Source organism: Gossypium hirsutum, chromosome D05, assembly GCF_007990345.1.
Source record: "Gossypium hirsutum isolate 1008001.06 chromosome D05, Gossypium_hirsutum_v2.1, whole genome shotgun sequence".
NCBI classification, from domain to species: Eukaryota; Viridiplantae; Streptophyta; class Magnoliopsida; order Malvales; family Malvaceae; genus Gossypium; species Gossypium hirsutum.
In genome coordinates, this window is record NC_053441.1 from 63,533,138 (window position 1) to 63,604,856 (window position 71,719).

Below are 71,719 nucleotides of genomic sequence, written 5' to 3' on the forward strand. Positions count from 1 at the left end.
ATGGTAATCACATTTTATAGTTGTTAAAATAAATTTGGTGCAGTGACATATAATCGTTGCGAAATGTAATACACAATAAATTAAAATGTCATTGCAAAATGTTATTTGGCAATCGATAGTATTATTGTTACATAAATGATTTGGCAATCACATTTTATGATTGTTTTACGTATAGTCATCGTGCAAATATGAAACATAATTAATTAAAATATATTTTTGACAACCAATAATATTATTGTTACGTAAAAGATTTAGCATCTAAATTTATATTGATGTGAATCCATGTTATTGAAAACAACCCAAAAAAAGTTGAGTCTAAAAGCTATGCATTCCTATTTAATGTTTCCACTAAAAGGCATATACTAGAATAAGAATCATGGGAGTCATGGAACTTTATTAGTGATCCCCTTTGTGATCTCCTTGGGAGCTTTAATCTTAGGATAAGAACTCTCAACTTTTATTATTTTTCAATAGTCACAAATTTTCATTTCCATTAGGGTTTGATTTAATTAGAGTTGAATTTTTTTTAAAGTAAAATTAATTAGAATTGTTTATAATAAAAACCCATTTTAAGGATTACTTTATTTTTTCTCATAATTTTATCATTTTTCAAAAGATTACTCTATCAAGGAAAAAAAATTATAATTCAATCCCTAATTAATATTTTTAGGGATAAATCTTAAAATTATACATGAATTTTGATTTAATGTGCTACTGTATACATAAATTTTAATTTGGTACAATTATACACGTGAAATTTTAATTGTGGTTCAAATGTATACTTGAAATTTTAATTTTGATTTAATTATATACATTTAAAGAAATAAATACATCATTTATTTTTATATTGGATAAATACAGTTATTTTTGCTATATCAATAATTGTGTTAATAATTTACAAGAATTAGATCAAATCAAAATTTCATGTATAAAATTACACAAAATCAAAATTCATATATACAATTATATATTAAACTATAATTCATGTATAATTTTGATATTTATCCGTTATGGACGGTGGTTGACAGCTTATAAATTTTCTTTATATTGGTCATGGGTGAGCAGTACCACACTGATCATATATCATGGGGATAGTGACTTGCAAACATGCAAGCCATACATACCAAATGGGCAACTATTCATGGACCCCCTTAATTTTTGGCCTTAAGCTTGATCTTTTATTTGATTTTTTTTTAATAATAATAATTCATGGACTTTTGAAACTCGAATAAATTTTTTTCCATATTTACTTTTTTTGACATAATGTCTAGAATTATCATAACCCCTCCCAACCCATAAATAGGAGGATAATGCGCTTCAACATACTTGAACCTACGTCCTCCTACATCGGCAACAATACCCATATCAATTGAACTAAAACTCAATCAACTATTCTTATTAATGAATAGAAAACATTTGTAATCTTAATATAACTTTTTTAGTACAAATTTCAAGCTATTAATTCCATAACCAAAAGAGATATAAAATAAAAGGGGATTTTGTAATTGGGTTAATATATTTTAGGAGCATGAATTTGGTAATTATTTTTGTATTAGGGTTTGAATACTTTTTGTCCAACTGTAAATCTTAAAATTCAAGCCCAATGTGGGAATAGGGACTAATTTGGCGAGAAAAAAAGTTCAAGCCTCGATATTAAAACGATTGTCTAGTTCAGATTTTAATGTGGGAATAATTGACAAATTCAGAAACTAACTTTGAAAAATATTTACACTCCAATATAAGAGTAATTACCAAATTCAAATCCCAAACAATAATTTAATTCTTTTAAATTACAATTTCATCCAATTAATTTAAACCATTATTTTTGTAAATAACATCTAATAATTTAAAAGGAAATAAGTTAACACAATATTTGAGCCTTAGTTTTAAGAGTTATGAAAAGATGAAGTGGATTGACCCAAAGAAGATATTGAATAGGCTTTGATGATTAACCTTAGAACACCATTGGACCCACATGGGTTTAACTACAAAATATTCAACAAAATCCCATGCAAACCCCACTTACTGAACACCCATACCTTCATGTCTGTCTGTCTCTTGGGTGTCCATAATCTTTGATTCTACCTTACAAAAGTAAGACAAGAATTTTGCTTAAATAAGAGTGTTAATGGGACAAAAATTTTGATTAATTATAGGCTTATTTTACTTTGGATTACTTCCTTTTTTGGGGTCTTATTAATTGTTTATTTACACAACCACTTACATCAATGTTCACATATTTATGTTCTATTCAATTTAAAATATGTATTTATGGTCGATTGAGTCTTAACTCGATTAACATGAGTAATGTTATCAATGCAAAAAGATATGGGTTCGAAAGCGCTGAAGCACATTATCTTTTTATTTATGGGTTGAAGAGGAGCTATGGGTAACATATGTATAGGTCTTTAATCCTACTCTGTGTATATACATGTACCGATTCTTCGTCTATTATACTTTATACTGATCTAATTATAATTAAATCCTCAGCATCATATTCACATTGAATTCCAAATATCGTTAGGTATATAAGAAAGGATTAATTAAATTAAGATTAGATCTAAATATGTAAGTAAAAAAGGCATATAATTTTATTATTATGGTCTAACATTGAGGGTAGCCCATGTGGGTACAAATTGGTGTGCTTTGCAAAGAATACAAAAACAAAGGTTTTGATTACAAGATTTTGGTCGACTCTTCCCCACTTGTAATGTTAAAAGCACATGCTATTTTCCTTGGATGCTTTTGGGTTCATGCCTTAATCATGCATTTGTGTTAGAGATCTGCCATACCCAAACCTTTAAATATATGCTTCTTTTTAATAAAATATAAATTTGGGTAACTTTAAGTTATAAATTTATCATTATATTAACATAAATAGTTTATATAGAAAGAATTTCATTTTCGAGGGGGGCAAAAGTCAGTGTCCCTCCCTTCGCCCATCGTAATCGAAAATTAAAATATAACCAAATCGATATCAGAATAAATCTAGATAAAATTTAAACTAAAATAAAATTTCATACACTGACGATGAAATTTTTAATGTAACGTACTTTTTTTTATTCCACACGACGATTTAAGGAAATAACTATCAAATAATAATCCTTATTTATAAATATATTGTTTATCAACCTAAATTTCAATAATTTGCAATATTTTACCCTAATTCTAAAATATCTAGAGCTACCAGAAACGATGCCGTTGATTCGCCTCCATTTAAAAAATTATAAATCTACAACGTCTCTCTGCAGCGCACCGGCCACCACCCATCAAAGTAATGACGCCGCTCGTGCAAAGCGGCGTCCTTGTCGACATAAAACGCCGTCGTATCTTATCCCGAATTCCAAGTATTTTTATACACATCTGGGTTTTCGTCTTTTTCTCCATAGAAAAAACCAAAGAAAGAAATAATACAATCCCGCACTGTCTCACCAATCTCTCAGTTCAGCTTTTTTTATTTTCTCTCTTTTGCCTTTTTCTTTTGTTTTTTCTTTTGTTTTCTTTTCACTTTCACACACTTCACAGAGAAAAAAAGGAAATGAAGGAAAATTTGTCTTTTTGTTTACTTGTTTTGGGTTGTTTTGTTTTTCCTTTTTAGAGGTAACTTGGCTTTTTTTTTTGAGGGGGATGTTGATGGGAGTTGTTTGAGTTTGAGAGGGATGAAAGTGACGGGGAAAACGAGTTTACCGGCGACATTTCCGGTGAGGAATCCGACGGACGTGGATCTCAAGCTGACGGAGAAGAGAAAGACACGGAACACGAGGCGAAAACGGGTTAGTGCACCGTTGGTAGGACGGCGGAGTAGGCCGGGCACGCCTTTGTTGAAATGGAAGAAGGAGGAGGGAGAGAAAGTCAAGGTGGAGCTCGAGGAGGAGGAAGAGGAGGAGGACGGTGGTCGGAGAGGTGGTGTTCGGGGACGACGCAAGAAAGGAGCTTCGAAGGTTTCGGCGAGGAAGCTTGCAGCTGGTTTGTGGCGGTTGCATTCGCCGGAGACGGTGACTCCCGGTGGAGAGAGGATGCACCGGTTGGGGTTCAAGGTGAAGATTTTTTGTAACTCAAAGATCTGTGCTTTTATGCTTTTTTTAATTGTGATCAAAAGTCTGATTTGGAAGGAATTAATTGTTCTAAAATTGAAGGTTTAACCATTGATAATGAAAAACAATGTCGAATCTTTACATTGCCATGCTTGTTCATTGCTTTGCTATAGAATTTGCCTTCAAAACAAATGAATCTTTAAGAACTTGATAAATGTAATTGATTGATATGATTTTGTACCATAAACAGTACTTTTGGATGCATTTATCATGTTTGAAGTTTTGCCATCATTGCATACAATGGTGTATGATCTTATTTACTTTTTTCTAATTACGAGAAGCTTTTAATGAGCATGCTTTACCAGATTCGGGTTTATACTATTCGTTTACTTGATTCTTGATGAATGTGGTTGATCGGTTGAAGTTAGTGATTATGAGTTCTAAATTGCGATTTTTGGATGTTTTGAGCTCATTGCGTTGTGATTTTGTGCAGCCTAGTAATGGTTTTATGGATGTCCCTTTTCTTTATCATCACGAGGGTAAAGTTTATGGTTCAGATGCAAAGGATCCATCACAGAGCCGTAGCTCTGTCTCCGGCACGAAGAATGGCTTCTTGCATAAGGTATCCTGCTTCCACGATATCCTTAACTGAATCACAAACTTTTAATGGTATTATCAAAATATCAATATCCGTTGCCTAAGGTATCGTGCTGCATGTGATGTTGTAATAGAAACAAGAAAATTGGTTGTGCTCATTTCGGGATTTCAAATGTTACGAAAGCTGAAGGCTTGGTATGAAAATTTAATCGAAACAGATATAGTATTAATATGTTAAAACCTTAAACATTCTCATGACCTATTAGGGATTGTTGACAATTCCGGACAAATGACGAGGGGAAAGAACGGAAATGCTGATTACTTGCATTTATTACTATAAGAGTCACGATATTTCAGTTCTATCTGTTAGTGAACTAGTGAAATCTCTTAAAAAGGGGACATTTGTAAGAAAACTGGGGAGGGGTATCGGTTTTTCCTTTTTACTCTTTCTGATCTTAAGCTGCTTTTTTCCTTTCTAAGATTGAGCCTTCGGTTCCATTTTCGAACTCGGCGATGGAGGGAGCTACAAAGTGGGATCCTGTTGGGTTAAAAGCAACAGATGATGCACGGAAATTTTTCGGACATGTGAAGCGTATTGAACAACAAGTAAGTGCAGTATCAATTGTTTCTGCCCTTGAAGCTGAGCTAGAGCAGTCTCGAGCTCGGATTGAGGAGCTTGAGACTGAGCGCAGGTCCTCAAAGAAGAAACTCGAGCAGTTCTTAAGGAAAGTTAGTGAGGAAAGGGCTGCATGGCGGAGCAGGGAGCATGAGAAAATACGCGCAGTTGTTGATGATGTTAAAGCTGAATTGAACCGGGAAAAGAAAAACCGACAGAGGCTTGAAATAGTTAATTCGAAATTGGTGAATGAGCTGGCTGCGACCAAGTTATCAGCAAAGCAATATATTCAGGATTATGAAAAGGAAAGAAAGGCTCGAGAACTGATCGAAGAAGTATGTGATGAACTTGCTAAGGGAATTGGAGAAGACAAGGCTGAAGTAGAAGAATTAAGGCGAGATTCGATGAAGCTTCGAGAGGAAGTTGATGAAGAAAGAAAGATGTTGCAGATGGCTGAGGTCTGGCGTGAGGAACGTGTTCAAATGAAGCTCATTGACGCAAAGGTAGCACTCGAAGATAGGTATTCGCAGATGAACAAACTTGTTGCGGATTTGGAGACTTTTCTAAGGTCAAGAACCGGAACTCTGGAAGCAAAAGACATGAAAGAAGCAGAATCCCTTAGACAGGTTGCTGCGTCAGTTAATGTTGAAGAAATCAAGGAATTTACATATGAGCCCCCAAAACCGGATGACATTTTTGCTGTTTTTGAAGATGTAGCTTTAGCTGAAGCCAATGAAAGGGAAATCGAACCATGTGTTGCACATAGTCCTGCCAGCTATTCCTCGAAAGTTCATATGGTGAGTCCTGAAATTAACATGATGAGAAAAGACATCATTCCGAGACATCCAAATGCATATGTTGATCAGAGTGATGAGATAGAAGAAGATGAGAGTGGGTGGGAAACTGTTAGCCATCTTGAAGATCAGGGCTCGAGTTATTCACCTGAAGGGAGTGATGCGTCTGTAAACAAGAATTGCCGGGGCAGTAATTTCTCGGGTAGTGGAATCGAATGGGAAGAAAATTCATGCAGAGATACAGATACACCAGACACGGAAATTAGTGAAGTTTGTTCGTTACCGGCTAGACAGTTCAAGAAGGTTTCATCAGTAGCCAAGCTTTGGAGATCATTCCCGAACAACGGAGAAAATTACAAAATAATCTCAGTAGAAGGAACAAATGGTAGGCTTTCAAACGGAAGAAAATCTAACAGTGGTATCATGTCCCCAGATCGAGGTTCAGGTAAAGGTTGTGTTAGCCCCCGAAACCTGGTAGGACATTGGAGTTCGCCCGACACTGGTCATCAACACATAACGAGAGGGAAGAAAGGGTGCATTGAATGGCCTCGTGGTCCACCAAAAAGTAGTTTGAAGGCAAAACTTTTGGAGGCAAGAATGGAAACTCAGAAGCTCCAATTACGGCACATCCTTAAACAGAAGACGTAGAAGCAAACCATCGTTACTGCATCTGAATGTGCTCGACTTCTGCTGCTAGCTCGAAGAAGTTGAAGTAGTATGTGAATACCGACTCACGTGATCGGTCTCGTGGATTTTCTGATTCTGCAATTATCCAGTTCTTGTTCAATCACATTCATGCAAAGCCGAGAGTTCGATTTTATCCCTCCTGCTGTTATCTTCGGACAATGCACTTGATGAAACCGTTGGATCCGGATCAGATTTCGGCTCTTGTTGTAATTCTACCGGGAGGCTTTAGCTGTTCTCTTAGTAATCGAGAAACCATGTATTGTCATTTATACTGTGTACCCCTTAGCATTCAAGGATATCAAGGAAAACAAAATCACGGAAGAGTGAAATAATAACCATTTCCACTGTAATTTGTTTACTTTATTTTTGGTTGTACGATATATTCTCTAACCAGCTGGTTTCCAGTAGGAGGCAAAAATAGAGTTTAGTCCAATCGGATTGGTGGCTTAAATTGAGAATCGATCGGCACACTAATTCAAAGAGGCTAAATTAGTTGACCCGTGAATTGATATTTACAGGTTAAACTAATTTTTTTAAAAAAAAATTCAATGAAATTTAATTAATTTATTTAATCAAAATGGATCAACTGGTTGGATTGTATCTATCTAGTGTGATGTATGGAATATATGATAAAAGGTGGAGTGTTGGAGTATTTCTATTGATCGGTCATGTCATATAGGCCCAAGTCGGACATCCAATTGCTTCGATTTGAAGTATCTGGAGAATGTCTATATTAAGATTATATTAAATATATATAGCTTATATTAAAAAGATGGATAATCAAACCTATTTATTTCTCGATTCAATAGAAGAAAAAAAAAATAGATGAATAGGGTCCCAAATAACTAGAGATATGTAAAAAGAAAGGCGATTACGCCCATTCCTAATCCTAAATGGAATGTAACGACGTAGGGATCCATATGTAAACATAGTATCTATTTAGATACGCTCAAATGACCCCTTCTCATAATGAGAATGTATATAGCCCTATTCCGGTCTGGTCCGGTATGGAATGAACTTATAATCATGGAATCGACTCGATCATCAGATTACAGATTATAGATTATAGATTAAGGTAGGAACCGATAATCTGGCTGGTTCAACTATTGGTTCGACAATTTAGTATGTACAGACTCACAGTAAAGACATACGCACACCACACACGCACACACTACATCCAAAAAAAGCTACCCAAATAAAGACCTACCATTGCTCTCCGAATATTCGAACCAAGTGAATTTTAAGAGAAATAACCCTTGATCAAATACTAGACACTTGTGATATATAGATATGCAATACAGCAATTGTTTTTCATCAAATACACTCACCACACAAATTATACATGAAATCAATTTTGAAAAACCAATCACCATATATATATACATATATATTTGTTTCTGTTTATAGATCAAAGTTTGAAGATTTACAAATCTAAAAAACATGGTCTCTGCACATTGGACAAGTGCCTACCCTGCTCAGCCATTCATCTATGCAATTTAAGTGAAACATATGCTCACATCTCGGAAGATTTCTTGCCATTTCACCATCTTTTAGACCCTACAACAATATCAATACATATTTCATCCTTTCTGCTAAAATATATGTTTTCTTATTTATAATTCAGTCCTCAATATTTATAATTTTTTTGTTAATTTGACTCTTTTCTTCAATTAAATTTGACCATCAAGCTTTCAAAAAGAGTTGAATTGTTATTTTTTAACAAAAAGACAGGCTAAGACATTATATTTTCAAACATGTCAGACTGCATGGCAATCCACATGCACTTCATGCTAATTTTTATTTTTATTTTTTAATATTTTTATAAATTTTAAATTATTTATTGACGTGACGTATAAAACAAATACTGTTTTAGTTAGCATTTTAGTTAAAAAGAAGATTTGAATTTTTTTGAAAGGTTAATCATCAAATTTAACTAGAAAAAAAAAGAAGAATAAGAGTCAAATTTGACAAAAGATGTAAATATGAATGACTAAATTTGATATTATGCATTTTATTAATTGCATCATACTAACTCGAACTATGATTTAAACTAAATTGGTCTTAAGATTTAAACTACGGATTTTTAATATCATTATCGGTCTGTGTTAAATGTTAGTTCAGATCTGATGTGAAATACATATAAATCATACGGATTATATTTTAAACATATATACCTATTGCATGATTTAGAATGCCTATATCTTTTTTTCCTTTGATACGTGAAATCTAAATTGTTCATGTAATAGGCATTCACATTATTGAAGCTTCGATATTCAATTAAAAGATTTTGATGTTTGGGATGGATTTAATAGGGACGTAGGGTGAAATTAACCCTTTTTATTTTTGCTTCGTGTTTGTTATTAGTTCTCACCTGTAAGCAAATTGAACAAGAAGACTGAAACATGGGACTAGATTGAATTTCATGCATTGGAAGCTTTTGAATCCAACTTCTTGACAAACCCTTTGCTCCATCTACATCACAAATGTTTGAGATCTCTGTATATGTTGATTCAAATATGTTCATCTGAAAATTTCATCAGGTTTAAAACATTAGATGAAAGAGAACCAAAACCAGAACTAAATTTTGTTTGGATACTGTGAAAATAAATGACTTACTTCCCATTGAAAAGCTTTTAGCATTGCTGAATTCACCCGTGCAATGAAGACCTTCTGACTCACTAACCTAACTAATAAAGCTACCTATAAAAAGAACCAATTAAAGAAGGAATGAGCACTGCAGTTAATGAAATTTTCTAATTGGATGTCACTGGTGAAAGATGAAACTAAAGCTACCTATATAATATGATGATACTATACCTGTGATAATAACTCCCCATCAGCCAATGATTCAAGCAATTGAACGGCTGTGATTGCACCTGCAACAGCACCAAGTCCAGCCCCATTGAACAATCCAGTTTCAGTCGTTTGGCCTTTCATTGCTCCTACTATAGTTTCTACAATAGTAAAAATACTATCAATGCTATAAAAAATGGAAGTCCTAGTACAGATTGTATTTTGTTTCTTTATCCGTTAAAAATTCCATTCATTTCTATTGTTAAAAATTTGCATAGTTAATGAAATAATCAAATAGTTATATGGGATGCCACCTATACTTTATGCCGACATATAAGGATTAATCTGACTATTTTTTGAGTAAAAATGACGAAATGCAATCAAACTTTTAATACAAGAGCGGTATTTTTACTTAAAAATTGGTCTCGGCTGATTTCTGAGAGAAAAAATATATGAAACTGGAGCTGCTGGTGTCTGTATTCATGAAAGTGAAACCCCAAACAGATGAGAAGGCTAAAAGTTTTGGTAATGGAAGAAATTACCCAAGGCAAAAACGAAGCTGAAAGCAGCAAAGCCGACTTCAATTAAGAACCCAATTCCAACATCTTTCATTGCAGCCAAAACCCACAAAGAGACTTCTTCTGCACATCTAAATGGAACCTCAGTTATGCCTATAAACAACTCCTTTAACATTGGAAGAAAATTATTTGAAACCCTTTGGCTTTGAAATTTGATTTCTTGGAAAATGAAAACATATGGTGCTTTTAAGGAGTGAGGAAGCTTGTGATGTAAAATATAAAGCATTTAAAGCGTTAGGATTAGGCTGCATTTATAAGAGCTAAGGCATAACAGCTAAACAATGGCTTGCTTGCATTAGCGTGAGGATAGTATATTGTTATAATAAATGTCGATAAAAATAGTAGAATAATCGTAAAAAAATAAAAAAGTTATTATATTTATTTTTTAATAAGTGACGGAATTCAGGTCACACAATTTTTAACATAAGTTTTTACAAAGGGTAAAAAAAATCACATCAACAATCGTTAATGGTTAAATCGGTCAAAAATAGTTTACTCTAATGGAAGGAGCCAATTGATTTTTCTTTTTAATCATTGAAGGCTCAATTAAGTGTAAATTTTTCATAAAGAGCCTCAATTAATTTTTTATATTTTTATCAAGAGATAAAAGGAAACATTTGGTCTTTGAACTTGGCAGCTTTTTCCAACTTGGTTCGTTAACTTCATTACCTAATTCTTTTTATACAAAATTAGGGATAATTCAACATTTAATCTCTAAACTTGGCAAGTTTTTTCAATCTTAATTCCGATGATGACATGACATTCTGAGATTGTGACTCATCATCAACTAATTTTTTATACAAGTTAAGAATAAGTCAACATTTAGTTCCTAAACTTGAAAACTTTTCCCAACTTGGTCCTATGATGGCATGACACTATGAGATTATGACATGTCATCACCTAATTTTTTATACAAAATTAGGGATAAGTCAACATTTAGTCCCTAAATTTGGCAACTTTCTCAACTTGATCCTTGAATCTTTTTTTTAGTCTACATTAGTCTTGGAACTTGTCAACTTCTCCAATTCCGGTCTTTGTGATGATATAACACTCTGGGATTGTGTAAGTCATCACCTAAATTTTTTTTTTATAAATATATATAACTTTTAGGTGATGATCACATCATCACATGGATCAAAATTAGGTAAAGTTGTCAAGTTCCAGACTAACATCATCAAAATTGTCAAATTCAATGTCTAAATGTTGCTTTAGCCAAAAAAAACTTTATAATTTGTAAAATGATTATATTGCATAATATCAAAATGTCACGTTATCACATAGATCAAAACCAGGAAAAAAAGGGGTAAGTTTCCTAATTAACGTGGAAACAAAAATTCAAAAGCTAAATTAAGAAAATTATGTGTAACCATTCCCTTTAATTTGACCTTTAGTTATCTCCATGTAAGCATTCCTTTTAAAATGTAACCTTCCATATATCATATTAGAGACACAAACCCCACTAAGTGAAGCTAATTTTAATTGCATTTAAGACACAGTACTTTTATGGTACAAAGAAATGTTGCCATCAGTTGGATGAGTGGGTCCTTTGTGGCCAGTGTGAGATGTTCAACCAACCAAAACAAAGGAAACTCAACCCAATCAAAAGCTGATGATAAATTTGGGTTGAATTTAATTGCCTATTGTTGGAACACACCTGCAAATCCATTGCCAAATTTTCTATAAAAGGGTTGCTTACGCTTGTTGTTTTACCCTAAAATTAGTAATAAAACCCAATTTTCAATTCAACACCGATGGTGCAATTAAAGGGGTTCTACGAGATCGGTACAGGAATTAGACACTTGACTATAATTGGTTTATTGGAATTACGGTATATTTAGAAGGTCTGTTAATTGCAATGGACAAATCATTCGATAGGTTGATAATTTTTTCAAATAGTCAAGAAGCGATATAAGCTTTACAAAGCAAGTCTATAACAGTTTGAAGAATTCATTTGTTATTGGTTAAGATGGTGCTTTGGTCGATCCAGAGAACTCAACAAAAAGACTGATAGACAAGCAAAAATGATGGTCAATTATAATGGCGACTTTCAATTTTTTGAAACACCTCCATGAAAGCTCGAGTATTTATCTGAAGTAATTTTTTTTGTAATATTCCAATTTGCCACTACATTAAATTGAATTAAATGGTTCAACTGTTAGAATTTATATCAGTTTGAATATTTAAATAAAATCAAGCTGATATTTGGACTTTTCTAAACCAAAATAAATTGGGGTTTTCATTTTTTTAAAAATTTTCATCACTGATTTTTTTTTATAAATAAAATTCCTTTTTATTTAAATATTTTTTCTTAAAAAATTAATTTATTTTTATAAAAATTCTCAAAAGAAAAACCACGTGCTAGAGTGGTAATTTAAATGCATTAAATTGTTTTAGCTACTACCACCATTTGGCATTCATCAAATCCTCCCATATTTTATTGCTGCTTTAATTGATTGCTAATTACACACGATTCCTTTTTAAAAGTTAGCTATATATTTTTTTAAAGCAAAAATCATAATTGTTTTTTAATAATCTCGATCATATTTGTTTTATTTTACGTAATTTTTAAAATTATTTATAGTCTCTTCCCAACCCATAAATAAAAAGATAACGCGTTTCGGTATACTAAAACTCATGTCTTCCTACATTAACATTAATACCCATACCAACGAAGCACTCAATTGGCAAACACAAATAATCTTAAATCATACATTATCTCATTAATTACCTATCAAAACATAACCAAAATTAGACATACAAAACTTAACCAAAATTAGACATACCAAACTTAAAATATAAAGAATGGTAGATGAAAATGGGATAAGTAGATGTGGAAGAAGCTGGCTTGCACCCCACCCTTCTTCATCCATTAATTATCATACAAAACCCTCTTTTTAAGATTCAGCTTTAATCGGAATGTATAGGATATCTGAGTCTCACTACCTAATTTAATGGTACAAGTTTATGTTGGAAATGTGATGTTTTAAATGTTTCATTTGCTATGAAATTTGAATATAGGCAAATGTTGATCCTTTTCTCATTTCCTTACCCAATTGTTTTGTATTTTTTGAAATTCTCTACAATCATTTTCTTATGGGTTTGTTCACTGTATCAGAACACACTATTAAAATTGTATGTCTTCTTTTCAGATAAATGAAAATATATTTTCTGACCTTCTTTCGATTCGGATTCGTTTCTCGTACATCAATTCATAGGTTATGATTACTGAAATATTTTTTCTATTGATGAAACTATAAACAACAAAAATTAAAAGATAATCAGGTTATTTGAAGTTTATAGAGTAATGATTAGTATTTGATACACTGGCAGTAAACTTTTTTTATTCCATAAGTAGCCTTACAAAATTGACATGTATAACTTTTTTTTTAAATATTTATTCTTTTTATATTTTACTATACCCTTATGACATACTTGTCAACCCCTAAACCTTACTTTTTTTTTTATATATTTTATAAAAAATATTTATTCTTTTGTCTCACGCTACAGTATCGCTACAGTATCTAGTCTCACCGTCACTGCTATTTTTACACTAATCGCAGGTAAATGCATCGTCTATTCAAACCCACCTTTAGATAGCTTAAGCTTTGTTTGAAAAAAAATAAATCAACTGAAAATTAATATTTTTAGTAATTTAAATTTTTTAAAAATTTGTTTGATAATTCATAATAAAAAAATAAAGAATATAATTTTTTTTAAGTGTGGAAAATGATAAGTAGATAATGAATTATTTATTACTTAGGTGCGTTTAGTAAACTGAAAATTTAAGTGCTAAAAAATTATGTACTGAATTTTTATTACTAAATTTTATAAGTATTGAATTTATATTAAAAATTGTTTGGCAAATTAATAAATATAAGTAGTGAATATTATTGTGTTGTTTGATAAAAGTAAATATTGATTTTTAAAATATTATTTATTTTTAATTTTAATCTTATTAATATAAAATTTGACTTTTTATAATTTTCATCTTATTAATATAAATTTTATATTATTTTGGATAGTTTTGGATGAAAAATAAATATAGTAATTTAAATATTTCATTTTAAAAAATAATTTATTTCAATTTTTTAATAAAATAAGATCAACTCAATATTTTTGCATTAAGTGATAAGTAACTACCTAACTATTTATCTTTTTCAACACTTTATTTTAAGTAAAAAAATTAAAATTATTATTAAACACATTTAAAATATTAAATGTTAAAAAATTACATTTCATTGATGTATAATTTTTCAATTATTTTTATTTTATTTTAACATTATTTTATAATTTAAATATTTTTTATTTTATTTTTAACATTATATTATCCTTGAAAACTTTATATGTAAATTTTGGCTTTGTACAAAATAACGTAATATATTTTTAAAAATTAAAAATAAACATATAAAATAATAAATTTTATAATTTAAAGTTTATATTTATCAAATTTTTTAATTATATTCTATACCTAATTTTAAATAATATATCATACAAATTTTATAACATAAATTTAATATTTAATTTTTTAGCACTTAATTTTCAATTTATCAAATAGTATATACTTATGGTGGATTTGGATGGGCGATTGGGTGCGGTGCGGTATGTTTAGCTTACTTTTTGTCTCATGCTACAGTATCGCTACAGTATCTAATCTCACCGCCACCGCTGTTTTTATACTAATCGCAGGTAAATGCACCGCCCATCCAAACTCATCCTTAATTGATTAGATCTTATTTGAATATTCTATAAAAAAGAATCTATTTGAATATATACATATAGTTAAAAAGTGCCATAAGTCTCTATACTGTTGACAAATTTGGAATTTAGTCTCTGAACTTTTATTTTTTTAAATTTAGTTCTTTTTCAATTTTTAAAAATTCAATTGTTAGCACTCTTATTTTTTCTTTTTGGTTAAATTGCTTAGTGTGATATTTTGAAATTTAAAAAAAATACACTTGATAGCAATGTAATTAAAAAAATGATATTGCAATAAACCTGAATTTAACGAAAACAATTTTAACAGTGTTACCAGTTTGACCTAAATTTTAAAATAAAAAAATAGAGACTAAATTTCTAAAAAAATATATATAAACCAAAATTTAAATTTACAAAAAATATGAGATTTATGATAGATACTATCCCATATATATGGGCCTTATACCATACAGAAACAAAAACCCTACTTGACATGAATTACTTGGGCTTAGCCCATCAACTTCATTTTCTCTTGCCAATGAGACCAAATGCAATTTTTAATGTTAACAGATTTATCACAAACAATCAAGGTTATTCATAATCACTTTATTGAACAAATTCCCATTTAAAAAATAAAATAAAATTGAGCACTAATTTGGATGCCTGTCCATTTATGTCATGATTTTCTTCATTTTGGGACCCACTTGATGAAAGCTCCAACCATGATCATGAGGCACAAGAATCAACAAAAATCTTTGATGCTCTTGGATCTCACCCCATTGATTTGTGTTCATGGCATGTTTTTCATGTGCTAAACAAAGAATATGGCTTATTGGTAAAATTAATTCTCTGACTTTTTTTTTAAAAAAAAATTTAATTAAGCCCATCAGAATTTTTTATATCAATTAAATCTTAAACTAATAAAATCGATTAAATAGGTTCTTTGATTGATACCGCACGAGCATCGATTGTTAATGTGGTAGTGTTACATCAATAAAAATAAAAAAAATATTTTCAAATAATTTTTAAAATAAATACAAAATTTGGAAAACATAAAAATTATCAAAATGTATTAAAATTTATAAAAATTAATAGAAAACAATTAAAAATCATAAAAAAATTTAGAAAAAATAATTTATAAAAATTATTAGAAATTAATTAAAAACCATAAAATTTTATTATAAATTGTTTTCTATAAATTTTATAAAAATATTTGTTCCAATTTTGATTAAATTATTTGACTAATATAATTAAGGTAAGATTATAACAATAAAAATTGTTAATCTTGATTTTATGATAAGTTGTTCCTGTTTGTTTTCTAATTTAAAATATAAAAATAATAAATTATCTTTAATAAATTTTATGTTTTTAATTCATTTTTAATAATTTTTATAAATTAAAAAAATACAGTTTTAATTTTTTAATAATATTTTTATGTTTTTAATAATTTCATAATGTATCTGGACAAAATTAGTCTACAGAATCAAATGAATAGGGAAAACCATGTGACCAGATTCATTCAGTACTTATTTTAAAAATAAATTTTTATTTTAAAGTTTTTGTTAACATAGCATTTGTTAACGATCTCATTAAATGCTAATAGTCAACATCAGTCAAATGGTCTATTTGGTCAGTTTTATTAATTTAGGAGCTCAATTAGGTATAAAAAGTTTAAAGGAATTTTTTTTAAAAAAGTTCGAGAGCTTATAATATCATTAAACCAAGAAATATATATATTATATGTTATATTTTTCAACTTTATTCTAAATTTGATTATGATACATATAAATGTAATATTATAATGATATTATTTGTTTGCAGTTTTGATTCTATATTTTGTCCTCTAAACTTAACGTACATTGTGGTTTAATAAAATCTAATTATTATTGCCATTCGAGATAGGTTAGAAATGACTCGAGACAAAGGTTTTCAAAAAAGATTATGCTAAAAAGTGACTATACGAAAGCTGTTCAATTGGTAGGGTAGGGGTGAAATTGTAAATGATTGCAAAGTGTAGACAAAAATGAAAAAGTTTACCTAATAAAGTATCTCGATTTTAGAAAATAATATTAAAAATAAAATTGCACCTTTTTTTTTTCAATATTATCCTTTAGATTTTTTTAACCACATTCTCTGTTATTATCCTTTTGTTTTGGATGTTTTATTAATTAAATTTTCTTATTGTTTGTATAAGTCAACCCAAATTAATAAATGCGAAATTAGAAGTATTAAATTTGATATTTTTCTTAAGAGTAACATATTATTATAAATATAAGTTCGAGTAATTATTAAGTAGAATCAAATTATTACAACAGAAACGGACTAAGAACTGATATAGTCCATATTAAAATCAATAAACTGGGACTAAAATTCTCATGCATAATGGGACTCGTGTACTTACGCAAATAATTGTGCATGATAGGTTTTAAACTTAGATACTCAAGATCCAAGATCTCATTGACAAAAATATATGTTTTTTAATAATATCAAATCAAATCAAATATATATATATATTGAACTCTTGAGTCGAAATAAAAGTTTTAGCAATGACGGATGATATTGGTCCGATACAAGTTTTTTGGATTTTTCATATTGTTTATTATAATTCGATTCGGTTTGATTCTCAATTTTTTCGCTTTAAATTTTTAAACTAATTTTGATGAAATAAGTTTTATTTTATGATTTTTTAAATTTTTATTTAGCAAAATATCAAAAAAAATTCCATAAATATTTCAAAAAAGAAGTAAATAAAAAATAATCAATGAATTTGGCATTTTTTAAAATATATATTCATATAAAACCTTTAATTTATTTTCACTATTTTAAGTATAAATTATTTATTTTTATATCATAAAAATTAAAATTAATTATAAATTACATACAAAATAAAAACTTGGTTTAGTTTCAAGTAACTGTGAGTTTTTTAACTTGAATTTCATAAGCCATTCAAATATCTCTATTCGGGTTGGTTTTCGATTTTTCTTGCTTGGCCTTATTAGTAATTTTGAAACCAAAGTGGAATTTGAATAGAGAGTTTGAGTTTATTTTTTTAGTTTCTTGATTTTTTTTACTAAAAACTAACTCGAATCGAGATATTTAGACGATTATGGAATATAAATTCAAAAATCATGATTACTCAAAACGAACCAAATTTTTTATTTAATATATAATTAATTTTAATTTTTATAATATAAACAAAAAGTGAATTTGTTTCTCCAATATCTCATCCAAATACACTTTAATTATTTGTATAAAGCCTCTTCATAAAATCACCATGGTTGTTTAAATTGGATTAGAAAGGCCGATGTACCGGTCCAAAAAAAAAGCACCAAATCAGTTGTCATGTGAATGAGTACACATTGAGTGAATCAAACTAAAAAAAGTTGATTGAATTGATTTTTTAATAACTTATTTAATCAAATCGTACAAACCAGTCTAACCAATAAACTAATGATCTGACTGATTCCATCGGCAAAATTAGGCATATATTCCATTTAAAAAAACATTTAGAGCTTTATATCATTTTCTTTGAAATTTAAGGAAATAGGTTGATTTTGGGACAAGTGGCAAAAACATTTCCTGTGAGAGTGTCTTATGTGGCGCATTTTCACCCTCTCTCATTGCCAAGTCACCTGACACTTTTTGTAAAAAAAAGGTTAAATATAAAATTGATACCCAAGCTTGTCCACTTTTTCCAGATTGATACTTATGGTTCTTTTGTCTCAGATTGGTACCCAAACCTTTTTTGTCAACTATATTGATACTCGAGCCTAATGTCGTTACTTTTTTTGTTGATGTGGCAGCATTAACCACTCATATGGTGCCATGTGTCATCCTCTTTGTACCTCATTTTCTTTTTCTTTTCTTTTTCATTTCCCTCATTTTCTTCCATTTTTTCTTCTTTTTCTTTTTTCCCCTACCCTAGCCGTCACACTGTCTTCTTTATCTCCCATTCCTCTTTTCTTCATCACAATTCCATTCTCTTTTCATTTTTTTATTTCGTTTCTTCTCATTTCTATCTTCTCTATTTCGTTTCTTCTCCTTTCTATATTATTTTCTTCTTCTTCCTCTTCTTCTTCTTCTTCTTCTTCTTCTTCTCCCTATTCCTCTTCTTCTAACCTTAGTCGCTGCCACCATGAGTCGCCATCATCCATGGCCTTCTCCGATCGATTCAACCATCAAAACACTTCTCTCTTCCTCGTCTTCTCAAATCTTGCCTTGTATTTCTAAGAAAATCTCTTTAAAGCCAAAAAAAATCAAAGCTTGATCCTTGAGCTTTTGAAATTATACTCTCCACTTGCTGATGAAAGGCTAAGGAGGCTTCTGGTGAGGTTGAAAGTGAGTTGAGGAGCCAACGGAGGGAATAGCAGCGCCATTTCCAAGGCAACAATAGAGAATCGGTTTTCTTGGAGCCTAGTAGAAGTTCTTTAGGTTATGGAGTTAAGGGTCAACAAATTCAAGGGAAGAATTGCCCCTATTGTTAATTGGGTCTATAGGATTTTTAGGGTTTTCTAAATTTTGGTATTTTATTTATTTTTTTGAGTTTTTGCTTTCTTTCTAGGTTGTAAATTTCTTGTTTTCAAATAAATTTAAATTCTTGTAATTTTTTAGGTTCTTGCTCTTATTTTGGGTTCTTGTTATCATATTAGGTTTTTAAATTTTTTTTCTAATTGAAATGATTTTGGGTTGAAAATATTAGGTTCTTTGTATGTTATTGAGATTGAATTTGAGAATATATTTATAATGCCCCAAAATTTTGAGTATTTAATTGCAGGATTTTGCAGTCATTAAATTTTTGTATCTGTGGTTCTGTGTTCTACTATTGTGTTTAAAGTTGGGAGCTTAAGCCGCATCCTTAGAAGTTTTATTATTTTAAAAACAACCCTATTCATGAATTACATAGTTAAGTTCAATTCAGTGTAAACTTGTGTCAAGAATGAGCTTGTTGGTTCATTGGTTAAGTTTTTGAATTCTGTTAGGTCCTGTGTTTGAGCTTTGGAGAGGGCGATAAGGAATATTTTTGTTAAACGTTGGAAATATGCCTGGAAGTTAATTCATAAATAACTTTAGTTCTTATTTTGATTTTTTTTTTAGTTTTCTTCTCTTCTCCTTCGTTGCCTTCTTCTTATTTGTTCTTTTTATTTTTATTTTTGATGATCGTGGTCGTAAGGAATACGAGGTTAGTTGAAATTTTTTCTATTAGTCATCAGTCAGAAGGCTATCGAGTAAGTCACTGTCAATTCGTGTTTTTCCACGATTTTCCTTTGTTTTTCATAACTTGCTTTGAATTGGGTAATTTAGTGTGCTGTGAGAATCTCTAATAGACGATCGTTTGTTTCCCTATTAGGCTAGAATATCGGAAGTAGTGAACAACAACATGACAATTTCGGTTATTGTCATGGAATTTTCGGTAAGTATTGGTTCCGTTAAAGTTTTCGTGTCGAAACTTTCGACATAGGTATTATGCGCGTAATTGGGAATTGTTGTTGATTAAAAGGCTTAATTGTGTATCTGAATGGTTGTTTTAGGCTTTAGAGATTCTCTACGTTGTTATTGCTTTAGAATCTCTTCAAGTGCACACCGAAAACCCCTATTTTTGTGAATTTTAGACTTCGAAAAATGTAGATGTCGATGCCACATGGCCATGTGCTAGGCTTGTGAGCCACACGACTGTGTGATAGGCCGTGTGGTTGGCCATGTAACTCACTGTTCATTAAATACGAGCCACACGGGCAAGAGACATGGGCGTGTGTCCAAGCCGTGTGTGGCCATGTTAGTGCAGAGTTCACACGGGCCAAGGACACGGGTATGTGTCTAGGCTATGTAACCTATTATTCATCATATAGGGACCACATGGGCCAGGGACACGGGTGTGTGTCCAGGCTATGTGACTCACTGTTTACAATTTAGAACCATACAGGTAGAAGACACGGGCGTGTACCCGGCCATGTGACGTGCAAATAGAATCTGAGCCTTGACTTTGAGGTCGGGAGTATCGTCTAACGCGAACATAGGCCTCCATAATGTATTTACGATCTGAATTAGATTGTATGAGTACTATCTGATACTCTGAGACCGAGATATGAATTATATAAATGTATATATACTGTGATGACTATTAATGATACTGATCTGTATTACCTATTTATGAATTGGATCGAAATGATTGAACACATGTTGTTGATATCTATAATCTGCATTTGCATGGGTTGGAAATTATGTAAGATCGGATCGTTACAGTTCGCTAACGGTTAATATAATTTTTATTTTTTAAAATAAATTAATTTTGAAAGATGAATATGACACGTGGGGAAATCGTGTGTAATAAGGCGCGTTTTCATTACTTTCACCACGTGTCACTTCCTTATTTCAAAATCAACCTATTTCCCTAAATTAAAAAGAAATCTATTCCCCTAATTATTAAAAAAAAAAGTGACATATTCCCCTAATTTAACCTGATTCCATGATTTTAAAAACGTCGACAATCAGGTTCATATTATCCTTAAAAAATATGTAAAAGAAAACCATAAAGGATAATTTAATTAATTATTAAAAGGATAGGTGCGTAATGAAGTAGACACATGCTAATAAAAAGAGAAAAAAAAAAACAATATTCCAAGACAACAACGGACAGACAGCTCTTGCATTTCATTTGTTTGTTTGCTGATTTTTATTTTTTATTTTACCTCCTCTTTAATCAATATTTGTCATTACAAATTTGCTAAATTGGCTGCTGTTTTATGATGTTTCTTGCCGAGAAGATTCCCAAATTTCTCTGCTCTGAAACAAAGTTCAATGTTTTTCAGACATAAACTCCATTATTGACCGCCAGCTAACAAGCAACCCAAGCCTTCCTTTTATAATCACATGCCTTAAAAGGTTAAAGTTGGAGCCTTTGTAATTTCATAGTTCTACTACATAAACCCCAGGACCCCATCTTGGTTTTTGCCTTTTCATTCCCATTAGTCAAAAAAAAAAATTGTCCTTTTTGCTTTCATCTCTGAATCTGGGTTTTTCCCTTTCTACCTTAATTCCATTAAAGATCCGTTTTTCTTCATTTCCTTTTAGTTTCTGAATCTGGATCTTTTAAATCACTGAATTCTGATCCATTTTTCTTCATTTTCTGAATTTGGGTCTTTTTCTTTCAATCCAAATGGGTGGTTGCTTGACAAAAACCAAAGGGTCAAACCCACAACACAACAATGGCTATAAATCAGGAGCCACAACAACAACAGCTGCTGAACAACCCCAAGCTACCCACATCCCTGAAAAACCAGGCACTCAAGCACCATGGAAGCCAGTGGTTCCAACCCCAAGTGCCAAGCCTGCCCCAAAAAGTGACACCATCCTTGGCAAACCATATGAAGACATAAGGTTGCACTACACAATTGGTAAAGAACTGGGAAAAGGTCAGTTTGGTGTAACTTATCTTTGCATTGAGAATTCAACTGGGAAACAATATGCTTGCAAGACTATATCAAAGAGGAAGTTAATCACAAAGAATGATAAAGAAGATATGAGAAGGGAGATACAAATTATGCAGCATTTGAGTGGGCAACCTAATATTGTGGAGTTTAAAGGTGCATATGAAGATAAGTTATCAGTTCACCTTGTAATGGAATTATGTGCGGGTGGTGAGTTGTTTGATAGGATTATTGCCAAAGGACATTATAGTGAAAGAGCAGCTGCTTCCATGGGCAGGGCAATTGTGAATGTTGTCCATGCTTGTCATTTCATGGGAGTGATGCATAGGGACCTTAAACCTGAGAATTTCTTGTTGTCTAGCAAGGGTGAGAATGCCCTTTTGAAGGCTACTGATTTCGGGTTATCGGTGTTCATCGAAGAGGGTAACTTCTAATTTGCATTGCTTTACTTTGTTCCGCTTGTGGATCTTTATGATCTATATGTAAATAGTGTTGTGAATATCATTTAAGAATAGCTAATGAGGTTGTTTTGGCTGAATTTATACTTAGAAGTTGTATATATCAGCACACATTGACTGAAACTGTAGTATTTTCCACCATCTTCACCATTATGTCTCTTCATGCTATATATAACAGTGAATAAGTTTCAACTATGCATAGTGGAAGGGCACAATGCATACATATCCATTCACATAACGTACCATTTATGTCCACAATGTGACATTACGGTTTCACCGCAACTGTAATTTAAAACCCCGTATCAGTTTCAGTGTTCTTTACTAATTGTTCATGGTACTTTTGGCAGGAAAGGTGTATAGGGACATAGTTGGGAGTGCATACTATGTTGCTCCTGAAGTACTAAAGCGTAAATACGGGAAGGAAATTGATATATGGAGTGCTGGAGTTATATTGTATATCTTACTCAGTGGTGTGCCTCCATTTTGGGCAGGTAAAAAAAGTTCAAAGCTTCGTCAAGGACAATAATAATATCATTAAAACTGCCAAAAATTATACTAAATTCCCTTAAAAACCGTTATTTCTTTGTAATGCATGGCCTTTGTTCGTGATAGAAACGGAGAAGGGGATATTTGATGCTATTGTAGAAGGAGAAATTGACTTTGAAAGTCAGCCATGGCCATCTATTTCAGACAGTGCTAAGGACCTTGTCCGAAAGATGTTAACGCAGGATCCAAAAAAGCGCATTACTTCAACTCAAGCCCTAGGTACTTGTTTTTAGTATTTTTAGACTTTGTTGTTCGGATTTAGGTGTTATGTCAGACACAATTATGTGAAGGGCACGGGGTTGTTCATTGCTTTTTCCAAGTTCTTTTATGTAAATGAAAGATCATCAGGTAGTCATATCTTTTTACCCATGTCCAGTCATTCATCGGACACAAGTATCATATACAGATACTTAGAGAAATGAAGAATCTAAGATTCAAATTATGCGGTTTATGCAGAGCATCCATGGATAAGAGAAGATGGTAATGCATCAGACAAGCCACTAGACAATGCAGTCCTTTCTAGAATGAAGCAATTCAGAAGAATGAACAAACTAAAGCAACTTGCCTTAAAGGTAACTTATTTCATTGATCGGTGTTGTTTGATTAAAGTCTCGGTTTTTAGTCTTGTGAATGAAGAAAATAGGCTTTAGCCTAAAGCACTTTACTTGAACGGTCTTTTCATTTTAATTAAAGTACTCATAACCCAACATATTCAAACATGAGTATGAAAATATAATCTCCAAAAAAATGGAAAAAAGAACATTTAAAGAAATTTAAGCATATCCATGTTGAACATTTACCCATATCTGAAACTCAATTCCGAGTCCGGATCTTTATAGGTCATTGCAGAAAATCTTTCCACTGAAGAAATCCAAGGATTGAAGCAAATGTTTGCAAACATAGACACTGATAACAGTGGCACAATCACTTATGATGAACTTAAGAATGGATTGGCTCGACTAGGATCAAAGCTGACAGAAGCTGAGGTCAAGCAGCTGATGGAAGCTGTAAGATATGATTTTGTATTTTTTGATCCTTATTGATTTAATACCATGAATACTAACCTTGGGTTTGATTTGTTACAGGCTGATGTAGATGGAAATGGCACTATTGATTACATTGAATTTATCACTGCTACAATGCATAGACATAGGCTCGAAAGAGATGAACATCTTTACAAAGCTTTTCAACATTTTGACAAGGACAACAGTGGGTGAGTTTTTTTTTTTTTTTAATCTTTTTTAATTTCCATTTGTTTTCCTCAACTGCAATTCTCCGGTGTTACTCGGACTTGGAAGGGGTGTTGTATGTGAGTGTGTTCATCATAGGCATATGCATGCTCCATTTTTCTCCAAAATTTTCTTGTTTTTGGAGGCTTCTTGGATGATTATATCTCTCTTCTATCCAGATAAGTGTATCGTATTTATTACGATTGCTGTCCACATGCGGACCCGAACTCATCATATTTAGAGCAAATCATATCAACCATTATTTCATTCCATTCTTTCTTCAGCCGGAATCAACTTGTTTGAAACATTTTTTTTTCCATTTTCAGACATATCACAAGAGATGAGCTTGAAGCTGCCATGAAAGAATACGGAATGGGTGACGACGACACAATCAAAGAAATTATATCCGAAGTTGACACCGACAATGTAAGAGCACCCCTATTTTTCAACCTTTTGAAGCACTCTTTTCTTTGCAATATGATGGCAATATGGCAAATTGATTATTATTTATGCATTTGTTTTTACAGGATGGTAAAATCAACTATGAGGAGTTCAGGGCCATGATGAGAAGTGGAACCCAACAAGGGCAACTGTTTTAAGAATTTATGTATATGACTTGATTTGCAGAAATCAACTACAAAACTTCCCAAATTTCGTGCATAAATGGCTTTAACAGAGATGTTCTAGGTTTTCTTTACATTGTTATGCTTGAGTTTTCATTTTGCAGATTCTTGTGCTTATGAATTCGATGAATCAGCTATCAACTAAACTTAATTTAAGTATTTTAATGCTTGATTTAAATAGCTAATTTATTGGTTTGTTCTTTTAACTAGTATTGAAAAATCTCAATTCAAACTCGAGTTAGGCAAATCGAAAGGGCGATCATATAGCACACAAAGAATCCTTTTCACCAACGTTAGTTTATGGAACACGACAAGCAATTGACTGGGGGATTTGTTCAAAATCGTTCCAGATCCAACCATAGAAACAAAAAGGATGGTACAAACCATTCAACTGGTAAAATCGAATGGGGTCCGAAAATTATGAGCTCGCATGATCTGGTAAGCGCTTGAGGTCCATCTCGACTTGGTGAATGGTCCATTGCATATTTTCTAGTTTCTGTAATGTAAACTGGCGGCGTTAATGTTTTGTTCAAAAGGAAACTTGAGTGAAACACCAGTTAATTTTGAAGCTGATGTTACCTTAACAACATCATGGTACTGCCTTGCAATTGTATCGAAGTGAGGATCGACACCTTGATACTCACGTAGGCGTGTTACCTGTTTAAAGGGGTTGTAACACGAATTGATATCGAGGCAGACAAGAAAGAAGAAAAACCCGAATGAGAAACAACCGAGTTACGAAAATATGCATAATTTTGAATGAAAAACCAAGTATATTCTAATCAAACATTAGGCTACCAAACCAGGTAAAGAAGATTTTACATACAGCTTTATTATACGCAGCAGAGGCTTCTTCGGTAGCCTCGACAAGATATTTCCTGCCAACAATGCCGGACAAGGTTATGGCTAAATATCGAACCGTAATTTGTATTGATAATTATGTATATCCCTCTTAAAAGTACCGTATTTTGTGTAGTGCTGGTATCGACTCTTGTGTATAAGTTTCAAGCAAGAGAACATGCTCCAACACCCTGAGACAATAAAGCCAGATTTAGATAAAAACAAAGTGCCTCTTATGCTACTCCAGTTTTGCTTTAAAACAAACAAATAAAAGAGATGCTTAAAAACATGATAACAATGGGAGCAATCCACAATACAGCAAGAAATATAGGGCCACAAACCTTAGTTTTGCACTCATGGTCTCGCACCTTTTGCAGAGCCACGTCTTCTGTAATTCATCCTGCAAAGTAAAAGAGGAGTTTAAAGATCAGTCCATGGAAGAACATATGAAACCCTCAACAGACGCTGGAAAATAACTCCCAGAGTATAAAAGCTTACATATTGATGTTGATGTTGCAACTTCAAATCTTTGACGAGCTTAATGAGCACTCCAAGTATTTGCTCTAGGACCTGTTAAGAGAGATTGTTTTACATCAGGTGTCGTGAAAAATATAGAGCAAACCCGTTCTCAAAACACTATGTGATCCATGAAAAACTCCTGTTAAGGGAACTCAGTCTCACATGGATTTCTATTAACCTACATTATAATATTCTGCAAATTTCCTATCTGCGGAATAGAGATCCTCTCGCAAAGCTGCTTCTTCCCTCTCAATCTCCTCAATTATCAACTTAACCCTGGTAAAAGAAATATCACAAACAGGTAATCAACATCGAGCATATAAGCCAACCCCATCAAAAAGGTGGAGAAAGTAACTAATACCTTTCTGGAAGCCGAGAGCTTGAACTTTGACTTCCAGAAGATGAGTCTGCAGCACAAAAAGAATAGTACCATAAGGGACCACAATTCCAAGAAGCAAATATGCCTCATATATTTGCTCTCACATTCTAATTTCGTCATGTAATCTACGCCTTTTGCAATAAAATGATGGGCAATAAGATCTATGGATTGATATCACAAACCAGTGAGGAATTTTGGGACAGAACATTATGAAGGATGCATTGTTTCTGACATGTTAAAACAATGGGAATATATAAACTATTAGGCATGTTCAGAAGTGAAAAAGGATAAAGATATATGAACGTACCAATATCATCAACAAAGGCATCAGCTAACTTGTCACACTTAGATTTCAACCGAGCATCAATCTCCCTTGAAAGAGTTAACTGATAGTCAGCCATATCCTAAAATTGCAAATTAACAAAAATTATAGAAATGTGTCATGATTTTGTAAGAAAGTTTATGACAACTAAAACAAGGGCCTCATTTGTAATTAAAGATCTTAAAACTTCCATCTGCAATCATGAAACAAAGTTTTCATACCATTGACAATGGTACTCGTTGAAGCTGAGTTTGCCACAAATAAGCAGGTGTGATTCCAAGAAAACGATTAGGCACACCACCAACACCAGGTTCTCCTGAATCACCAGTATTATTTGCAGCTGTACCACTGGTTGCCGCACTATTTGCATAATTCAATGAGTTTGAACTCGAGCTGATAGTGAGACTGGTACTAGTACTATCAAGTGAACTCCGTGAAATAATACTCCATTTCTCAATTTCTTCCTCATGAATTTCCCCATCTTTAGATATTAGTGGAAGTCTCAATCTTTGAGCCGCTTCTGCAACAACTAATCGATGCTCTAGAGTCTCATAAACCTAAAGTTCATAAACACAGAGTAGAACCCTTATCAGATTCCCAACTATAAAGACTGTTTTCTTATCACTTTTGCTGCTTATTTTTCATAAAACGCGTTTTCTTTACTTTCGTGTTAACAATTGTATAAAGAAGATGCAAACTCTGTTATTCCTTACTCAAGCGTGAGGGTTGGAAACAGGTATTAATTGCACTTTCCTTATAAAATTAAAAATTAAAAATTGAAAATCATACCTTTTTAACCATTTTAGGTTTGTAATATCTAACCTTTCAAGAAAATATTAATAGCACTTTCTTTTTTGTTCCAAAAGAAATTCATATATCTAATGTCCAATAAGTTTCTCCTTTAACCGCAAACATTCAAAAAGAAAATTTAGAAAATAAAAATTAATGAAATTAATATGAAACCTGAGGAGAATTCTTCAATCCAAGCTGCGGATAAAAACCTTGAATATCTCGAATCCCTCCAAGATTCGCCACGGAAACTGCTTGCTGATACTCTTCCACCATAGCCATTGCTTCACAGTAAATTGCCTGCAAAAATTGACACGAATTTTACATTTTATTTTCTTACGAAATTCATAACAAAAAAAATCCAGTAAATGAAAATTAAATTAGAATATCACCATTGCTTCTAAGTAGCGTAATCTTTCTCTCGACATTTCCTCTCTCGCCTGAAAATCGAAATCCATCACATTACTTGAAAAAATAAGAAGAGGGAATTACACAAGAAAAAAAATCAAATTTTAATAGAGAATACGAGCTGGAGATCGTAGTAGGCGGATTTGGAGATAAGAGATCCATCGGGAGATAAGCAATGGCGCTCTAGCTGATCGATTACTTGGATGACGTCAGCCGGCAAGTTTTGCCTTCCTTTCACCATGAATTCAGTCTTGTTTTGGCTTCGAAACGATGTTAATGTGTTTTGTTTGTTTACTGGGAAAATGAAAAGGAAACTAAACGAGAAAAAGGCCGGCCTTTGGATTTTTGAAAACTTGAATTGAAATGGAAGCGAAGGTGATCGCAGGAGTGAAAATACAAAATCAACCCTCTATTTTTTTATCGGATAAAAATAAATTAAAACATTTATTTATGGTTAAAATCTGCTTTTACTCCTTGTAATTTGATAAAATTTTATATTTAGTCCCTGTATTTTACAAAGTTAAAAAATTAGCTCCTCCTACATTTTTTATTTAAAAATAACAGCCCAATCATTAAAATCGCATGTATTTACCAAAGTCAAATTGACATCATGGCTAGGTAGCCCTCATGTATTGTAACATATGTTTGACGGAAAATAAACATGTCAAGTTGACTAGTTTTAATATAAACTACCAATAACGATAATGATTGAATTAATTTTTTTTAAATTAAAAATGTAGGAGAATTGATTTTTTAATTTTTTAAGTATATGGACTAAATCTCAAATTTTATAAAAATATAGGGACTAACAACATATTTTAACCTTTATTTATGTTTAAGTTAATTATTGTTCATTTTCTTTTTACCTCAAATAAATTATTTATCTCAAAATTTATTTAATTTTTTTTAAATATGTTAAGGAAAAATAAGATAATAACTGCTATATAAATTTATCATTTTATTTTTATATATGTAGAATTATTAAAAGAGTAAAAATGTACAAATGCATTATAGAAAAACACTTATATTTCATGTTTAGAATTTATTTTCAATTAAAATTATGTTTAAATATTTGTTTGTCATTAAAAAGATTATAAATAATTAATAAAAATCACATTGAAGTGAGAAGAGACGAAGATGAATGTACCTAATATCAATGGGAGTTGTAGTACTTTTTAAAAGGTAAAATGAATTATTTGACCTTCTAATTTAAAAAATAATAATTTTAATCATTCATTTAATTTTTTTACTTCTTTTAACCATTAAACTTGCGTTTTGTTTGTCAAATCACTCAAAATGGATGGAAAAATTAATATATGTTAACTTTGTTGATTGACATACACGTGAAATGCCACATGGATGTCAAATTAATAATTAATTAATTTTCAAATTAAAAAATTATATAATAAATTATTTTTAAAATTAAAAATTATTAAACTTATGAAAAATATATATTTTTAATAATTTTAATTTTAAAAAATTGAATAATTGTTAATGGACATACCAGAGGCGAATCTAGGGAGATTGGTGCTGCCAAAGAGCTTGGTGGCAACAAAAAACTTTTAATGGAAAAAAAATTAGCTTGGTGCCGCCAATGAGAAAAATGACACAAAAAAAATCAAACTTTCTAACAAAAAAAATACACTGGTGTCGCCAATGGCAATGGCAACACCAAAAAAAATTCTATTTTTTTTAAAACGTTATTTTTTTAATGGGTGTCGTCAAGGAGAACGATAGCACAAAAATTTTTTTTTACAAAAGCTTTGACACATTTAAAAAAGCACTAGCACCGCCAATGACAACGACGACACCTATTAAAATAAAATTTTCCTTTTTTTCTTTTTCTCCTAGAATATCGATATTTTTATGGGGTGGACGATTATATATACTGGTGCAACTAATGGCACGACGACACTCAAAAATTAATTTTAGTAAAAGTTAAGGATAACATATGACTAATGGTACCATTTTGTTATCAAGCATCATAAGGGTCTTCCTCATGTGGAAATTACACCCGAATTCAAATATTGTTTTGTAGACTAAAAATTATCTTTTTAATAAATTTTAATTTAATTTAAAATTTTATTAAAATAATATATTTTTACTTTGAGGTGGTCAATCACACTTAAATAAAAAATATCAGTACCAACTCTATATATTTAAAATTAAATTAAATTTTATTGTTTAAAATTTGAATATTTCATAATAAACTTGACATCGATAAACAGATGTGAACAAAACTCGATTCGATTTGGAAAAATTGAATTTTTTAATTTTGAGTTAATCGAATTGAGTTATTTGAATTATTCGAGTCAACTCGGATAAGTAATTCAAATTTCGAGTTCGAATTGAGTTGAATTTTACAATTCGAATAACTCTAATAATTTGAATAAGAGATTGATGTACATACCCTTTTGGTCCCTGTAAAATTTAAAAATAAGCAAATTGGTCTTTCTCAACAAAAATTACAAAAAATTCAAAATAATTTTCAAAAATTCAAAAATAATTTTGAAAACTCAAAATATTTATAAAAATTCTAAAATTTATATTTTTAAAAAAATTATAAAATTTTCAAAAAAGTTCTAAAAAATTATAAAGAAAGTTAAAAAATTAAAATAATAATTTAAAATTTAAAATAATGTATATAACTAAAACAATTAATTTATTGTTAAATTATGCATTAAAACACAATACTTGTATGGCGTAAATAATTACATAATTACTGAATTAATTTGGGTATAGTACCAGGCTCATTTTCGAAATTTTTTACGGAAATGGGCAGCTTTTAAAAATAATTATGAGTATGGTCTGAAAATCTAAAAACTTATTGATATTGATGCGTTTTTAGAGGATAACTCAGAAAAACGCTTCCACGTCAGCACTTTTTTCCTTGTATCAGGCAAAAGCACGCTGATGTAGACGCGCTTTTACCCGTGCTTGGACTAAATTTTCAAAAAAAGGGTCATTTTTTAAAATATTTCAAAAATAGACTTTTTTTTTTGAAAATTTACGATATTAAGCCTTTATAAAGACTCAAAGTGACAGTACCATTTCTTTTTCTTTTTTTTGTGCCACAAATTAATATGAAAATAAAACTTGCAAAATAGATATTTATATAAACTCAAAGTCTCATTTTCCAAATTATAAAATATAATTAGTTATATAAAGATCTGTTCTATAAATTTTATTTTCATATTAATTGGTGATACAAAAAAAAGAAGAAGAAGAGAATGGTGCTGCCACATTGGATCTTTATAAAAGTTTATTCTCATAAATTTTTAAAAAATTGATATATTTTTGTAATATTTAAAAAATAATATTTTTTAAAAATTTATTCTGAGCACGAGTAAAAAAGTGTCCACATGGAAAAAAAACATTGATGTGGAAGAGCTTTATTCCTTATATATTTATATATTTGATAAAAACACAAAGCAAATAACATTACCAACCGGCTAACCAATGGAGCTTTGCCACGTTTATAGAAAAATAACATATTACAATGACATTAACACCATGTTTGGTTGGGTGTAATGGATTAGCCATTACACCCCTATTCTGTAGGCCTCACTTAATCCTGTGTTTGGTTCGGCGTATTGCCCTAATACGGGCCTATTACGTTACGGACTTATTCCTTATTTTCTCTACTTCAGCGCCGATTTGTAATCCCTTCCAAAAGCAAGGATTAGCTAATCAGTCTCTGTTTTACCCTCCCAAGCAAAAATCGATCTCCACCCCACCCTCTCCCTCCCAACATCAACAGAAGTTGCCAGCGAACCAAACCTCCACCCGCTTCCGACTTCCATCTTGGCATGTTTTGCTGACTCCACGGTCTCAGATCTCCGGCCCAATTGAAGCGGCAAGTGCTTATTCTCTTTTTTTACTTAATTCGGATTTTTATTTTCTTCCTCATGATTGTTTTGTCGGCCAAAAACAGATTTGTGTTCTTCAACTAATGGTGGGTTTTGTCTATTGAAATTAAGGTATTTTTGGGATAAATTTTCAATTCTCCTATAAGGGAAGTGTGGTTGTAGTGGCTTTCCAAATATATAGGCCTGTGAGTAATCTCTATTTCTTTCCTCTCTGCATGCATTTTTAATAGGTGTTATTGAATTTTTTTTATAAATACGATTAGTTTTTGGTGCGATTGTTTCAGTTCATTAGTTTCTTGGTAAATTGGCATTTCGTTTCTTGCTGGTTATGATTTTTTTTTTCATTGTCGAAGCTAGGATAGACAAAATTTTGGGCTGCAAATGTATTTACTGTTTTTTATGCTTTATTTTGTTCGTATTTGTGCTTTTTTTATAAATAGTTTATACTTTTGCTCTTGAGGAACAGAAAGTGCAGCACTCTCCTAGACCATATTTTGACCATTATTAGGTTATTTGTTTGCATTTTATGATACTGTATTACTTATCAAAGTGTTTTGAATCATGTTTGTAAACTTATGTCTCTGCATTATCATTCTATCTTGTATCTGTTATTGTATTTCTCCTTGTTGTTTACTTCCTGCAATATTACCTTTTTAATTCTTTTCTGGTGTTATTCTTTGTTCATGATTCAATTATTACTAGCTAGTGTTATCTTTTTAATGGAGAAGCAATTGTTTTTCTCTAAGGATTAAATACTTTCTGAACTTCATTAGTCTGATATTTGAACATTCTATCATTTTTTTAAAGCCCCCTGGATCTTAATTTAAATGTGACCGATATCATGTCATTCAATCCTTATTTGGTCTTTTTTTAAGAATAATATGTTAACTAAAATACAGAGAGGTGCACTTTACAGACAACAGCTGGACATGATTTTGCTTATTGGTTCACTTGTTGTTTTGTGGACTTCTGGTTATAAAAGAAAAACTTTGATTTAGGATTAATGATGATCTTAAACATAATTTTCTTTGTGCATCCGATATTATATAGGTTGATGCAAGTAGTGGAGTGGGTAATGGTATCATGCAAGTTGGAAAATGTTCCACATAGGAATGTTTAGAAGCTAAACATTTCCAAAAGAAAGTGCTTTTGATGTATGGGTTTAGATAATATCTTGATGACTAAGTGGAGTATGAATTTTGATTTACTTGTGTGCAGATTGAAAAAGTCTCAGGGCCATTAATTATTGATTGGGTGATTGGTCAGCATACTCACATACTGGAATGGACAAGAAGAGCATTGGAACTTGAGGTTAGTTCCATAATAGGATTATGTTAATTTATTCTTTTTCTGTATAGTAGGATGGTATCAATTCATACTGAGACTGTATAGATTTGTACCTGTACACGTCGGCACTTACAATTTTGATTTTAATTTCATTTCAAATAACTTAATTTTATTTCCATCAAAATATGGATTTGTTTCTCCAATTCCTATTAATAGGGGCTTCTGTTGATGTGTATTAGTTTGTCTAGTTGGTTCACCTTTTTTTAAACGTTTTCTTGTCTTCAATCATTTTTACTTTTTATACTTGCATTAGAAAATAAAATGTAAATTTTAAAGTAAGTTTTTTAACTTAATTAATGACTTTAAAATGTAATATATATTTTATTAAAAATAAAGATAAATTATAAATATGTATATAAAGAATTATTGTAACTTACCAATAAAATTTTCAAAATCTTTATTGCAACCAGAGCAAAGCTAGCAATGCTAAAGCAATAAAAGACTTTGCAATAAGTTGTTTTCACTATCTTAGGAAAATGATAATCCTTTATTTGTTTAGATTTCTTCACAGTTTTCCGACAAATATCAGGCTGGAGTCTTGTCAAGCATGTATAATCTTCCAGCCTTCACACAACCATGTTGATTCTCTAGTTATCCTTCATGTTTTTCTGGTCCAAGTAACTATGTATAAATGCAGCATTTAGCATGCTACTAGAGAGGATGGAGAAACTGGCCATTATAGAAGTTTGGATGGAGATAAAATGAATGCTGAATTTTATTGAAGCAATTGCAGTGCTTAAATACAGAAAAGTTCAACGACTTCAAAGAATCCCACTCCTCGAAAATAGCTAGTTGAAGCTAGGATAGCATTACTCCTAAAAACCAGCAACTAATTCAAATAATAACAAAAAGGATCAGATTTCAAAAATCAAAAGCCCAACAATAGAAACTGTTAGATTATAGCATCCATACATCAAGATGCTGATTTAGTAGAAATCTCGAACTAGACAGGTTAGAGATTCACATACATTTGGGCATATGATTGCATGAACTCCACGAAGAGCTTTCTTTACAAATACCTTGTTACTTGTATCTCCAGATATTGACTACAAACACAGCAGAACAAAATATAACATGTATAAGAACAAAGAATCATTAAATAAGCCGATGACGTGAATCATATATAAATGCCTTTCTAAACGCTACTTCATTGAAAGCACATGATCTCACTTCAACATAAGTTCCAAAAGCTTCATAAGTTCCAAAACCATATTCATTGTAACAGTTTCTAACATTTCCCACTAACGCCACCATTAACCATATTCATTTATTACAAGTATAATTATATGTTTGATCGATTATAAAATAGTATTAATTTTATATGATTGATAAAGAAATAAATTTCAAGTTGCAAAGATAGTTTTCATTTCTATTTTGTACTTTGTAAAGATTCTAAATTTGTATTGTTCATTTTTCTTTGATAGTGTGTTATTGCTTTCTCTTCTTCTTTGGATTGTTTGGTTGCTTCTCCACCCATAGTTGAGCGTCTTGTATTAACTCAATCACTGTAAGTTCTTTGGCAATTAAATTATTTAATTTAATTTTACTGTTATTGAAATTATGATTGGAGAAATGTGACCCTTTTACTACGATTTGACAATATGGAACACATTAATATCTTACAGTAATGGCTCGTCTGCCTTTAATTGCACAAAGTGTTAGGCGTAAAAGAATTGGTATTGCATTGACAATATGGTTGCAAATCTGTAGAATTGCGAGTTGGTTTTTACTTACATTGGGTGCCATCCATAGCCTACATACTTATAGACCAAGGATTAGGTCCTATATTTTAGATTTTTATGCACATCGGGATTATGTGAAAAGGCTTGTATATGCTAGTGACGAGACCTGTATTGAACAAGTTAGGATGAATAGATTTGCCTTTTTCAAACTATGTGAGATGTTACAAACGTTAGGGGGATTGAAGTCGTCAAGGAACATGCTTGTTGATGAGCAAGTGGCAATGTTTTTACATATCATTTCCCATCACCTTAAAAATCGAGTTATCAAGCATCACTTCAATAGGTCCGGGGAAACAGTTAGCAGATCATTTCATAGTGTTTTAAATGCTGTCATAAGCTTACAAGATGTGTTATTTAAAAAGGCAGAGCTAATTACAGCTAATTCTTCAGACACAAGGTGGAAATGGTTTAAGGTATTGGACTGAGTTTTATATATAGCTTGTACATAATTTAGTTGATTTAGATTTAAATTTAGTATCCTAACTCAAGGTTTTATAACATGTGATATAGAATTGTTTAGGTTCTCTTGATGAAACCCACATCAAGATTAGGGTTTCAACAGTTGATAAACCTAGATATTGAACTCGAAAAGGTGACATAGCAACAAATATGCTAGGTGTTTGTACACCTGATATACAATTTGTTTATGTTCTTCCTGGTTGGGAAGGTTCTGTTGCTGATGGACAGGTTCTTCGAGATGCCATTAGTAGGAGACATGGACTAAAAGTTCCTCATGGTAAAGTGGATTGTTATAGGACTTTGAATTATTCATTAAGATCAAACTTTTTGTGCTCAATTAATCATTTTAAAAAAAGTTTTATTTTATATCTAGTTGATGCTGGATACACAAATTGTGAGGGATTTCTTGCACATTTTAAAGGACAATGATATCATTTGAACGAGTGGCGTCAGGGTTATCAGCCAAGTTCTCTGCAAGAGTTTTTTAATATGAAACATGCCTCAGCACATAATGTTATTGAAAGATGCTTTGGGTTATTAAAACTTATATGGGGAATACTTAGGAGTCCATCATTCTATCCTGTAAGGGTGCACAATAGAATCATTATTGCATGTTGTTTGCTCCATAATTTTATTCGAACCCATATGAGTATTGATCTTATTGAAGCGGATGTGGGAGAAGGATTACCTAGTAATGTGGTAGATGACGATGAACCGAATATCGTAAATATTCATCCATCGGATGCTTGGGCTACTTGGAGGATGGAACTAGCCAACCAAATGTTCAATGAATGGCAAGCATCTAGAAATTAGTTAGGTTTAGGGACAAAATGAGTTTGAGTTAATTTGTTTATGTTATTTTATGTATCTAGTTTGTGAAACTTTGGTGGTGTTTGAATTGATTTTTGTATTGTACTAAACTTGTTGAATTATAATTTAATTTCTTTTCATTCAGCATGTGTTATAATTTGATACAGTGTTGAGCTTTTGATTCATGATATTGAACTTAATTATAATTTTATAAAGTGTTCACCTTTTGATTCATGATATTAATAGTAATTAATATAATTTGTTTTTTTTCTTAAGATAATTATGTCAGGTGTGTCAGAATCAAATGTTTCTTCTCAAGCTTCTCAAGGAACCAAAAGGAAATGGGTTCTAGAAGAAGATGCAGCATTGGTTTCCTGCATAGTGGACTTGCACGATGTTGAAACATTTAATGCTGATACCGGGTTCAAAGCCGGTTATTTAAACGAGTTGGAAAAAATGCTAGAAAAGGCTTTACCCAATGCAATATTGAAGGCTAGACCTAATATTTAATCGAGGATTAGGTTACTAAAAAGGGAGTGGTCAATAGTGTATGACATGCTTAATGGCCAAAACAATAGCGGTTTTGGTTGGGACGAGCATAGGCAGCTCGTTGTTGCTGAAGATGCGGTTTGGGACTCTTATTTAAAGGTAAGAATTATTTCAAGTCTTTATTATCTTATTTTTACCAAACTTATAACTAATATGATTTCCTCATTTTTTTAGAGTCACAAAGAAGCCGCTCAATTCAGAAATCGTACTTTCCCTTACTACGACTACCTTACTGCCATATACGCAAGAGATCGAGCAACTGGGAAAGATGCTCAAACAGCCGCTGATGTTCTTGAAGAAATAAATGCTCAGGGTGTACCTACTACAGATATGAATGAAGAAAGAAACGAATTCTATGACTGCGAAGCTGACGTCTCTTTGGATGACATGGATGTTTCTGCTACGGAGCCGTGATGAGATAGAGACCAAAGGGGTTCCTCATCTTCAAACAAGAAAAAGAAGAATTCTGATGCAGGTGATAATATTTCTTCTTCATTTAATAAGGCTGCCACTTTATTGGCTCAAAACATGCGGGCCATTGGCGAACAAATCAGTAGGAGTATTGCCTCCGATGTGGTAGTTCAACAGAAGTCAGAAGAATTCCAGATCATCCAAGAAAAAGCTACAAATTTATATTCAACCCTATGTGAAATAGAAGGTTTCACAGCGGATGAGCGGTATCGAGCATTGAGTAAAATTCCAGATCATCCAACTCAAATGCTCGTTTTCTTTAGTTTACCTTCTGATGTGCGGTTGGAATGGGTTAGAAGATTTCTTGCTGACCATTAAACTTCTTATTTCTGTTGATGATATTTTCTTAACTTTTTCTGTTTGTAATATTTGGGATGGTATGTGATTACAATCTTCTAACTTTTTGATGTTCTAAAACTGTATAACATATGGATTATGATATAGAATTTCATGAATTTCATTTAACCTTTTGTTAATATATGAAAATTATGTTTATGCAAAATATAATTCTCAAGTTATTTATTACTGGTAATATTTTTTTATTGTAGAATAATTAAATTATTTGTTCCACTAATGATATTTTTGCACATTAAAATATGTATTGCAGTTTAAAAATAATAAAGTAGATTATAAATTATATTTAATAATAATTATTTTAAATTATATTTTATAGTATTATATATTATTATTTTAGTAAATTCATAAAAGAATATTTAATACTAAGAATTTTATCAAATTATATATTTTTATTAAATTATATTTAATAATAATTATTTTAAATTATTTTTATAGTATTATATATTATGATTTAGTAAATTCATATATTTTATTAAATTATATATTTTTATTAAATTATATTTAATAATAATTATGTTAAAATATGATTAAATTATCTATTATTAATATTAATAATCTTATTAAAATTTAATAACAATAACAATAATCATCTACCTAAAAAAATTCTGCTAAGGGTATTCTTGTCATTTTAGTTTTTTTCCTTATGCTATTACACCTCTATTCCATTCAACCAAACAAAAGAATTACCTATTACGCCTCTATTCCATTACGCATCTATTCCATTACACCTCTATTCCATTACAGCGAACCAAACGTGCCCTAAATTTATGTCATGTGGGTGTGCAGGAAAGATAAATGGTAGTGAAGGCATTGTTTATTGATTGGTAGCTGATAAGAAAATATAGTAGAGCTGCGGCTTCTGTTTTCAATGCTTATGCTCCAATAATAGACTCATTTAATTTCAGAAATCCAAAAACTATTACCTGTTTTCCACTTTCTTGTGCTTTGCATCTCATTTGTCTCTATTCGTTGACTTCAACTCCATTCCTTGTTAACCCCAATTATACACAATCCATCTCCATTTATTTCCCTCAATCTCTCATTCCTTCTTTATCTCTCTCTTTGATTTTTTTGTCCTAATTCCACCATGTCTGTTTTTAGAGAAGCTGCTCTTTCTGCCTTTTTGGAGCTGTTGTCTGCCAAGTTGCTTGACTCTGTACTCAACTTTGTGGCCTGAAAGTATATCTCAGTAAAAGGTAAATGAACAAACAGAATTGAAAAATAAAAGAATATTTTTAGAATTCTGAATTTTTACTCACCTTCTAAACTCATATTGTACAATTATTTATAGAAGAATTAGCTAACAACCTAACTGTATTATAACAGACTAACAACCTTCCTAAGCTATACTCTTAACATTCTCCCAGCTTCTCTAGAGGTAAAATCTGAAGACAATTTCGAAAACGCACAAAGGCAGTAACAAACAATGGTTTACTAAAAACATCAGCAACTTGATCACAGGCCAGAACTTTCCCAACAACAAGTGAACCATTTGCAACCTTCTCACTAACAAAAAAAAATCTAATTCCACTTGTTTAAACTTGGAATGAAGAACAGGATTTGCTGCAATAGCAACTGCGCTGGAACTGTCACACCAAATAACTGGAAGGTCAACAGAACTCAGCTTAAGTTCTTGCAATAATGACATTAGCCAGGTAACATCACTAGTTGCGGCTGCCACACTTTTATATTCGGCCTCTGCTGTAGACCTAGAAACTACTTATTTGCTTTTTGGAAGACTAGGAGATCGGTGTATTACCGAAATAAACACAATATCCTGCCGTAGAGCAATGATCATCGAAATCTAGGCCCCAGTTAGCATCAGCATACCCGACTAAAGATAACTGATAATAAGGTCAAAAAATAAGCCCAAATTTAATAGTACCACTAAGATAACGCAAAATGCGTTTTAACGCAACCATATGTATAGTAGTCGAAGCATGCATAAACTGACACACACGATTAACCGCATATGCAATATCAGGCCGAGTTAAAACAATGTATTGTAGAGCACTGGCAAGACTTCTATACATAGTGGGATCACCAAGAGGATCGCCATCATCCTTTGACAAGTGTAAAGAACTGACCATAGGTGTAGAAACACTTTTAACATGAACCAAGCCACTCTTATTAAGAAGCTCTGATTAAATGCTAAAGTTACATATTTTATGTAATTAAATTGGTTAATTTATGAGAGTGCACCACTAATTTTTCCATGTTTTTATTGAATTTTGTACAGGGATGCAATTTGGGGCTAAACAGAAGAAAAAGGAAACAATTGGGCTAGATTGAAGAAAGGAGCAAAGAAATAGGGCCAAAGCAAAATTTTTCCAAGATTAATTAGCTGAAATTTTTTTGACTTAGTGGGAGATTATTTTGGGATTTATTTTGGAATATTTTTCTTTGATTTTCTATACTAGTTGGCTCTTAATTTAGCAAAGCCACTAGTATAAATAGTGGCTTATCTTGTTCATTTTAATCATCAAGTGAAATATCAAGCTTTCATCTTTCAATACATTCTCTCTTTCCTACTCACGAATTTATTTGTTGTTTTTAGTTTCCTTTACTTTCAATCCATTAATTTCCAGCTTGTTATCACTTAAACCATTTTTCAATTTTCTTTTCAAACTTTCTTTCCATCTCCAGTAGCTAATTTACTTTATTACACCACCAAAATTCCAGCCCCCCAAACTAAACCACGCCACCCATTCCTTTCACCCATTTTACCTTATTTAATTTATCCAATACCAACATGCCCAAAACCTTAGCCAACTAAATTCATTTTCAGCTTTAGGTCAGAATTAGCCTCGTCAAAACCCGTGAGTTACGAACCCGAGCAATTTAACTCCTAGACTCCAGTACTTATTATTTCTTCAGATTAAGAGTATGATTTTGTCAACTCACAAAGTCAGATCAACACTAAGTCAAAAAAGACGTCGTTTGATTTAGTGTGGTTAGGCGTACAGTTGGAATTCTGAAAGGAACGTTTTTAATCGGTTTTCTGTGAACACATTGGCGTGCCAAGTGGAGATTGCTGTTTGGTTCCGTCAAGGGAAGTAGTAACTGGATTTAAATGTCCCATGCGGTTGAGGGCATTGGTTCGAGCTAGGCTCTTCTAGAACGCAAAGCTGTCGGAGTTCTAAACCACAAACGTTTCGTGGTTGTTCGATCGGTAAGGGTTAGTTATTGGACGATCCATAACTAATTTACACAAGAAAGAGTTGGTGTCTGAGGCGTCCTTGGTAGCTATAACTAGCTTTTTGGAAAAAAGGAGTTCATCTAATTTCGAGAATCAGTTCAAAGACGAGGAAAAATCCGTGCCTAAAGCTGAGCTTATTCTAATTAATTTTTCTTCATATTTATTTAACTATTTTTATTATTCTGTTTTCAACTTTTTCTTTTCACGCATTTTATTTATTTATTTTAGGTCTTCAAATTTTATCCCTCCAAACTTCTTGGGCATGACAACTGCCCCGACATAAATCTGGTTAAGAGAGGAACAATTTGCAGTAAACCCACTCTCTGAGGGATCGACCCTACTCCCTATATTGCTTAAATCGCAAACTAGGTGTAGGTTTATATTGGTGGATTCGACACCCATCAAGCTCACGAATGTACTTGCATTGACATAAATGAAGACAACCATTGGAAGACCGTGTAACCTCAATACCAAGAAAATAATGAAGCAGACTCATGTCTTTAAGAGAAAACTCCGTATGTAATTGTTGAACAAAACTATCAATATCTGTAGATAAACTACCAGTAACAATAATATTATCGACATAGACCAAAACATACAAAGTAGAAGTAGGCGTAACCCGAACAAATAAGGAAGCATCAGATTTAGATAGAGTAAACCCAGCAGTCAAAAGAGAGCATTTTAACTTGTTAAACAAAGCTTGAGGAGCTTGTCGTAGACCATATAACGCCTTAGTCAATCGACAGACCAACTGCTCACCTTGAGGCCCATGCTAAACATAGTCAGGAGGCTGATGCATAAAAACTTCATCAGTCAAATATCCATTCAAAAAAGCATTATTAACATCAACCTACCGGAGTGGCCATCCTTTAGAAACGGCAATACTAGTTTAACCACAGGACTAAATGTTTTCTGAAAATCATAACTCGAAGTTTGAGTACAACCTTTGGCAACCAAGCGAGCTTTCTATCGAGCAACAGTGCCATCAGGATGTCTTTTAATTCTAAATATCCACTTACAACTAATCACATTTCGTCCTTGCGGTAAAGGAAAAAGCTCTCAAGTAGAATTTTGAATAAGAGCATCATACTTATCTTGAGCGGCCTTACGGCATTCTGGACTAGTAAATGCCTCATTAATGTCACTAGGTTCAAAGCTAGAAGAATCAACAGAAAAAACCTTTGGCTTAAAAATCCCAGCTTTCGAATGCGTAACCATAGAATGTGTTATGCTGAACCAGAGGTCCAAACAAATCAGATGAACCAGGTGAACTAAGCAAAAGAGCAGACTCAGAAGGAACAGAGGGAGGCGAAACAACCGTAGATATAGTCAAAGAATCTGAGTGAGCTAAAGACGGAATAGAAACAAACAGTGTCGAAGATGAGGCTGAAACGACCCGGGAGCGGGGTGCCAATAGAGAATGCCTAATATTTGGATTAGTAATAATAAGCACATAAGTAGACACACGAGAGCTAGACGAAGATGAGTTATCAGCAGTCTTAGAAAATAGAAACTGTTTCTCATCAAACATCATATGACGAGACAAAACAACTTTCGCGGTTGGAGTCAGACATTGATATCCTTTGTGCTGAGCGCTGTACCCCAAAAAAGTACAGGGCTGAGACTGAAAATCTAGCTTGTGTGTCTGAAATAGCTACAGATAAAGAAAACAACATCACCCAAAGACACGTAAGTGATCATAGGAAGGATTTTTCCATGTAAAGCCAAAAACGGAGATTGCCACTTCAAAACAGAAGTAGGAAGTTTATTAATAAGATAACCACACAACAGAAAGCATACTCCCAGAAACTCATGAAAAGATTGGCCTGTGCTAACAAAATAAGGCCCACATCGACTATATGTCGATGTTTACACCTCGACTATATTCTGCTCAGATGTATGAGGACAGGTGAGGCAATGGACTATACCATGATCTGTCAGAATAGATTTGAATGCACGAAACTCGCCGCCCCAATCACTTTGAAATTACTTAATATCGTGGCCAAACTGAGTCTTAACCATACGTTAAAATTGAACAAAACATTCCACAGCTTGAGGCTTATGTTGAATCAAATATATCGAAGTATAACGAGTACACATGTCAATAATGACACATAATACCAATGATTACCCGAAGCAACAGACACAGGGCTCCACAAATCCGACACAACCAAAACAAACGGCTCAATATATTTAGTAGTAGAGGAAGTAAAAGGCAAATTATGAAAATTTCCTTTTTGACATGCAACACATACATTTGTAGAACCAGAATTATTAAAAGTAACTTGACAAGCATCTAATACAGACTTAACCGCAGGAAAAGATGGGTGACCAAGTCATCTGTGCCAAAGCGTAAAAACCGGATGATTGGTTGAAGATGACGAAACTTTATTAGAAGAGACTACTACAGTGTGAACAGACGCAGGCGACAAAAACTGGTAAAGGCTATTATAAATGTGGCCCCGTAGCAAAATTTTTCGAGTTTGGACATCCTTAACAACGCAGTAAGATGGGAGAAATTCAAAAAATACATTATTATCAGTAGCAAATTTAGAAACAGACAGTAAATTTTTTTGTATGTGTGGCACATAGAGCATATTAAACAATCATAGCAAGTTACCCAACGTGGATAACACAGAACTGCCAACATGTGAGATTTTTGTAGGACTACCATCGCCCATGAGTAAAGGAGATGTACATGAATATGGAGTGGACTCATTCAGAGCAGAAGTATCATGAAAAACATGATACGTCGTACCAGAGTCTAGATACCACGTAGTTGTCCCTACAAGCACTAAAATATAAGAATCAGTACCAAAATTAGAATCAAAATTAGCCGTATTAATATCGGAACTATTGGAATTCGAGACGTAAGATGAATGAAGCTCAAGAAGACGAGGCAATTTAACACACGGTGGCGAAACACCACGAGCACCGAAACCTGAATATTGAACACAATTGGAACTCGACGGATGGGGACCATCAATATTAAGACAACCTCTAAAATCAGAACCCATATGCTGATCATTAGAATTTAGAGTAGATTCCACATTTGAAGCAGCCAAAATATGTGGCCTAGGATTTGCCAAAGGAGCATCAAAGAATGAAGGCCCAACCGACGGCCTAGATTCCTCAGCAGCCATTTAAAAAAATCAGTTCTGGGCCCACCATGCTATCCAAAAGCATGACCCATTCGGGCATCATAACCACCAATCGGTGGAACCCTACCTTGCAATAACGAAAAAGTAATCGAACGGGCTGGAGGTGCCACAGTCGAAGGATGCACCAGAGGAGCTGCAAACAATGGATCCGCTGCAGGAAAATGCCACCACTAGTTTGATTGGAAAGCTAGCGGTTCATGAGAACCCAACACCGGAGGCGCACCCGAACTCGGAGCACCACTCGCATCACCAGAACCAAATGAAGGCACTCGAACGCCGAATACCGTGTCAACATACTCCCTATTAAAACGGTAATAGCACCATTGCGCCAAGTGACCAAATCGGCCATAACTATGACATTGAACCCGCAATCGGAACCCGTGCCCACGACCTGCAAGAGAACGACCTCGCTCAGAGGGAACCACCAGCGGTGCTGCAGCATTCTCGACCAAATGAGCATGCAACAATTGATCCAGATCCGCACGAGCATGAGACTGGCGACGCTCAACTTCCAATAAAACATCAACTAAGTTGTGAAACGATATCAACTCAGTCGAGAAAGACACAAGAGTCAAGACGGCGTCAAACTCTGACGACAAACCTTCAAGAACAATCTCAACCTTTTCAGAGTCAGAGATTCGAGATCCAACCGCCTCGATTAAGGCACACGTATTTTGGATCTAAGCAACGTAATCTTTAACGGACATGACACTCTTCTTGAGCGAATCAAGCTCATAGTGAATACGCAAAAACTGAGAACTAGAAACAACAGTAAATATTCTAGTAGCGGTTATCCAAACATCATTCGTCGTCTGAAGATCCGTAAAATTAGAGAGAACAGATGAGCTAAGAGTAGAAAGCAACCAAGGGGTAAGCAACTTATCTTGCTACACATAGGCGGAGGCTGCCAGATTTTTAACCAAAGATCCATCAAATGACTGAACAAATCTCAGCGGGAAAGATAATGTACCATCAAGAAGCCCAGTTAAATTGTAACCATCAATGATAAGGCGAATGTGTTGACGCCATTGTACAAAATTATCACCGTCGAGTTTAATGGTATCATGCCGAGGAAAGGTATGGACCAACTGAGCATCAGTGATCGTAGAAGAAGACGGAAGCGCAGTGGTAGAGTTAGTAGACGCAGAGGTAGCCATCAGAAACAACAGGTCACCAAGATTGAAGCAACTGATACCAAGAAAGTAGATCTAAGTAAAAGGTAAATGAACAAACAGAATTGAAAAATAAAAGAATATTTTTAGAATTCTAAATTTTTACTCACCTTCTAAACTCATATAGTACAATTATTTATAAAAGAATTAGCTAACAACCTAACTGTATTATAACAGACTAACAACCTTTCTAAGCCGTACTTTTAACATGGTCGATCACCGACAAGTCCACCAGCAACTCAAGCTGTGGCAATCCATATTCCCCGAGATCAAAGCAGTGTTGAACCATGCAGAGGAGAAGCAGATCAAGGACGAGGGTGTGAAGAATTGGTTGGGCGATCTCCAAGACTTAGTTTACGATGCGGATGACATCTTGGGCGAGTTCACTTACCAAGAATTACGTCTCAAGCTTCAAAAAACTCAAGCACAAGCCAACTCTAGTAAGGTACAGAAACTCATTCCAACCTGCTGTACTGGTGGTCATTTCTCTCTATTCGCTTTTATGTTCAATGCTAAGATGATTTCAAATAATATTGTTGGGAGGGATAGTCACATATTTCAAATATGGATTGTAAAACAAGCATGAAGAATAACAAAAAAATAAAGCACAGTTTGTAACATTCCTTTTGTAACGGAAAATGGTTAGTGGTAACTGTTTTGTTATTTTTCAAAACTTGAATGATTGAATTCAAACTTAAGTGATTGCTTTGTCAGCTATACTAAAGTTGAGGGATTGTTGGTGTAATTTACCCTTTAAAAAATTATAAAATTTTAAAAAGAAATTCTAAAAAAATATAAAAAAAGTTTAAAAAGTAAAAATTTTCTAGAATAATAATTTTGAGGTTTTTTTGTTGTTTTAAATATAGACTGATTTTATAACTCACTGCAATCACAAAGAAGCTGAAGAGCTTCTAGAAAAAAACAAAATCCAACTGTCCCACATAAAGCAATAAAAATGAAATGAAAAGACAAGTGAAACATTAAGCAAAAGACAATAAAAATGAAAAGACAAATGAAACATAAAGCAAACCGCAGTGATTCATAACCATCCGAAAATCAGCCAAGATGCTTTTCTCTGAAAAAATGACCTTGTTCCCTCAAGAGAAAAATCTAGAGCTTTGAACGAACCCATGGAGATTCAACAGAACCTTCTCCGATGTCAAAGCTAATCTTCATCCAAAACCTAAGTCACCTGTTACCACTCAAGCCAATCCTTCCTTAACATTTTTTGAACCAGCTCCGGTACGTCGTTCGTCCAGATCTGACCAACCCCTTTCCTCCGGCCCTCAATGGCCAGGACATGTGCTGCTTCATTCACTTTTCGAGGCACAAATTTGAAGGTAACTGCTCCAAAATCCTTACTTAACTGATGTATATTGAAGATGATCGGTCTGATAATCGACTTACCTAACTCCCTGCTTCTGACATTTTTATGACAGAAAGTGCATCCCCTTCTCCACCCGCCGGAACCCCATCCTTGTGTGCAAAAATTAAGCCTCGCTCACAAGCCCGCACCTCCGCCACAAAAGAATCCACAGCATTATTGACCAGATAAGTTTCCCCTCCAATTACCTCTCCTTTATGATTCCTAGCTAAAGCTGTTGTTGTAGCTATCCCCGTAACCTGTGAAAATGATGCATCAAAATTAACCTTGATGGTACCATCATTCGGTGGCCTCCAAAACTCTATCACAGCAGGTCCAATAAACAAACTGATATTTGCTGTATGGACACTTAGTTCTCGTACATATCCACGAATAAAACCTAGGGTTTCCTGTTTTGAGAAATTGACACCTTCGTGCACTACCTTATTTCTACGGTGCCAGAGACTCCATAGTGAAATATCAATAAGCTTTTTTGTACTGTTATCAGCCACCAAAAAGGTTCTTACAAAACTTTCTTTATGCTCCAGTGAATCATCAGGAGGGGAAGTCTGTACTTGTAAAGCGTTTCAAATGTCCCGCAGAATAGCACACGTCCACAAGAGATGAGTAGAAGATTCCAGTTCAGTCTTGCACAAAGGGCATACTACTTCTTCACACAATGTTCGTCGTGCCAGATTTCCGTAGTGAGGCGCCAGATTATGGATCAACCGCCATACATGTATTTTATTTTTGCAGGAATATCTAAAGTCCATAGCCCCTTATAGAAATTTTTGTACTCCTCGGATTCAGAGGATAAGTTAGATTTATTTTGTAACAAATCCGTAACAAGGGCCCTGTAACCGCTCTTGACCGTATATTCTCCCATGCCATCGAACTTTCAGACTCTTATATCTTCTGGTCTACTATCAGAAATGGGGATAGAGAGGATTCTACTTGCTGTTTCATTATCAACTAGCTTGTGGATGAGCTCTCTGTTCCAGGTACTGCCCTCAATAAGTTGATCAACCGTTGTCCATCTAGATCTAATATCATGACCTTGAATACTGTTATTTTCCATCCCAGGTAACCAGGAATCATTCCATAGATTAATGCGGGTTCCATTCCCCACCCGCCACACCAGCCCATCACGAATTACTTCACGAGCACTGCAAATGCTTCTCCAAGTAAATAAAGGGTAAGAATCGACCTTAGCTGATAAGATGTTTGAAAACGGAAAGTAACGAGCTTTAAATACTTTAGCTAAAAGGCAACTGGGACAATTCAGAATATGCCAAACCTGTTTAGCTAACAGAGCTTTATTGAATAGAAACAAATCCTTGAACCCCATTCCCCCTAGCCATTTTGGTCTACAGAGAGCTTCCCAAGTACTCCAATGGATCCCCTTTGACGTTGTATTATTAGTCAACCAAAATCTATTCATAATTCCCTCAAGTTTTTGACAGACAATCTTTGGTAAAAGAAAATATTGCATCATATAAGTTGTCGTAGCCTGTAGTACCGACTTTATGAAGACCTCCTTTCCCCCCATTGATAGATAACGCACATTCCACCCGTCAACCCTTTTCCTGAATCTATCCACATAATTTGCGAAAGCCCATTTTTTCTTCCTTCCCACCATCATCGGCAAGCCTAAATACTTCTCTGGATTTGAAGCCACTCGAACACCTAGCTGATTTGCAATAGCCGCCTTTGTCTCATCTTGCACGTTAGCTCCAAAATAGATAAGCGATTTATCAAAATTCACCCGTTGACCTAACGCCTTTTCATATTCACAAATAACCTCCCGAACAAATCTTGCTCCCTTGGGGGATGCATCTCCAAATAAAAGACAATCATCCGCGAAAAACAGATGGTTCACTGCAAATCTTTCCCTTCCAATTGTTGCTCCCACCATCCTCCCTTTATTTTTTGCATCATTAATAATGGCTGAAAGACCCTCTGCACATATCAGGAACAAATAAGGGCTAAGCAGATCTCCTTGCCTTAATCCTCTAGAAGGGCAAAACCAGTCGCCGTGGTAGCCATTAATACTAACAGAGTATGTCACAGAACACACGTAACGCATTATTAAGACAATCTAATCGTTATGAAACCCCAAATGCTTCATCATTCCTGCTAGAAAATCTCACTCAACACGATCATACGCCTTGCTCATATCCAATTTAAGCGCAAAATGACCTTTTTTACCACTTTTTTTATCTTTAATGAGTGCAGAACTTTATAAGCAATTAAAACGTTATCAGAAATTAGACGACCTGGAATAAAAGCCCCTTGGGCTTCATTTATACATTGTCCCAGCTTGCTGCTCATACGATTCACCAGTACTTTCGCAATAATCTTGTAGATCACAGTACAAATACTTATTGGTCTGAACTGTGTCATATCATTTGGCTTATCAACTTTTGGAATAAAAAGAATGCGTGTTTTATTTTTTCTCCAAACTCAGTTTCTTCATTCAAAACAGCTAAATAGAACTTGGAAACTTCCGGACCAACAATATGCCAGTACCATTGAAAAAAGACTGCATAAAACCTGTCAACACCAGGTGCCTTCAAAGGCGCCATTTGCTTAACTGCTTGCACGATTTCGTCCTCAATAAACTCCTGTAACAATTCTTCATTCATACTCTTCGTTACCCTTTCCTCAACTAACCCAAATAATCTATCATCTGACTCCACATTTGAGGCAGTAAACAGTTTGTTAAAAAAATTTGAGGCAATCTGAACAAAATCTTCATTCGAATTGACTGGCCTTCCATTATCATCCTGCAGTTTCATAATTCTACCTCGAAGGTGATGTTGCACGGCCACCTTATGAAAAAAATTATTATTTCTGTCCCCATTATTTAGCCAATTCACCCGCGCACGTTGTTCCCAAAAAAGCTCTTCTTTGTCCGCTTCTAAGTTTAGTCCTATTTGAGCCTCCGTAATTTCTGCCAACACCTCATCAGAAATATCCTGTTTATACAACATAGACAGTCAATTTTCTAAAACCAGCCTTTTCTTCTTATCCTCCCTATCATTCAACTGCCACCACCGGAGCATTTGACCGCTCAAATTTCCTAATTTATCCAGAACATTGCCAGAGTTTTTACCCCACCATTTTTTAATCATCTCTTCAAAGGATTCATCCAAGTACCACTTGGCTTCAAACCGAAATTCATTTCCATGGCTGTTCTCTTTGTTCCTTTTGATACCTACAGAATCAATAAGAATGGGACAGTGATCAGAAAAAGAATGACTCAAATGTTCAATCCTGTATCTGGGGAACCGATTCAACCAACTTAATGTTGCAACTCTCCAGTCCAGCAGTTCCCTTATGTTTGTCGAGGCAAAGCGTCCACCTTCCCATGTGAACCATCTTCCTGTGAATCCTAGATCCTTGAGATTGCAATCCTCCAGTGCCTCACGAAACTCCTTCATTTGTCGGTTTGATCGTAGACGTCTACCCTTTTTTCAAAAGAATTCATAATTTCATTAAAATCTCCCATAACCACCCAATGAGTAGATTGATCAAGACTTAGTTGGCGAAGTAGGTTCCACGATTCTCTTCTATTTCTTCCATCCGGGTGCCCATAGAACCCTGTAAACCTCCAAGTATCACCACCTTCAATATCATTTATTTCTACATCAATATAGAACAAAGAAAAACTTCTGAGTTGCACCAGAGTGTTTCCTTTCCAGCCCAGCGATAGCCCCCATTTCGTACCGGTAGCCCCAACATCGATACCATTTTCAAAACCACACTTCATCCGTACCCTTTCCATACTTCTCGAATCTAATTTTGTTTCCATAAGAAACATAATCCGGGGATTTATGGCTCTTAACTTATTCCTGAGCCTCTTAACAGTTCTTGGTCTCCCCAAACCACGAAAGTTCCAGCTTAAAATTTTCATTGAGCTCGGCTGCTCTGATCACCAGAGTTAGCCGAAACATCCCTATGTCCTGATCCAACAATAGCCTCCAATGGCAATCTCGATCTCTCCATCATTCGTTGCATTTTCTTACCTTCCAATAGAGCTATAGGGTCTTCCTCCTCATTTGATATCAACTCTATCGATCCATACCCATCTCCATCGGTCTCCATCCGAACATCCCCACCATCAAACCCCAACTGATCTCTACTACTCCCACCATAATGTTCAGTACCCAACTGAACTAAATTAGGATTTATATTTTGATTTCCGGTCGCTCTCCTAGAAGACCACCCTGACCTTTTCTCCTCATATGACAGACTACTTTGATTGGAGTGTCTACCCATATCTGAAACATACATTGTCCCATTTGTTGTCCTTAACCATCTACTCTCCATTGTATTCCGACGTCTTGACACCGTACGCAAAGATAGATCCCAACCAAAAATTATTTTGGAAGGTTCAATTTGCAAACGGAGAGGGCAAAAACTCTCCCCATGACCTAATCTTCCACAAATGAAACAAAACAGGCTGAGTTTCTCATATTTGAATCTAGCATACACAATCAAAGACTTTCCAAACAGAACTTTCTTTTTCCGTTTCAATGGTGCAGTAACGTTCAGGCGAACTCTGGTCCGCAAGAAAGACTGATATCCCAATGTTGGAATAGACGTATCGTACTCAAGATATTCCCCACAGAAATTTCCAAACTATTTTTCCATCGACTCATTCATCGATCCTGGTGGTAAATCATGGACTTGCAACCAAAACTCCATAAATTTTAAATCTATTGTTGCCGGATTTACCCCTTCCGGTATTGTTTGAAGAATAAGTAAGTGGTTATTGAAGAACCACAGAGTTCCTGCTTTAACCCTGTCAAAATCTATCACATTAAAAAATTGAAACAGGTACCTCTTCTCCCCCGTTTCCGTGATACAGATCCCTCCGATTGGATGCCAAAGATCCGCCATGGTATTGCGTAAAGACGGAAAGTGGACCACACTGTCTGTAAGGCACCGTCCCACCTAGCAAAACTGAAAGATGAAACTCTCATCTCCTGCAACTTCATGAATCACTTCTTCCTCACCGTCCAGCAGTTTCAGGTTTGCCATCGCATCTTCCATCGTGCTCCCACAATCTGGCACAGACTGACAGGAAACAAAACCCTAAAAGAGACCTAAACAAGAAAAATTCTGTGCCAACCGGCACCAAGAGCGGCAGACCAAAAAATTATATAGTCACATAGTTAAGTAAGTTAATTTATGATTCAAGTTTATCGTAATAAATTATTTATTATTATTATTATTATTTTACTTTGAATTTTTTTAAAAATTTACGTGCTATGACATTTAATTAATTATATTGTAACAAGATTTTAATGTAACATGTTTAATTTTTTAATTTAACTTGAACAATTTCACTCGATTTGGCTTGACTTTAATTTTATTTCACTTGATTTGATTCGAAAAAATTCAAATCGAGTAAAATATGATTCATCAATTCAATTAATATGAAAATTTTTTACTTGATTCAATCGATCGCTCACTCCTATCCATAAATGTCAAAGTACTATAATCATGACTAATAATTACTTTGATTCCAATAGGCATAAAAAACTCGTTGATATTGACAATTACATTAAACTTGTCTCTTGTGAATGTTAAAATATCTCTAAAAAACATATTTCAAAAAAAAATTGAAGATACATATTTTAATAAATAATCAATACATTTATAATATCAAAATAAAAAAATAAAATAATTAATATAAATTTAAACTTAAAATTAAAAATATTAATAAAACTTTAATAAAAAATAAGTAATAAATTCTAGTCTTTAACTAAAAAATAATGTATATAACTCAAATCCATTGAATAAAATTAATTTATTGTTAACTTATGGCATTAAAACACAAATACTTGTATGGCATAAATAATTACAATTAAATTAATTTACAAAATATAATGTATTTCTTTTCAATGAGATTATCTTTTGATTAAAGTAAAGAATGATTGGTACGCAATAAAATAAAGAATCATTCCAAAAACTGTGACCTGTTTTCCACTTTCTTGTGTTTTCCATCTCATTTGTCTCTATTCGTTGACTTCAACTCCATTCCCTGTTATCCCCAATCATACACAATCCATCTCCATCCCTTTCCCTCAATCTCCCCTTCCTTCTTCATCTCTCTCTTTGATTTCTTTGTCCCAATTCCACCATGTCTGTCTTTGGAGAGGCTGCTCTTTCTGCCTTTTTGGAGCTGTTGTCTGCCAAGTTGCTTGACTCTGTACTCAGCTTTGTGGCCGATCACCGGCAACTCCACCAGCAACTCAAGCTGTGGCAATCCATATTCCCCGAGATCAAAGCAGTGTTGAACCATGCAGAGGAGAAGCAGATCAAGGACGAGGGTGTGAAGAATTGGTTGGACGATCTCCAAGACTTAGCTTACGATGTGGATGACATCTTGGACGAGTTCGCTTACCAAGAGTTACGTCTCAAGCTCCAAAAAACTCAAGCACAAGCCAGCTCTAGTAAGGTACGGAAACTCATTCCAACCTGCTGTACTGGTGGTCATTTCTCTCCATTCTCTTTTATGTTCAATGCTAAGATGATTTCAAAGATACAAGCAATCACTGATAGACTGAATAGTTTGAACACTCGAAGAAGTAGTTTGGGGTTCAGTGAGATCATGTCTCAAGGCGCAACTTCCAAGGGAAAGAAACCCAGGCTGCAACCAACTTCCTTGATGGATGGAGCAGTGGAGTATATTGGTAGAGCCAATGAGAAGCAAGAAACGCTTGAGTTGCTCAAAAGTAACAATTCCGATGGAGTTTGTGTCCTTTCCATCCTTGGCATGGGAGGGATGGGGAAAACAACTCTTGCTCAGCTTGTTTTCAATGATCCCAGCATTAAGGAGTCTTTCGATCACAAGTCCTGGGTATGCGTTTCTGATGACTTTGATGCTGTTAACATAACAAAGACGATTTTAAGATCCCTCGATGCTGACTCACGTGATGAGAATGACTTGAACTTGCTTCAAGTCAAGTTGAAGGAGAAGTTATCCGGAAAAAGGTTGTTGCTTGTTTTAGATGACATTTGGAATGAGAGTTACAGTGATTGGACCATCTTACGGGCACCATTTGGAGCAGGAACCAAGATTATTGTAACAACTCGACTCCAAAAGGTTTCATCTAATGTCGATTCGGTGAAAGCGTTTTACTTGGATAAACTCTCGCATCATGATTGTTTATCCATATTTGCTCAGCATGCATTGAAAGCAAGAAACTTTGATGGGCATCTCCAATTTAAAGAAATTGGAGAGAACTTAGTGAGAAGGTGCAACGGCTTACCTTTGGCAGCAAAAGCCATTGGAAGCTTATTACGCACAGTTACGGATCATAGTGAATGGGAAAAAGTATATGAGAGCGAGATATGGGACCTTCCAGAAGATCCATGTGGCTTAATTCCAGCTTTGCGATTAAGCTACCATTATCTTCCTCCTCATTTGAAACGATGCTTTGCATACTGCTCCATATTTCCTAAAGATTATGAATTTGAAGAAGAAGAGATAATCTTGTTATGGAGAGCAGAAGGTTTCTTGCAATCAAAAGCTAAAATTCAAGGCAAAGGTCTTGGAAACCAATATTTTCAAGATCTAGTGTCAAGGTCATTTTTTCAAATATCTAGTAAAGACAAATCCCGTTTCGTGATGCATGATCTTATGAATGATTTAGCTCAATCAGTTGCAGGAGAATTATGGTGCAGAGTGGAGGGTGAAAAGCAACAAAAAATTTTGCATCGTTCTCGCCACTCAGCTTATGTTATCGATGATCGGTATCAGAGTGTAAAGATGTTTGAGGCATTTTATCAAATGACTTCTTTACGTACTTTCTTACACTTAATGGCTCCAAGAAATAAGGTATTCTATTTATCTAACGCTGTCTTGGATGATTTATTGCCAAGACTTAGCTACTTAAGGGTTCTTTCTTTGGGTGGGTATGAGATCTATGATTTGCCCGACTTTTTTGAAAATTTAAAACATCTACGCTACTTAAATTTTTCTAGAACCCGAATCAATCGTTTACCTGATTCTTTGTGTACTCTTTATCATTTGGAGACTTTAATCTTAAGAGATTGTTCAAAGCTCAAAAATTTACCCTCGAAGATCGGAAACCTTGTCAACTTGCATTTTCTTGATATTAGAGGTGCGGATTCAATAGAAAGGATGCCCTCTAGATTTGATCAGCTAACTCAGCTTCAAACGTTATCTAATTTTGTTATAGGGGAAGATGATGGACGTCTTATAAGAGAATTGAAAAATTTGTCAAACCTTAGAGGTAATTTTTGTCTTTCTGGATTGGAGAATGTTAATGGTCAAGATGCGAGGGAAGCTAAGTTAAATGAGAAGCTAGGGATTGATGGGTTAGAACTGCAATGGGGTACAGACTTGGAGGAAACAGAAGTTGAAGAGCGGGTGTTGGACTTTCTTCATCCTCCGAAAAAGCTTGAGCAACTCATCATTGAGAATTACGGGGGTGTAAAATTCTCATCTTGGATAGCAGATTCTTCCCTCAAGAATTTGTCATCTTTGAAGCTTCGCGATTGTAAAAACTGCAAGTCACTACCATCAGTTGGAAGGTTGCCATTGTTAAAAGATCTTTCAATTATTGGTTTCGATCAAGTACAGAAGATTGGTGTTGAGCTCTTCGGAGAAAATCAATTGAATCCATTTGCATCATTAGAGATTCTGTCTTTTGAGAGTCTTCCAAACTGGAAGGAGTGGGACACTTGTGAAGGAGACAATAAGGTTTTAAATCTCCCCAGCCTTCGTGTGCTTTCAATCAAAACCTGTCCTAAATTGTTGGAAAGGTTGCCTACCCATCTTCCTTCCTTGCAAAAACTTGAAATTCATACGTGTACGAGTTTGGTAGTTTCATTATCAAGTTTTCTGTCACTGTGTGAATTAAGTATACGAGGGTGTGCAGAACTGGTGGATGATTGCTCTTCTCCTGCAAAGGAGCTTTCCTCTTTGCAAACTTTGTCTCTTTCTAACATTTCAAAGTTTAATATTCCAGCAGATAGGACAATGTTGAGGTTTGGAAACTCAGAACATTTTGAAATTGATGGTTGGGAGGAGTTGGCATCTGTATCACGGTATGGGTTTAGTTTAGTTGGACATCGTTTCATTTCCGTTTCGCGTTGTCCTCAACTGCAGTCTTTGGAAGCAGAGGAAGCCGAATTGCAACCTGACAAGATGTCACGTGTTGAATCTCTAGAGATAGCCTCTTGTGATAGGCTCAATAGACTGCCACAAGTCTTACATGCACTCACATTCCTTACAATGATGGAAATTCAGGGTTGTCGAGGCTTGGTTTCTTTTGCAGAGAATAACTTACCTCCTAATTTAAAAAAGCTGAGAATTAGCAACTGTGAGAATTTGGAGTATTTGGTTGATGAAAAAGAAGATAATAAGAGTATGAGTAGTACCCTCTGTCTTCTCGAGGACTTGAAAATCTGTGAGTGTCCATCTCTAATGTCTTTGTCATCGCAGGGGCACAAAAATATTTGCAATCAGCTTCAACTTCTCAATATTCGCCATTGCTCAAAGTTGAGTTGCCTATTTTCAAACACCAAGTTTCCCATAACGCTTAAAGATTTGAGAATTGTGGGATGTCCAGAGTTGGAATACATAGCCGAGGAGTTTGAGGAAAGCGCTTGTCTTGAATTTATGAAAATTATAGTTTCTGGAATAAAATCTCTACCACGAGGACTAAACAAGCTCAAACATCTCCAGGAGATTTGTTTGGATTCGTGTTCAAATTTGGTTTCTTTTGAAGAAAGTGGGTTGAGCACCAGCTTCAGAGCTTTCCAAGTTACTGGTTGTGTAAATTTTGGAGCCCTTCCTAAGTGCATTGCCAGCAGCACCTCCCTTCGACGATTAAGTGTGAGCAACTATTCGGCTGGCATATCATTTCCATCGGAGGGATTCCCTGCCAATCTCACATCACTTGCAATCTCAAACGCACCCAAGATTTATAGGTCACTTGTGGAATGGGGATTAAATAGACTCACCTCTCTTCAAACATTGGCCATCGGAGGTGGAGGATGCTCAAACGTGGTGTCGTTCCCAGAAAAAGGCACTGGAATGAAGCTGCCTCCTTCTCTCACCTGTATCTATCTTTTCCAATTTGAGAACCTGGAATTCATGTTCTCTGAGGGCTTTCAAGACCTCGCCTCTCTTCAAAGACTGCATATCAGTGAATGTCCCAAGCTAACATCTCTTCCGGAAAAAGACATGCTTCGTTCGCTTGGATTTTTAAGTATTTTCGGTTGTCCGTTGCTGCAAGAAGAGTGCTCAAGCTATAAAGGACGAGAGTGGTCTAAGATTTCCCATATATCCCTAGTTCAAATCGATCTTAAAGCAGTCATCCCGAGGGAATCAGATTGAAAGATGAGCCACAAAATCTGTGATTGGTTTTTTCAGAGTGATGGGAGAGGTACAAAAAACCATTTCAAACAAGTCTAACTTTCCTTAGGAACAAGATAAGAATAGGAATCAATATAAATTTATTGATTGATATTTGCAGGGATTGAAAGCTAAGTTGGGGTGGAATAGTGTTTCAGTGGTTTCATATGTTTGTAAACTTGTTTCTTGGCTTTGGGGTTTAATGTTGGAGTAGCATTAGTTCATCGGTGTTTCTAGAATGTGAGCTTTGTCTATTGTTTATTTTATAGGATATAATAGGGAAGAATAAGATGAACAATTTTACATTAAACTTCAATCTTATAACATTTTCCTTCTTTTCAATATATCTTTACTTATCTTCTATTTTGGAAATTTTGACAAAAATTCAGAAAGAAAATTAGGGAGTTCGGCCAAAATTTTTCAAATTTATGGAAATATGTTAGATTTTAGAGATAGAAATTGAAAAAGCACTTTCTACAAAATTCATTTTCTTTTTACAAATTAGTATTTTTTATAATATATTTATTAATTAAAAAATTTTAAACAACATGAAATAAAAAAATATAAATATAAGTAGGAGAGAAATTGAACATTTGACCATTTGACTAAAAAAACTAATATGCCGAAAGAATACACATTTTGTTACAAAATGTTTTTCTTAAGATGCATTTTTTGTTTCTTTTTCCAAAATATATCAATTTCTCCAAATTTAGGAAATATCGACCTAATTCCCTAACTTCTTTTTTTTATTTCAACATTTTTATCCAATTTTCTCCTATTTTTCTATTTCACTTTCTTGTTTTTTTCTTTCCTATTTCAATTTTGTTTCTTTCTTTTCTTCCTATTCTTTTCCTCTCTTTCCCAACCTTAGCCGTCGCTAGCATGCACTACAGCCGCACTACGACATTTGTTCTTCTGTACAAATAATGGCATTGATCAACTCTTTTCCTCATTCTCTTTCATTTCCAAATAATGGCGTTGGGGTTCTCCTCCGTCGATCACCTAGCTCTTTTGTCATCACTGCTTGTTCGATGTTGTCACTAATCAGAGAAGCCACCAAATGGTCCACATTTCCTTTCTCTCTCCCGCTTCTTTTCTACTTTTTTATTTTTATTTTTTAAGCCGTGGACCGCGTTTCACTATCATTGCTCTCCGTTGTCGAATCGAGCCACCACTATAAATGGCCTTGCTTCTAGTCAACATGCACTGCTGCTCAGCCTTTTGTTTCTTACCCTTTTTTTTTACTGTCGCCTCTCCTGTCTAACTGATAACTTTAGCACTTCCAGATTGGTAATTCATGCAAAATTTAAGTGTTTGATAATAAATTTTGAGATTTTTATCACAACTTTGTCTTGTTGAATGATACTAAGATAAATTTGCTAATTTGATCATTTTATATACTAAAACACATGATTGAAATTTTTGAGACAGTTGATGTACTAGAAGAAAAGCCAGTCATGAAGCTCACCCTTTTGGTCCTCAATGCTGTAGCATTTCTACTACATAAGCCATGTAATAGACTGCCACAAGTCTTACATGAGCTCATATTTCTTACAGTGATAGAAATTGGTAATTGTCGAGGCTTGGTTTCTTTTGCAGAGAATAACTTACCTCCTAATTTAAAAAAGCTGAGAATTAGAAAATGTGAGAATTTGGAGTATTTGGTTGATGAAAAAGAAGATAATAAGAGTACGAGTAGTACCCTCTGTCTTCTTGAGGAGTTGTCTATCTATAAGTGTCCGTCTCTAATGTCTTTGTCATCGAAGGGGCACAAAAATATTTGCAATCAGCTTCAACTTCTCCAAATTACCGAATGCTCAAAGCTCAGTTGCCTATTTTCAAACACCAAGTTTTCCCATAACACTTAAACATTTGATAATTGGGGAATGTCCAGAGTTGGAATACATAGCCCAAGAGTTTGAGGAAACCGCTTGTCTTGAATCTATTCTACTTTTCAGATCTGGAATTAAATCTCTACCACGAGGACTAGGCAAGCTCAAACATCTCCAGGAGATTTGGTTGCTTTCGTGTTCAAATTTTGTTTCTTTTGAAGAAAGTGGGTTGCTCACCACCAGCTTCAGAGCTTTTGTAGTTGATAATTGTGGAACTTTTGGAGCCCTTCCTAAGTGCATGGCCAGCACCACCTCCCTTCAACGATTAAGTGTGCGCAACTGTTCGGCTGACATATCATTTCCATCAGAGGGATTCCCTGCCAATCTCACATCACTTACAATCTCAAAGGCACCTAAGATTTATAGGTCACTTGTGGAATGGGAATTAAATAGACTCACCTCTCTTCAAGAATTGGTCATCAGAGGTGTAGGATGCTCAAACATGGTGTCGTTCCCAGAAAAAGGGACTGGAATGATGCTACCTCCTCTCACCCATATCATCCTTTTAGAATTTGAGAATCTGGAGTACATGTTATCCAAGGGCTTTCAAGACCTCGCCTCTCTTAAAGAATTGGACATCGGTGAATGTCCCAAGCTAACATCTCTTCCGGATAAAGACGTGCTTCTCTCGCTTGGATATTTACATATTTACAGTTGTCCGTTGCTGAAAGAAGAGTGCTTCAGTGATAAAGGGCGAGAGTGGTCTAAGATTTCCTGTTGAAAAGTCAACAAAGGTAGGAAGCAACTTGTTAAAAAGGTTGAGCAAGTTGCACCGAATGTTGAAAAGTTGAATGGGATAATTGCAATTTTGGTCCCTAATTTTTTAGGCCATTTGCAAGTTAGTCCCTGAACCTCAACTATAAATAGGCCTTTTCATTTTTCATTTCAACCATCCCAACCAATCTTTCTCTCTTAGTTTTCTCTCTTCTCCCATTTGAGAATTCTTAAGGAATTCTATTTGTTTGTAATACTTTGGAGATAGTAAAGTTATCATCTGGTGTTAGTGCCCGAGGACGTAGGTATAATTTACCGAACCTCGTTAAAACTCTTGTGTTCTTTCTTGTCCTATTTTTCTTTCAATATTTGAGGGTATAATAGTAGTATTTAATTGTGCTATTAAATTACTATAGAAGGGATATTCTGTCTAAGGAAAGACTTGGTATTTAAGAGATCCATGTGATCCACCTCTCTTCCCTGGGAATTGAACTTTGTGTGATTTTTTAGTACAATAATTTACACGCTTCCGACCCTATTGGAACAACAAGTGGTATCAAGAGCCGAAGGTTAATCGTAGTATGCTCTGTGGTTGCAGTTTAAACTGATCTTCCACATCAGAAAAGATTTCTTTAGGTATATTGAAAGATTATGGAGAAAACGGTCGGTGTAGGAGCTTCAACATCGTCCATGTGGACAAGACCGACAATTGCAAATGCAAGATTGGCCGTGGAGATCTTTGATGGCACGGGCCATTTTGGTATGTGGCAAAGTGAGGTTCTAGATGCCCTTTTTCAGCAGGGTCTAGACATTGCCATTGATGAAGAGAAACCAGATGATGTACAGGAGAAAGATTGGAAGGCGATCAATCGGTTGGCATGTGGCACAATTCGATCATGCCTTTCTCGAGAGCAGAGGTATGCTTTTTCAAAGGAGACTTCTGCAAATAAGTTGTGGGTGGCACTTGAAGAAATTTTTTTGAAGAAAAACAGTCAAAATAAGCTCCACTTGAAGAAAAGACTGTTTCGCTTCACATACGTCCCAAGTACCACAATGAATGATCACATCACCAAATTTAATCAGTTAGTCACTGATTTGCTGAATATGGATGAGACATTCAAAGATGAAGATTTGGCTTTGATGCTGTTGGGGTCACTTCCTGAGGAGTTTGAGTTCCTAGAAACTACTCTACTTCATGGCAGGAGTGATATATCTCTGAGCGAAGTCTATACGGCCTTATACAGTTATGAACAGAGAAAGAAGGACAAACAGAAAAACTCAATCAGAGATACAGAAGCTTTAGTAGTCCGAGGTCGTTCATACACTCGGAAGAAAACTCAAAAGGGGAGATCAAAGTCAAAGTCCAGACTCGGGAAAGATGAATGTGCCTTTTGTCATGAGAAAGGCCACTGGAAGAAAAATTGTCCAAAGCTGAAGAATAAGGGAAAAGCTGCTGTAGATGCTTGTGTTGCTAAGCATGATACTAGTGACTCTGAACTATCACTGGTTGCATCATCATCGTCGTTCCATTCAGATGAGTGGATATTGGATTCGGGTTGTACCTATCATATGTCCCCTAACCGGGAGTGGTTCTCTGATTTAGTAGAACTAAATGGAGGAGTTGTTTATATGGGCAATGACAATGCCTGTAAAACTGTTGGGATAGGTTCAATCCAATTAAAGAATCAAGATGGATCAACCAGAGTTCTGACTGATGTTCGGTACGTGCCCAGTTTGAAGAAAAATCTCATCTCATTGGGAGCCTTGGAATCCAATGGTTCAGTTGTTACTATGAGAGATGGGATTTTGAAAGTGACATCTGGCGTACTTGTGATATTGAAGGGCATCAGGAAAAATAACTTGTATTACTACCAAGGTAGTACAGTTATTGGAGCAGTCGCTGCAGCTTCTGGTAACAAAGACTTGGACTCAATGCAGTTGTGGCATATGAAGTTGGGACATGCCAGCGAAAAATCCTTGCAAATTCTGGCAAAGCAAGGATTGTTGAAAGGTGCAAAGGCTTGCAAATTAAAATCTTGTGAGCACTGTGTTCTGGGAAAGCAAAAGAGAGTGAAATTCGGCACTGCTATCCATAATACAAAAGGTATTTGGAATATATTCACTCAGATGTGTGGGGGCCTTCCAAAACACCTTCGTTGGGAGGAAAACACTACTTTGTTACTTTTGTTGATGACTTTTCCAGAAGAGTTTGGGTGTATACCATGAAAACTAAAGATGAAGTGCTTGGAGTTTTTCTTAAATGGAAAACTATGATCGAAAACCAGACTGGCAAGAAAATCAAGCGGCTTAGGACGGACAATGGAGGGGAATATAAAAGTGATCCGTTCTTCGATGTGTGCCAAGAGTATGGTATTGTTCGACACTTCACAGTTAGGGATACACCACAACAGAATGGAGTGGCAGAGCGTATGAATCGAACATTGCTGGAGAAAGTTCGATGTATGTTGTCCAATGCTGGGTTGGGCAAGCAATTTTGGGCTGAGGCTGTGACATACGCTGGCCATCTTGTTAATCGTTTGCCATCATCTGAATTAGAAAGAAAAACTCCTATGGAGGTATGGTCTGGAAAATCGGCTACAGATTATGATTCCTTACATGTGTTTGGAACCACTGCATATTACCATGTGAAGGAGTCAAAGTTAGATCCGAGGGCAAAGAAAGCTCTCTTTATGGGAATCACTTCTGGAGTGAAGGGATTTCGTCTTTGGTGCTTAAGCACAAAGAAAATGATCTGTAGCAGAGATGTTACCTTTGATGAATCTGCCACATTGAAAAATGTAGCAGATAAAGATATTCAGACGAGCAATACTCCACAGCAGGTGGAGTGTACTCCAAAACAGGTGGAGTTTGAGCAGATGGGGATTTGCCCAGTTAATAAGTCTAATTCTCCAGCCACAATGGAGGAATTAGAGGTTGAAGAGGTTCTGACCCAAGAACCACTAAGTACACCAGAACCAGTTGCAGTTGCAAGGCCACGGAGAGAAATTCGTAAACCTGCTCGATTTACTGATATGGTGGCCTACGCCCTTCCCGTTGTTGATGATATTCCTATCACTTATCAAGAAGCAATGCAAAGCTTAGAAAGTGATAAATGGAAAAGCGCCATGGATGAAGAAATGCAGTCTCTCCTGAAGAATAATACTTGGGAATTGGCGCAATTACCGAAAGGTAAAAGGGCAATCGGATGCAAGTGGGTATTCGCAAAGAAAGATGGATCTCCTAGCAAGAAGGATATTCGCTACAAGGCAAGATTGGTAGCTAAAGGCTACGCTCAGAAGGAGGGAATTGACTACAATGATGTATTTTCCCCTGTTGTGAAGCATTCCTCCATTAGAATTTTGTTGGCCTTGGTAGCACAGTTGAATTTGGAGCTAGCTCAACTTGATGTTAAGACGGCTTTCTTGCATGGTGAGTTAGAAGAGGAGATCTATATGACTCAGCCAGAAGGATACACAGATGCTGGTGGTAGAAATTGGGTTTGTAAGCTTAACAAATCGCTATATGGATTGAAGCAATCCCCGAGGCAGTGGTACAAGCGATTTGATAGCTTTATGAGAAGGCAGAAGTACACAAGAAGCAAATATGACAATTGTGTGTATTTGCAGAAGCTGCATGACGGATCTTTCATTTATCTACTCTTGTATGTTGATGATATGTTAATCGCTTCGAAGAGCCAAAATGAGATAGATAAGCTGAAGGCTCAGTTGAATCAAGAGTTCGAGATGAAAGATCTAGGTGAGGCCAAGAAGATTCTCGGCATGGAGATAAGTAGAGATAGACAGAGAGGCAAGCTTTGTTCGAATCAGAAGCAATATCTGAAAAAGGTATTACAATGTTTTGGTGTAAATGAAAACACAAAACATGTAAGTACCCCACTTGCTTCTCATTTGAAACTTAGTGCTCAATTATCTCCGAAAACTGAAGAAGAAAGAGAATATATGGCGAAAGTCCCATATGCTAATGCAGTTGGGAGTTTGATGTATGCGATGGTGTGTACGAGGCCTGACATTTCACAAGCTGTTGGAGTTGTGAGCAGGTATATGCATGATCCTGGAAAAGGACATTGGCAAGCTGTGAAATGGATTCTACGGTATCTTCAAAAAACCGTAGATGTTGGTTTAATTTTTGAACAGGATGAAGCACTTGGTCAGTTTGTAGTTGGATATGTTGATTCCGACTTTGCTGGTGATTTAGATAAACGTCGTTCAACTACGGGGTATCTGTTTACTCTTGCGAAAGCCCCAGTAAGTTGGAAGTCTACCTTACAGTCTACAGTAGCTGTGTCTACTATAGAGGCAGAATATATGGCAGTTACAGAAGCTGTTAAGGAGGCTATTTGGCTTAATGGATTATTGAAAGACTTGGGAGTTGTTCAAAGTCACATTAGTCTATATTGTGACAGTCAGAGTGCTATTCATTTAGCGAAAAATCAAGTCTATCATTCAAGAACCAAGCATATCGACGTAAGATATCACTTTGTGCGGGAAGTCTTTGAAAAAGGAAAATTCTACTTCAGAAGATTCCGACAGCAGATAATCCCGCAGATATGATGACCAAGGTGGTAACAACAATCAAGTTTAATCATTGTTTGAACTTGATTAACATCCTGAGAATTTGAGCACCTTTAGGTGTATGGCGCTCGAGAGCGCATTTGGAGGCACTACAAAAGATAGCTTTATCGAATTTGGGGAGTTGAAGGAAGTATGTGAAGATGTGATTATCCTAATCAAATCTTCAAGGTGGAGATTGTTGAAAAGTCAACAAAGGTAGGAAGCAACTTGTTAAAAAGGTTGAGCAAGTTGCACCGAATGTTGAAAAGTTGAATGGGATAATTGCAATTTTGGTCCCTAATTTTTTAGGCCATTTGTAAGTTAGTCCCTGAACCTCAACTATAAATAGGCCTTTTCATTTTTCATTTCAACCATCCCAACCAATCTTTCTCTCTTAGTTTTCTCTCTTCTCCCATTTGAGAATTCTTAAGGAATTCTATTTGTTTGTAATACTTTGGAGATAGTAAAGTTATCATCTGGTGTTAGTGCCCGAGGACGTAGGTATAATTTACCGAACCTCGTTAAAACTCTTGTGTTCTTTCTTGTCCTATTTTTCTTTCAATATTTGAGGGTATAATAGTAGTATTTAATTGTGCTATTAAATTACTATAGAAGGGATATTCTGTCTAAGGAAAGACTTGGTATTTAAGAGATCCATGTGATCCACCTCTCTTCCCTGGGAATTGAACTTTGTGTGATTTTTTAGTACAATAATTTACACGCTTCCGACCCTATTGGAACAACATTTCCCTCATATCCCTTGTTGAAATTGATGGTAAAATAGTCATCCCGAGGGAATCAAACTGAAAGGGCGATCATATAGCACACAAAGAATCCTTTTCACCAACGTTAGTTTATGGAACACGACAAGCAATTGATTGGGGGATTTGTTCAAAATCGTTCTAGATCCAATCATAGAAACAAAAAGGATGATACAAACCATTCGACTGGTAAAATCGAACGAGATCCGAAAATTATGAGCTCACATGATCTGGTAAGCGCTTGAGGTCCATCTCGACTTGGTGAATAGTCCATTGCATATTTTCTAGTTTCTGTTATGTAAACCGGCGGCGTTAATGTTTTGTTCAAAAGGAAACTTGAGTGAAACACCAGTTAATTTTGAAGCTGATGTTACCTTAACAACATCATGGTACTGCCTTGCAATTGTATCGAAGTGAGGATCGACACCTTGATACTCACGTAGGCGTGTTACCTGTTTAAAAGGGTTGTAACACGAATTGATATCGAGACAGACAAGAAAGAAGAAAAACCCGAATCAGAAACAACCCTGAGTTACGAAAATATGCATAATTTTGAATGAAAAACCAAGTATATTCTAATCAAACATTAGGCTACCAAACCAGGTAAAGAAGATTTTACATACAGCTTTATTATATGCAGCAGAGGCTTCTTCAAATCTTACATATTGATGTTGATGTTGCAACTTCAAATCTTTGACGAGCTTAATGAGCACTCCAAGTATTTGCTCTAGGACCTGTTAAGAGAGATTGTTTTACATCACGTGTCGTGAAAAATATAGAGCAAACCCGTTCTCAAAACACTATGTGATCCATGAAAAACTCCTGTTAAGAGAACTCAGTCTCATATGGATTTCTATTAACCTACATTATAATATTCTGCAAATTTCCTATCTGCGGAATAAAGATCCTTCCGCAAATTTGCTTCTTCCCTCTCAATCTCCTCTATTATCAACTTAACCCTGGTAAAAGAAATATCACAAACAGGTAATCAACATCCAGCATATAAGCCAACCCCATCAAAAAGGTGGAGAAAGTAACTAATACCTTTCTGGAAGCCGAGAGCTTGAACTTTGACTTCCAGAAGATGAGTCTGCAGCACAAAAAGAATAGTACCCATAAGGGACCACAATTCCCAGAAGCAAATATGCTTCATATATTTGCTCTCACATTCTAATTTCGTCATGTAATCTACGCCTTTTGCAATAAAATGATGGGCAACAAGATCTATGGATTGATATCACAAACCAATGAGGAATTTTGGGACAGAACATTATGAAGGATGCATTGTTTCCGACAACATGTTAAAACAATGGGGATATATAAACTATTAGGCATGTTGAGAAGTGAAAAAGGATAAAGATATATGGACGTACCGATATCATCAACAAAGGCATCAGCTAACTTGTTACACTTAGATTTCAACCGAGCATCAATCTCCCTTGAAAGAGTTAACTGATAGTCAGCCATATCCTAAATTTGCAAATTAACAAAAATTATAGAAATGTGTCATGATCTTGTAAGAAAGTTTATGACAACTAAAACAAGGGCCTCTTTTGTAATTAAAGATCTTAAAACTTCCATCTGCAATCATGAAACAAAGTTTTCATACCATTGACAATGGTACTCGTTGAAGCTTGCCACAAATAAGCAGGTGTTATTCCAAGAAAACGATTAGGCACACCACCAACACCAGGTTCTCCTGAATCAACAGTATTATTTGCAGCTGCACCACTGGTTGCGGCACTATTTGCATAATTCAATGAGTTTGAACTTGAGCTGATAGTGAGACTGGTACTAGTACTATCAAGCGAACTCCGTGATATAATACTCCATTTCTCAATTTCTTCCTCATGAATTTCCCCATCTTTAGATATTAGTGGAAGTCTCAATCTTTGAGCCGCTTCTGCAACAACTAATCGATGCTCTAGAGAGTCTCATAAACCTAAAGTTCATAACACTGAGTAGAACCCTTGTCAGATTCCCAACTATAAAGACTGTTTTCTTATCACTTTTGCTGCTTATTTTTCATAAAACGCTTTTTCTTTACTTCGTCTTAACAATTGTATAAAGAAGTTGCAAACTCTGTTATTCCTTACTCAAGTGTGAGGGTTGGAAACAGGTAATAATTGCACTTTCCTTATAAAATAAAAATTAAAATTGAAAATCATACCTTTTTAACCATTTTAGGTTTGTAATATCTAACCTTTCAAGAAAATATTAATTGCACTTTCTTTTTTGTTCCAAAAGAAATTCATATATCTAATGTCCAAAAAGTTTCTCCTTTAACCGCAAACATTCAAAAAGAAAATTTAGAAAATAAAAATTAATGAAATTAATATGAAACCTGAGGAGAATTCTTCAATCCAAGCTGCGGATAAAAACCTTGAATATCTCGAATCCCTCCAAGATTCGCCACGGAAATTGCTTGTTGATACTCTTCCACCATAGCCATTGCTTTTGTAGTGACCTAAAATTTGAGCGAATACCTTTGCGACGCGCAAAATTTATATCTCGTTAAATGCGCGTTGTTTTAATTCTTAACAAATACGAATTCAATTTAATATTTACTCGTGATCCGATTGAAACATGAGAAATTTTTTTAAAAACACGAGAATTTTGAAGCACGAATTTTTTTAAAAACGAAAGTTTTTAAAACACGATAATTTTTTAAAATACGAAAATTTTAGAAATACGAAAATTTTTGAAACACGACAATTTTTTCAAAAGATAATTTTTTTTTAAAATACGAAAATTTGTGAAACACGAGAATTGTTGAAAACACAAAAATTTTTAAAAACACGACAATTTTGAAAACATGAAAATTTTTGAAACACGGAAATCTTTAGAAACAAGAAATTTTTTTAAAACACGACAATTTTTGGAACACGAGATTTTTTTTGAATATTTACAATTTTTAAAAGGGCGTATCGTGTTTAACATAAACCGGTGATGTCCACCCAACATAGCGATGAATTTAACGATTTAATGTTAAATCAATTCGTTACCTTATTTATTAAAATTATTTAAAATAAAATTACATTAAATTAAATTTAAAAAAATAAATACAAAAATATAAAAATACCAATAATATTAAAGCGAAATGTTACCCAAAATACATGCATTAAATTAAAAGCGGAATAAAACGAAATTAGCGAAAAATATCCAAAAACGCGATTTTCGCCGAACGAGTTACGCAAATTGAACCCCCTTTTTTTCCTCTTTTTTTCTTTTTTTTTCCTTTTTTTCTGGACTGGGCTGGGCAGGTTGTTGGGCCTGCTGCTGGAACGGGCCCAGGGGCCTGCTAGGCCTGCTGTTGGGCCTGGCACTGGGTTGGCCTGCTTGAAGTGCTGTTGGGCCAGCACTTGGGCTGTTATGGCCTGCTGGGCTTGCTAATAAGTGGCCTGCTTCCTTTTTTTGCTTTTATCTCTTTTTTTGGGCTGCTCTTTGGGCCGCTGGGCTGCTACTGTGGCCTGCTAAGCTGCTGATGCTGTCGGGTCGGGTAACAGGTCAGATGGGTCGAGTCGAGCCGGGTCGGCCAGACTATTAAAAAAATTATTTTCTTTTTTCTTTTTCTTTTTCTTTTCCTCCTTTCTTCTTCCTCCTTTCTTCTTTCTTTCTTCTTTCTTTTTTCTTCTTTCTTTCTTCTTTGTTCAGCTCCCGATGACGCTCCCCCCAGCCTGCTGCGGTGGTCGATGGCGGTGCACGATGAAGCTCTCCTCTTCTCCTCCTCTTTTCTGAAAAAAGCTCTCTATTTTCTTTATTTTTTCTTGGATTTTTTTCATGTAGGGGTCCGATTTTTGGAGTTTAAACCCCTTTTTATAGTTGGTTTTGCTTCTTTTTTTGCAGGTAGCAGGTGGGGAAGGCCATGCCCTAGGCCAGCGGCCGGAAATTGTGGGGCAGGTGCAGGAAATCCTCTGAATTATTGGGGATTTTCTGACAAAAGGACCAAAGTGTAAAACATGTAAAACTTCTGGGATGAAATGTAATTTTGAAAAAAATTTAGGGTCAAAATTTAATTTTAAGAATGTTTAGGGGTCAAAATGAAATTTCAAAAAAGTTTAAGGGTCACAATGAAATTTTAAAAAGTTTAGGCGTCAAAATATAATTTTAAAAATTTAAAGGGTCAAAATATAAATTTTTAGAAAAACACGAAATTGCTTGCAAAAATTGGCACGAATTTTACATTTTATTTTCTTACGAAATTCATAACAAAAAAAAATCCAGCAAATGAAAATAAATTAGAATATCACCATTGCTTCTAAGTAGCATAATCTTTCCCTCGACATTTCCTCTCTCGCCTGAAAATCGAAATCCATCACGTTACTTGAAAAAAGAAGAAGAAGGAATTACACAAGAAAAAAATCAAATTTTAATAGAGAATACGAGCTGGAGATCGTAGTAGGCGGATTTGGAGATAAGAGATCCATCGGGAGATAAGCAATGGCGCTCTAGCTGATCGATTACTTGGATGACGTCAGCCGGCAAGTTTTGCCCTCCTTTCACCATGAATTCAGTCTTGTTTTGGCTTCGAAACGATGTTAATGAGTTCTGTTTGTTTACTGGGAAAATGAAAAGGAAACTAAACGAGAAAAAGGCCGGCCTTTGGATTTTTGAAAACTTGAATTGAAATGGAAGCAAAGGTTATCAAAGGCGTGAAAATACAAAATCAACCCTCTATTTTCTCTTATTGGAGAAAAATAAATTAAAACATTTATTTATTGTTAAAATCTGCTTTTACTCCTTGTAATTTGATCAAATTTTATATTTAGTCCCTGTACTTTACAAAAGTTAAAAAATTAGCTCCTCCTACATTTTTATTATTTAAAAATAACAGCCCAATCGTTAAAATTGCATGTTTTTACCAAAGTCAAATTGACATCATGACTAGGTTGCCCTCATGTAATGTAACATATGTTTGACGGAAAATAAGTCAAGTTGACAAGTTTTAATATAAACTACCAATAACGATAATGATTGAACTAAAATTTTTTTAAGTAAAAAATGTAGGAGAATTGATTTTTTAACTTTTTAAGTATATGGAGTAAATCTCAAATTTTATAAAAATATAGGGACTAAAAACATATTATAACCTTTATTTATGTTTAAGTTAATTATTGTTCATTTTCTTTTTACCTCAAATAAATTATTTATCTCAAAATTTATTTAAGTTTTTTTTTAAAATATGTTAAGGAAAAATAAGATGATAACTGCTATATAAATTTATCATTTTATTTTTAAATATATATAATTATTAAAAGAGTAAAAATGTAAAAATGCATTATAGAAAAACACTTATATTTTATGTTTAGAATTTATTTTCAATTAAAATTATGTTTAAATATTTATTTGTCTTTAAAAAGATTAGAAATAATTAATAAAAATCACATTGAAGTGAGACGAGGAGAGACGAAAATGAATGTATCTAATATCTATGGGAGTTGTAGTACTTTTTAAAAGGTAAAATGACTTATTTGGCCATCTAACTTTTAAAAAAAATAATTTTAGTCATTTATTTAATTTTTTACTTCTTTCAAACTTTAAACTTGCTTTTGTTTATCAAATCACCCAAAATAGATAGAAAAATTAACATATGTTAATTTTGTTGACGTGACATACACGTGAAATACCACATAAATGTCAAATCAATAATTAATTAATTTTTAAAAAATTAAAAATTAATAAACTTATTAAAAAATATTTTTTTTAATGATTTTAATTTTAAAAATTTGAATAATTATTAATGGATATACTAGAGGCAAATCTAGGAGGATTGGTGTCGGCAAAGAGCTTGGTGGCAACAAAAAATTTTAATGGAAAAAAAATAGCCTAGTGCTGCCAATGAGAAAACTGACGCTAAAAAAAAAAATCAAACTTTCTAACAAAAAAATACACTGATGTTGCCAATGGTAATGGCAACACAAAAAAAAATCTATTTTTTTAAAACATTATTTTTTCTGATGGGTGTCGCCAAGGAGAACGACAACACAAAAAAAAAACTTTTTACAAAAACTTTGATACATTAAAAAAAAAACACTAGTACCGCTAATAACAACGACGACACTCATTAAAATAATTTTTTCCTTTTTTCCTTTTTCTCCTAGAATACCGAATTTTTATGGGGTGGACGATTATACATACTGGTGCTGCTAATGGCACGACGACACTCAAAAATTAATTTGGTAAAAATTAAGAATAACATATGACTAATGGTACCATTTTGTTATCAAGCATCATGAGGGTATTGATATATTCCTCACGTGGAACATTAAAGTCCGAACTCAAATTTTGTTTTGTAGACTAAAAATTATCTTTTTAATAAATTTTAATTTGATTTAAAATTTTATTAAAATGATATTTTTTACTTTTGGGGTGGCAAATCACACCTAAATAAAAAATATCGGTACCATCTCTATATATTTAAAATTAAATTAAATTTTACTGTTTAAAATTTAAATATTTCACAATAAACTTGACATATCCATAGATTGATGTGAACAAAACTCGATTCAATTCAGAAAAATTAATTTTTTTAATTTTGAGCTAATCGAATTG

The 71,719-nt window shown here is 34.0% G+C and overlaps 6 protein-coding genes and 1 pseudogene across 8 annotated transcripts; 4 read left to right on the forward strand and 3 right to left on the reverse strand.

Annotated features, from left to right (window-relative positions):
- Positions 1-3,199: 3,199 nt before the first annotated feature.
- Positions 3,200-7,091, forward strand: LOC121216960 (uncharacterized). Its single transcript, XM_041092460.1, has 3 exons — positions 3,200-4,037; positions 4,528-4,656; positions 5,112-7,091. Exons 1-3 carry the CDS (start codon positions 3,660-3,662, stop codon positions 6,687-6,689), a joined length of 2,085 nt encoding a protein of 694 aa, XP_040948394.1. The 5' UTR covers positions 3,200-3,659; the 3' UTR covers positions 6,690-7,091.
- An 893-nt stretch (positions 7,092-7,984) lies between these two features.
- LOC121216961 (NEP1-interacting protein 1) lies at positions 7,985-10,391 on the reverse strand. Of its 2 annotated transcripts, none has more exons than XM_041092461.1 (5): positions 10,064-10,391; positions 9,546-9,682; positions 9,345-9,428; positions 9,100-9,252; positions 7,985-8,285 (listed from the first exon to the last, which is right to left on the reverse strand). In XM_041092461.1, exons 1-5 carry the CDS (start codon positions 10,323-10,325, stop codon positions 8,160-8,162), a joined length of 762 nt encoding a protein of 253 aa, XP_040948395.1. In that variant the 5' UTR covers positions 10,326-10,391; the 3' UTR covers positions 7,985-8,159. The 2 variants fall into 2 exon arrangements, with proteins under 2 accessions (XP_040948395.1, XP_040948396.1); XM_041092462.1 differs by having other exon boundaries at positions 9,546-9,673; positions 10,064-10,318.
- An 11,026-nt stretch (positions 10,392-21,417) lies between these two features.
- On the forward strand, positions 21,418-25,259 carry LOC121216962 (calcium-dependent protein kinase 33). Its single transcript, XM_041092463.1, has 8 exons — positions 21,418-22,641; positions 23,024-23,167; positions 23,289-23,441; positions 23,679-23,794; positions 24,062-24,229; positions 24,308-24,435; positions 24,778-24,877; positions 24,979-25,259. Exons 1-8 carry the CDS (start codon positions 21,948-21,950, stop codon positions 25,048-25,050), a joined length of 1,575 nt encoding a protein of 524 aa, XP_040948397.1. The 5' UTR covers positions 21,418-21,947; the 3' UTR covers positions 25,051-25,259.
- A 53-nt stretch (positions 25,260-25,312) lies between these two features.
- Positions 25,313-28,727, reverse strand: LOC107903324 (AUGMIN subunit 4). 2 transcript variants are annotated; one of them, XM_041092464.1, is made up of 13 exons: positions 28,450-28,727; positions 28,316-28,363; positions 28,098-28,223; positions 27,356-27,691; positions 27,120-27,216; positions 26,795-26,840; positions 26,616-26,709; positions 26,413-26,484; positions 26,256-26,314; positions 26,037-26,105; positions 25,901-25,952; positions 25,654-25,731; positions 25,313-25,570 (listed from the first exon to the last, which is right to left on the reverse strand). In XM_041092464.1, the coding sequence occupies exons 1-13, from the start codon at positions 28,570-28,572 to the stop codon at positions 25,493-25,495; spliced, it is 1,278 nt and encodes a 425-aa protein (XP_040948398.1). In that variant the 5' UTR covers positions 28,573-28,727; the 3' UTR covers positions 25,313-25,492. The 2 variants fall into 2 exon arrangements, with proteins under 2 accessions (XP_040948398.1, XP_040948399.1); XM_041092465.1 differs by having other exon boundaries at positions 28,454-28,621.
- A 24,142-nt stretch (positions 28,728-52,869) lies between these two features.
- On the forward strand, positions 52,870-57,569 carry LOC121216964 (putative disease resistance RPP13-like protein 1). The gene has a single exon (XM_041092466.1). It carries the CDS (start codon positions 52,982-52,984, stop codon positions 57,209-57,211), a length of 4,230 nt encoding a protein of 1,409 aa, XP_040948400.1. The 5' UTR covers positions 52,870-52,981; the 3' UTR covers positions 57,212-57,569.
- A 1,069-nt stretch (positions 57,570-58,638) lies between these two features.
- Positions 58,639-59,842, forward strand: LOC121217293 (putative disease resistance protein At3g14460). The gene is made up of 2 exons (XM_041092816.1): positions 58,639-58,918; positions 59,124-59,842. Exons 1-2 carry the CDS (start codon positions 58,639-58,641, stop codon positions 59,840-59,842), a joined length of 999 nt encoding a protein of 332 aa, XP_040948750.1.
- Positions 59,843-65,161: 5,319 nt separating this feature from the next.
- On the reverse strand, positions 65,162-69,814 carry LOC121216966 (AUGMIN subunit 4-like; annotated as a pseudogene).
- Between the last annotated feature and the right edge of the window lie 1,905 nt (positions 69,815-71,719).

Excerpts from the sequence above, each read along its gene's own strand:
- LOC107903324 (XM_041092464.1), bottom strand. The coding sequence starts at position 28,572 with ATGGTGAAAGGAAGGCAAAACTTGCCGGCTGACGTCATCCAAGTAATC. Across the intron at positions 27,692-28,097 it reads GATTGAAGAATTCTCCTCAG|GTTTATGAGACTCTAGAGCA; the intron begins GTTTCATATTAA and ends TATGAACTTTAG. Across the intron at positions 26,841-27,119 it reads TGCCTTTGTTGATGATATTG|ACTCATCTTCTGGAAGTCAA; the intron begins GTACGTTCATAT and ends TTTGTGCTGCAG.
- LOC121217293 (XM_041092816.1), top strand. The coding sequence starts at position 58,639 with ATGATTGAAATTTTTGAGACAGTTGATGTACTAGAAGAAAAGCCAGTC. Across the intron at positions 58,919-59,123 it reads TGAAAAAGAAGATAATAAGA|AGTTGGAATACATAGCCCAA; the intron begins GTACGAGTAGTA and ends GGGAATGTCCAG.
- LOC121216960 (XM_041092460.1), top strand. The coding sequence starts at position 3,660 with ATGAAAGTGACGGGGAAAACGAGTTTACCGGCGACATTTCCGGTGAGG. Across the intron at positions 4,038-4,527 it reads TGCACCGGTTGGGGTTCAAG|CCTAGTAATGGTTTTATGGA; the intron begins GTGAAGATTTTT and ends GATTTTGTGCAG. Across the intron at positions 4,657-5,111 it reads AGAATGGCTTCTTGCATAAG|ATTGAGCCTTCGGTTCCATT; the intron begins GTATCCTGCTTC and ends TTCCTTTCTAAG.
- LOC121216962 (XM_041092463.1), top strand. The coding sequence starts at position 21,948 with ATGGGTGGTTGCTTGACAAAAACCAAAGGGTCAAACCCACAACACAAC. Across the intron at positions 23,442-23,678 it reads TACTTCAACTCAAGCCCTAG|AGCATCCATGGATAAGAGAA; the intron begins GTACTTGTTTTT and ends CGGTTTATGCAG. Across the intron at positions 24,436-24,777 it reads TTTGACAAGGACAACAGTGG|ACATATCACAAGAGATGAGC; the intron begins GTGAGTTTTTTT and ends TTCCATTTTCAG.
- LOC121216961 (XM_041092461.1), bottom strand. The coding sequence starts at position 10,325 with ATGCTTTATATTTTACATCACAAGCTTCCTCACTCCTTAAAAGCACCA. Across the intron at positions 9,253-9,344 it reads TAAAAGCTTTTCAATGGGAA|ATGAACATATTTGAATCAAC; the intron begins GTAAGTCATTTA and ends TGAAATTTTCAG. Across the intron at positions 8,286-9,099 it reads CTTGTTCAATTTGCTTACAG|GGTCTAAAAGATGGTGAAAT; the intron begins GTGAGAACTAAT and ends ATATTGTTGTAG.
- LOC121216964 (XM_041092466.1), top strand. The coding sequence starts at position 52,982 with ATGTCTGTCTTTGGAGAGGCTGCTCTTTCTGCCTTTTTGGAGCTGTTG.